General features: G+C 43.2%; 4 protein-coding genes and 1 long non-coding RNA gene across 6 annotated transcripts in view; 3 read left to right on the top strand and 2 right to left on the bottom strand.

Annotated features, from left to right (window-relative positions):
- The first annotated feature begins 642 nt into the window (after positions 1-642).
- On the top strand, positions 643-1,592 carry OR1F1 (olfactory receptor family 1 subfamily F member 1). The gene is given in 3 exon segments (XM_059038889.2): positions 643-1,133; positions 1,135-1,341; positions 1,343-1,592. Coding segments are annotated over 3 exon segments (948 nt in total).
- Positions 1,593-13,449: 11,857 nt separating this feature from the next.
- ZNF200 (zinc finger protein 200) lies at positions 13,450-27,201 on the bottom strand. 2 transcript variants are annotated; one of them, XM_067014030.1, is made up of 6 exons: positions 26,804-27,007; positions 25,763-26,089; positions 25,043-25,134; positions 24,622-24,745; positions 24,408-24,475; positions 13,516-15,789 (listed from the first exon to the last, which is right to left on the bottom strand). In XM_067014030.1, exons 2-6 carry the CDS (start codon positions 26,007-26,009, stop codon positions 15,742-15,744), a joined length of 579 nt encoding a protein of 192 aa, XP_066870131.1. In that variant the 5' UTR covers positions 26,010-26,089; positions 26,804-27,007; the 3' UTR covers positions 13,516-15,741. The 2 variants fall into 2 exon arrangements, with proteins under 2 accessions (XP_058894865.1, XP_066870131.1); XM_059038882.2 differs by lacking the exon at positions 24,408-24,475 and having other exon boundaries at positions 13,450-15,789; positions 26,804-27,201.
- LOC136792612 (uncharacterized) lies at positions 27,034-54,509 on the top strand. The gene is made up of 6 exons (XR_010836638.1): positions 27,034-27,242; positions 43,655-46,971; positions 50,248-52,696; positions 52,834-52,887; positions 53,027-53,188; positions 53,402-54,509. It is a non-coding gene; the product is annotated as an uncharacterized lncRNA (long non-coding RNA).
- On the bottom strand, positions 36,089-50,105 carry MEFV (MEFV innate immunity regulator, pyrin). Its single transcript, XM_067013984.1, has 9 exons — positions 49,773-50,105; positions 46,588-47,406; positions 44,231-44,610; positions 43,700-43,795; positions 40,237-40,467; positions 39,799-39,821; positions 37,794-37,909; positions 37,585-37,617; positions 36,089-37,050 (listed from the first exon to the last, which is right to left on the bottom strand). The coding sequence occupies exons 1-9, from the start codon at positions 50,047-50,049 to the stop codon at positions 36,992-36,994; spliced, it is 2,034 nt and encodes a 677-aa protein (XP_066870085.1). The 5' UTR covers positions 50,050-50,105; the 3' UTR covers positions 36,089-36,991.
- Positions 54,510-70,149: 15,640 nt separating the features above from the next.
- Positions 70,150-70,798, top strand: part of ZNF263 (zinc finger protein 263) — a 7,673-nt gene continuing 7,024 nt past the window's right edge. Inside the window, exon 1 of the mRNA XM_059038855.2 lies at positions 70,150-70,798. This exon is cut by the window's right edge and continues 870 nt beyond it. The gene's annotated coding sequence lies outside the window, so the exon portion shown is untranslated.

A 70,798-nucleotide genomic window follows, 5' to 3' on the forward strand; every position in this document is an offset into this window, starting at 1 on the left:
CTCCTTTGGGCTTCCCTGGTGGCACAGTGGTTGAGAATCCGCCTGCCGATGCAGGGGACACGGGTTCGTGCCCGGGTCTGGGAAGATCCCACATGCCGCGGAGCGGCTGGGCCCGTGAGCCATGGCTGCTGAGCCTGCGCGTCCGGAGCCTGTGCTCCTCAACTGGAGAGGCCGCAACAGTGAGAGAGGCCCACGTACCACACACACAAAAAGAACCTCCTTTGTTAAATCTTCCAGATCCAGGGAGTAGTGGTAAACGTCCTGAATCCCTCATCTGTTGCTTGTGATAAACCCAGTACCAGTGAGCTGTTTCTCTTCTCTCTACGATCTACCAAGTGGGCAAAAGCCTGGGAATGTAAATAGAGATGCACATAATGTCAGGGAAGGGCTGTGTATGTGCCTGTGTGTTGTTTTTATGTTATATTTCATATAATTTAAAAAACTAGTCCAGTGGGACCAGTATCATCTAGGACTGGAGGTCGGAAGTTGAGGGTGTAGGGAGTAGGGGCAGATTCTGACTGAGCAACTCTAATATAGGTTTTATTAACATGACCATGGCTGGAGCTTGGGTTATTGCACCCAAACCCTTTGCTTCTAGGTTTCTGACCTCTGCTTCTCTTCTCTGCATCTGAGTCCAGCCCCATGGGAGAGACAAACCAGTCAAGTCACTCTGAGTTCCTCCTCCTGGGGCTCTCCAGGCAGCCCTAGCAGCAGCAGCTCCTCTTTGTGCTCTTCCTGAGCATGTACCTGGCCACAGTCTTGGGAAACCTGCTCATCCTCTTGGCCATCGGCACAGACTCCCGCTTGCACATCCCCATGTCCTTCTTCCTCTGCAACCTGTCCTTTGTGGATATCTGCTTCTCCTCCACCACTGTCCCCAAGATGCTGGCCAACCACATACTCAGGAAGCAGACCATCCCCTTCCCTAGGTGTCTCACACAGATGTATTTTGTTTTCACGTTCAGGTACATGGACAATTTCCTCTTGGCTGTGATGGCCTATGACTGCTTTGTTGCTGTATGCCACCCCTTACACTACTAAGCAAAGATGACCCACCAGCTCTGTGCCCTGCTGGTCACTGGATCGTGGGTCATTGCCAACCTGGATATGCTGTTGCATACCCTGCTGATGGCTTGACTCATTCTGTGCACACAGTGCCGTCCTCCCCTTCTTCTGTGATGTGACCACCCTCCTGAAACTCTCCTGCTCTGATACACGCCTCGGTGAGGTGATGATTCCAATTGAAGCACGGCCAATAATGAGCACCCCATTTGTTTGCATCCTGGTATCATATATCCTTATCACCTGTGCTGTCCTCAGAATCCAATCCACAAGGAAGATGGAAAGCCTTCTCCACCTGTGGCTCCCACCTGGCTATGGTTTTCCTCTTCTATGGCACCATCATATTTCTGTATTTCAACCCTTTATCCTCCCACTCAGCTGAGATAGACATAGCAGCAGCTGTGATGTTCTCTGTGGTGACTCCCATGCTGAACCCCTTCATCTACAGCCTGAGAAACCAGGACATAAAAGAGGCTCTTAGAAGGGTGGTTGCTATTATTTTTTTTCTATTCAGTAATGAAATAGGCTAAGAAAATCATGGAGGGAACTAATTTATAAGAAAATCATGTTTTTGTTTTTTTGATTATGCAAAAGTTAACATTTGTCTTTTGTAAGAGAATCATCTACTATCTGTCTTGGGAGGACAAAACTTGGTACAGTCTCTTCAGATTAAAGATGGAAAGAGAGATTCTTGTACCCAATAACTTGACTATTCCAACCGTCAGTGCCCTCCAGCCAAAACCCATTAGGAGCACACCTCTTGTTGAATAAGTTGCGTTTATTACTCATTGTAACAAGGGAGTTACACATACCATGGGGGGAATAGTGAGGTATCTTAGTAGGAAGGTGCTCAAAAGGACTTATTAAAAGACTTGGGCTTGTATGAGGTGATTTTGGTAAGGATTGGGTCTTTGCTCTGGATTCAAAGATGTCACAAAGTGGGGATAATTTTGGTTCGCTATCTTAATATATTTTATCTAGAAGGAGGGAAAACTAGACTGAGGCCAAAGCTGTGATTGGCAAAGAAGTAGCAGTCACTCATATCCACCAACGCAGGGGGAGTTTGGTCATTTTTGTGGCTTGGACAGTGTTCATGTTTTAGTGTTCACATGCTTACAGAGTGGTCTTGTTTTGTCTTACTTTGTAACAGTCACAGAATGGCCTTGTGTGACACTGATATTCTGTGCAACTCTCTGTGTTCATCAAGAAAGCACCAAGCAAAGTAGCAGGATACAAAATTAATGCACAGAAATCTCTTGCATTCCTATACACCAATGATGAAAAATCTGAGAGAGAAATTAAGGAAATACTCCCATTTACTATTGCAACAAAAAGAATAAAATACCTAGGAATATATCTACCTAAGGAGACAAAAGACTTCTATGCAGAAAACTATAAGACACTGATGAAAGAAAGTAAAGATGATACAAACAGATGGAGAGATATACCATGTTCTTGGATTGGAAGAATTGACATTGTGAAAATGACTATACTACCCAAAGCAATCTACAGATTCAATGCCATTCCTATCAAACTACCAATGGCATTTTTCACAGAACTAGAACAAAAAATTTCACAATTTGTATGGAAACACTAAAGACCCCAAATAGCCAAAGCAATATTGAGAAAGAAAAACGGAGCTGGAAGAATCAGGCTCCCTGACTTCAGACTATACTACAAAGCTACAGTAATCAAGACAGTATGGTACTGGCACAAAAACAGAAATATAGATCAATGGAACAGGATAGAAAGCCCAGAGATAAAGCCATGCACCTATGGTCACCTTATTTTTGATAAAGGAGGCAAGAATATACAGTGGAGAAAAGAAAGCCTCTTCAATAAGTGTTGCTGGGAACACTGGATGGCTACCTGTAAAAGAATGAAATTAGAACACTCCCTAACACCATACACAAAAATAAACTCAAAATGGATTAAAGACCTAAATGTAAGACCAGACACTATAAAACTCTTAGAGGAAAACATAAGCAGAATATTCTATGACATAAATCACAGCAAGATCCTTTTTGACCCACCTCCTAGAGAAATGGAAATAAAAACAAAAATAAACAAATGGGACCTAATGAAACTTAAAAGCTTTTGCATAGCAAAGGAAAACATAAACAAGATGAAAAGACAACCCTCAGAATGGGAGAAAATATTTGCAAACGAAGCACCTGACAAAGGATTAATCTCCAAAATTTATAAGCGGCTCATGCAGCTCAATATCAAAAAAAACCCAAACAACCCAATCCAAAAATGGGCAGAAGACCTAAATAGACATTTCTCCAAAGAAGATATACAGATTGCCAACAAACACATGAAAGGATGCTCAACATCACTAATCACTAGAGAAATGCAAATCAAAACTACAATGAGTTATCACCTCACTTCAGTCAGAATGGCCCTCATCAAAAAATCTACAAACAATAAATGCTGGAGAGGGTGTGGAGAAAAGAGAACCCTCTTGCACTGTTGGTGGGAAAGTAAATTGATATAGCCACTATGGAGAACAGTATGGAGGTTCCTTAAAAAACTAAAAAAAATTAAAAATTAAAAATTAAAAACAAAAATAAAAATAGAACTGCCATATGACCCAGCAATCCCACTACTGGGCATATACTCAGAGAAAACCATAATTCAAAAAGAGTCATGTACCACAATGTTCATTGCAGCTCTATTTACAATAGCCAGGACATGGAAGCAACCTAAGTGTCCATCAACAGATGAATGGATACAGAAGATTTGGCACATATATACAATGGAATATTACTCAGCCATACAAACTGAGTTATTTGTAGTGAGGTGGATGGCCCTAGAGTCTGTCATACAGAGTGAAGTAAGTCAGAAAGAGAAAAACAAATACCATATGCTAACACATATATATGAAATCTAAAGAAAAAAAAGGTTCTGAAGAACGTAGGGGCAGGACAGGAATAAAGACTCAGACGTGGGGAATGGACTTGAGGATACGGGGAGGGGGAAGGGTAAGCTGGGACGAAGTGAAAGAGTGGCATGGACATATATACACTACCAAATGTAAAATAGATAGTGGGAAGCAGCTGCATAGCACAGGGAGATCAGCTTGGTGCTTTGTGACCACCTAGAGGGGTGGGATAGGGAGGATGGGAGGGAGACACAAGGGGGAAGGGATATGGGGATATATGTATACATATAGCTGATTCACTGTTATACAGCAGAAACTAAAACAACATTGTAAATTAATTATACTCCAATAAAGATGTTAAAAGAAAAAGAAATCACCAAGGGACTTCCCTGGCGGTCCAGTGGTTAAGACTCTGTGCTTCCAGTGCAGGGGGCATGGGTTCAACCCCTGGTCAGGGAACTAAGATCCCACGTGCTGCATGGCACAGCAAAAAACAAAACAAAACAAAACAAACAAACAAACAAACAAACAAAACCCACAAAAAACCAAGACCTAGCTGTGAGTGCTAGGCTGGTTCCTGGATATCAGGGCTGATTTCTCTTTCTCACAACAGAGACACAGAGATACAGGCACTTGTGATGGGAGGGTTGGACTGGTGTTGGGGCAGGAAGGAGAGCGTTCATTTAAGGGCTCCAGGAAGCCCTAATTCTGCCACGCATTCAAGCTAGTTGTTTTTTTGAATTTTATTTAATTTATTTTTGTTATACAGCAGGTTCTTATTAGTTATCTGTTTTATACATATTAATGTATATATGTCAGTCCCAATCTCCCAATTCATCCTACCACCACTGTCACCACCCCTGTCAAGCTAGTTATTTTTTATCTTTGTATCTGAGCTTTATCTATCATGCAACATTATGACAGGAACATGGGTAAGTTAAACAAGGAAAAAATATCCTCCAAAATTCTCAATGCCCAGTCGTGTTAATCAACTGCATTTTTTCCACCTTCTGTTCCATTTATGTCAACGCACTGTGATATTTTACACAGATACTTATTTATATCCTGATTTTCCACTTACATTTTGTAATAAAGCCTTTCTAAATTGCTGGATAGTCTCCACAATTTTATTTTCCAGCCCCTAGTATTTCCTTCAAGTTGTTCTAGCAAAATGTACTCACTAGTAATCCTGTTCTTGAATTAAAACATAAAGGAAATTTATTACTGTTTGAAAGTATGACTTTAAATTTATTTTGAAAATGATTGCAGAGAATAAAATATTAACAAATAGATGAAACTGGTTAAAACATCACTGAGCAGAATGCTCTGGATTTTGAGGAGCAAAGAGGAAAACAGGGCAGTTCCCCTTAATTTTAGATAGATAGGTAAGATGATATCTTGTATGAAAATGGACAAAATTCAGAATCAGAGGCCATTTCTGAGTTTCATATGATTTTCTTTTTTATGTTTGCCATAATTGTGTATTGATATTTTTGTCTAAAGGAATAAATGGTAGCATCAAGAATTCTTTATAATAAGATGGACAGTACCTGTTCCTTGAAAGTTTGAAAGACATCTCCAGCCTTTGTTTTATGTATTAGATACATAAATAGATAAATACATATATAGATACATGTGTGTTTATAAATTTTATATAATCTTGTTTTATCCTTTTATCATTATAAGATATCCATCTTTATCTGTAGTAACATTTTTTGTTTTAAAGTCTATTTTGTCTGATATTAGTATAGCTACTCCAGCTCTCCTGTGGTTTCTGTTTGCATGACACATCTCTTTCCATCCTTTTACTTTCAATCAAATGTGTCTTTGAATCTAAAGTGTGTACCCTGTAGATAACATATACTTTGATCATGTTTTTTAATCCAGTGTGATGATCTTTGACTTTTGGTTGGATTGTTTAACCCATTCACTTTTTTAAAATTTTTATTTATTTTTTATTTTATTTTTGGCTGCGTTGGGTCTTCATTGCTGTGCGTGGGCTTTCTCTAGTTGCACGGAGTGGGGACTACTCTTCATTGCGGTGCGCGGGCTTCTCATGGTGGTGGCTTCTCTTGTTTCAGAGCACAGGCTCTAGGCACGCAGGCTCAGTAGTTGTGGCACATGGGCTTAGTTGCTCCACGGCATGTGGGATCTTCCTGGACCAGGGCTTGAACCCATGTCACCTGCATTGGCAGGTGGATTCTTAACCACTGCGCCACCAGGGAAGCCCTAACCCATTCACTTTTAATATTAATGTCTGCCATTTAGCTTTCTGTTTTCTATGTGTCTTGTGTCTTTAATGTTCTCTTTTGCATTTATTGTATATTTTCTAATGTAGCATTTTAACCCCAGTAATTATTTTTTTCACTATATTTTTTGGAATTTTTTTAGTGGTTGCTCTAGGTTTTACCATATACATTTTAACTTATCAACATCAGCTTCAGATTTATACTAACTTAATTCCCATGATATAAAGAAATGCTTCTTGGGACTTCCCTGGTGGTCCAGCGGTTAAGACTCCATGCTCCCAGTGCAGGGGGCCTGGGTTCGATCACTGGTCAGGGAACTAGATCCCTCATGCTGCCACTAAAATATCCCGCATGCTGCAGCAAAGATCCCATGTGCTGCAACTAAGACCCGGCACAGCCAAATAAAAAAAATAATAATAAGTAAATATTTAAAAAATAAAGAAAAGCTTCTCCTATATAGCTCTATTCCCTTTCTCCATTTTAAGCATTATTTGTGTATTATCAGTTCACATATTATGTCAATGTTATAAACTCAACAATACATTCTTAAATTATTACCTTACCATCTGTGGTCATTTCCTTAGCCTATTACAGCTCTAGTCACACCCAACTCCTTTGTGCTGTTATTGGCAAATATATTACACATATGTTACATTTCTTTGTGCTATAGACCCAACAATACACTACCTACATATTATTTTATCCAGTTGCTTTCAAAATCACTTACGAGAGTAAAGGAGAAAAAACGCACTTATCTTTTATAATTACCTACTTTTATCAGCACTTTTTGTGTGGAGTTTAATTGCCATCTGGGGTCACTTGCTTTCAGCCTGAAGGAATTCCTTTAGTATTTTTTGTAGAGCAGCTCTGCTTTGTTTTTTAAAGCTTTGCTGGATATAGTATCTTTGATTTACATTTTCCTTCCTGGGCATTTTTCACTTAATTATTATTATTTTTTGACTGCGTTGGGTCTTTGTTGCTGTGCGCGGGCTTTCTCTAGTTGCAGTGAGTGGGGGCTACTCTTCCTTGTGAGTCACAGACTTCTCACTGCAGTGGCTTCTCATTGCGGAGCATGGGCTCTAGGCGCGCGGGCTTCAGTAGTTGTGGGGCACGGGTTCAGTAGTTGTGGCTCTAGAGCGCAGGCTCAGTAGTTGTGGTGCACGCGCTTAGTTGCTCCATGGCATGTGGGATCATCCCGGACCAGGGCTTGAACCCGTGTCCCCTGCATTGGCAGGGGGATTCTTAACCACTGAGCCAGGGAAGCCTTAAATTGTTTTTTATTATTTGTGAGAGTTCTTTAAATGTTGACCTCATAGCAAATTGTTGAACCATATTTTTTGAGCATGTCAGACACAAATACTTTCACAAATACTACAACTAGCTTTCCCTAGTTTATACTTTTCAGTTTTGCTAATTTTTGGACATATTATATATTTTAATTTCATATAATTATAACCAGAAAGCGTTGCATTTTCTTCCAGTTCTCTTAGGCTTTTCTTCCCCATTCTTTCATTACTTAAATCTTTAGCTAGGGCTTCCCTGGTGGCGCAGTGGTTGAGAGTCCTCCTGCCGATGCAGGGGACATGGGTTCGTGCCCCTGTCCGGGAAGATCCCATGTGCCGCAGAGCGGCTGGGCCCGTGAGCCATGGCCGCTGAGTCTGCGTGTCCAGAGCCTGTGCTCCGCAACGGGAGAGGTCACAACAGTGAGAGGCCCGCGTACCACCAAAAAAAAAAAAAAAATCTTTAGCTATATTTTCTTCTAGTTTTTGGTTTTTGCAGTTTAAATCGATAAATTGTATTTATGGCTTTAATTTCATTTCTTCATATATTTACGAAATTGCTCCAGTTACTTTTTTTTTTTTTTTTGCAGTACGCGGGCCTCTCACCGCTGCGGCCTCTCCCGTTGCGGAGCACAGGCTCCGGACGTGCAGGCTCAGCGACCATGACTCACGGGCCCAGCCGCTTCGCGGCATGCAGGACCCTCCTGGACCAGGGCACGAACCCGTATCCTCTGCATCGGCAGGCGGACTCGCAACCACTGCGCCACCAGGGAAGCCCTCCAGTTACTTTTTAATAACCTTTCCATACTTCACTGTTTGTAACACCACTTTTATTACTTGTAAATTGCTGATCATTGTATCTAATATGCACTGGGAACTTATTATGTGCTAGATAGTTGGCCAAGACTTTTCTCTTCATATCTATTTTAATATTTCAGCCATGAGTTAAGTATCATTATCATCCCCACTCAAGGACATCCCTGGGTTTAAGGAGATTTAGTGACTGTCTCAAGGTCCCACAGTTAGGACATGGTGGAACCAGGTTTCTGACATATCCAGCTCCATGACCAAGTCCATCCTCTGAATGCCTCTGTAAATTCATATAGAGTTGAATAGATGTAGATATATAAATATAGGTATAGAGAGATATAGATATATTTTTAGATTCTCTGTTCTGATACACTGATATGAGCTTTTATTATTGGGCTAATACCATGCTATTTTAGCTTGAGGCTTTTAAAAAATTGTATAATACCTCACAATATCTGGTAGATTATTCTTGCAAAATTATGCCAAGATGCAGGTATAGAAATGTTTATTATTGTAAAACTAAATAGACATAACACTTGGAAATACCCCAAGTGTCCATCTAAAGGGGAGCAATTCAGTAAATTATGATCCATCCTTATAATGGAATCCAGTACAGCCACTCAAAGAATGTAGTAGATTTGTAAGTTCTGATGTGCAAAGAATTCCCAAGATGTAACTTAAGGAGTGTTTTACAAACTCATCTCTTTTGTGTAGATGAAAATAAAGGATTATATTGGCATAAACATTTTAAGAGAGATACCCCCAAACTCTTCATCAGTTCCACGTTTTCATGTTAATTCATATGGACTTAACCTTGTTTTTAAAGGAAATGTATACCATATATCAAATTTATCAAAATAAGTAATAAAGAACCTCCCTACCAGTCTATTTAGTTGACATATGATTTTATTTAAATAGCTGTGATTGATGAACATTTAGGTGGTCCAGTGTTTTTTAGTTTTGTTTTGTTTTTTTTATTTATTTTTGGCTGCTTTGGGTCTTCGGTGCTGCGCATGGGCTTTCTCTAGTTGCGGTGAGCAGGGGCTACTCTTCGTTGCAGTGCATGGGCTTCTCATTGCAGTGGCTTCCCTTGTTGTGGCGCATGGGCTCTAGGTGCGTGGGCTTCAGTAGTCGTGGCATGCGGGCTCAGTAGTTGTGGCTCGCAGGCTCTAGAGGGCAGGCTCAGTAGTTGTGGCGCACAGGCTTAGTTGCTTTGTGGCATGTGGGATCTTCCAGGACCAGGGCTCGAACCCATGTCCCCTGCATTGGCAGGTGGATTCTTAACCACTGTGCCACCAGAGAAGCCCCGTGTCCAGTGTTTTATCATTACAAATGTGCTAAGACATCCTTGTGCCTGTAACTTTTCTTACATTTGCGAGAATATCCTATCTGACCACACTATCTTCATTTCTGAGTTGTTTATATTTATCCTTTTTACTAGAATGTATTCTCCATGAGGACAAGGATTTTTATTTTTTTATTTTTATTTTTTTAAATCTTTTCAATCACTGTAATAGATTGTTGTTTGGCAAATAATCAGTCCCCACTCACTTCCCCTTGGGGTAGCATATACTTTCCTATTCTGTTGACTTTGAACTTGGCTGTGTGACTTTCCTTAGCAAAATGTGAGTAGTCAAAACATGAGACCTTAAATCTGCTTGTGCAGCTTGGTTTGGCTCTTGCATTGCCATGATTACCGCAAGAAGGACTTCACCAGGTAGCTGCTGCCCCTTTAGTCCAAGTTCCAGAACGTGACACGAGAATCAGACCTCAATCCAACCTGAAGTCTAGGGTGAAGCAGAGCCACCTCAACCAACCTATAGACCCAGGAGTGAGAAAAACAAATGCTTACTATAATCCACTGAGTTTTGGGATATCTTCCCTAAGTACCACTGCAGCAATAACTGACTAATTCAGTACAGAGATTTGGAGAGTATTGTAACAAAAGCCTAAAATATGTGGCATTGGTCTTAGGATCAAAGAAATTGTTTTTGTGTTTTTTTTTGCCACAGCGTGCGGCTTGTGGGCTCTTATTTCTCTAAACAGGGATTGAACCTGGGTCCTCAGCAGTGAAATCACGGAGTCCTAACCACTGGACCTCCAGGGAAGTCTTTATTTCCTTGTCCTATTGCATTAGCTAGAACTTCCAGTAGGTGTTGAATAGGAGTGGTGAGAGGGGATATCCTTGTTCCCGATCTTTGTTTTTTATTCCTGATCTTAGTGGGAAGGCATCTAGTTTCTGACCATTAATTATGACGTTGGCTGTAAGTTTTGTTTTTTTGTTTTTTTTTTTTTAGTACACGGGCCTTTCACTGCTGTGGCCTCTCCTGTTGTGGAGCACAGGCTCCGGACGTGCAGGCTCAGTGGCCATGGCTCACGGGCCCAGCCACTCCATGGCATGTGGGATCTTCCCGGACCAGGGCACGAACCCGTGTCCCCTGCATTGGCAGGCAGACTCTCAACCACTGCGCCACCAGGGAAGCCCCTGGCTGTAAGTTTTTATACATGTTCTTTATCAAGTTGAGGAAGTTTCCCTCTATTTTTAGTTTGCTGAGGGTTTTTATCACAAATGGGGGTTGGATTTTGTCAAATGCTTTTTCTACAGCTGATCTGATTATATGATTTTTCTTCTTTTTTTTTTAACATTCATTGCTTTTGAAATGTTGAACCAGACTTGCATACCTGGAATAAATTTCATTTGATCATCATAGATAATTCTTTTTATACACTATTGGATTCAAGTTGATAATATTTTGTTGAGAATTTTGGTGTGAATATCCGTGAGAGATATTAGCTGTAGTTTTCCTTTCTTTTAATGGCTTTGTCTGTTTTTGGTATTTGGGTAATGCTGGACTCAGAGAATGAATTAGGAAGTGTTCCTTTTGCTTGTATTTTCTGGAAGAGATGGTAGAGAACTGGCATAATTTCTTCCTTAAACATTTTACAGTATTCATAATGAAACCATCTGTGCCCAGTGCTGTGTTGGAAGGTTATTATTCATAGTTTTTTTAATATGGGCCTATTCTGATTATTTTTTCTTGAGTGAGTTTTGGTAGATTGTGTCCTTCAAGGAATTGGTCCATTTCCTCTAGGTTATCAAATTTATAGGTATAGAGTTATTCATAATATTCCTTTGTTATCATTTTCTTGCCCACAGGATTCATAGTGATGGCCCCCTTTTTTCATTTCTGATAATAGTAATTTGTGCCTTTTCTCTTCTTTTGTTAGTTAACCTGGCTAGGGGTTTATCAATTGTATTGATCTTTTCAAAGAACCAGCTTTTGATTTTGTTGATTTTCTCTATTGATTTCCTACTTTTAATTTCTTTGATTTCTAATTTTTATTTTATGTTTTCTTCTGTTTGGATTTCTTTTGTAGATCATAAGGTAGAAACTTAGATGATTGATTTTAGATATTTATTCTTTTCTAATATATGTATCCAATGCTATAAATTTCCCTATAAGCATTGCTTTCACTGCATCCCAAAATTTTCATAAGTTGTATTTCCATTTTCATTTAGTTTAAAATATTTAAAATTTTTTCTTGAGACTTCTTCTTTGACCCGTTTGTTACTTAGATGTGTGTTGTTAAATCTCCAAATATTTTGGGATTTTTCAGCCAACTTTGTTATTAAATTCTAGTTTAGTTTAATCTCATTGTGATCTGAGAACATATATGATTTCTTTTAAATTTGCTGAGGTGTGTTCCATGGCCCAGATGTGGTCTATCTTGGTGATGCTTCATGTGAATTTGAAAAGAATGTGTATTCTGCTGTTGTTGGGTGAAATATTCTATAAATGTTTAGTGAAGTGTTGGAATTGAAGGTGAAGCTGGAGTGGGCTCGAGAGAGTGGAGAGGATGAGACTCACCCTGACGACTAAGGTTAATGAAAAGCATTATGTTTATTAGCTTTATAATATGCCACCCTATTTATCCAACCATTTAGGTCGTTTCTAATTTTTTCAGCATTATGATGTTGTGATACCTCCCCTTGTACATAGAAGATGAATTGCTGGGTCAAGGAGTAATAGTTTTAACATTCTTGTCATGGTAAATGGATGCTGCTGTCATCCCTTTTCTGCCAAGCCAAACATTTACACACACACACACACACACACACCCTGCTCATTTAATGCACCTAAAATGGTATCTTGATCTTTCAATATATAATTCTTAGATTACTATTAAGGCCAAACGTTCTTTCATATATTTCTTTTAGCCACTAATGCTTATCGGAAGATTGTCTGTTCATGTCTTATTACTGGAACATCCCCTCGCTTCTCCCTTCCTCCCCCATCTCATCCTTTTTGTCTCAGTTTAAATATCACCTCCCCAGAAGTCATCCCTAGAAAACCCACCGGTTATCACTCCTAGCAGCCTTTCCTTCCTAGCACTTGTGTGTAGCTGCATACCTGTTTTTGAGATTTACTGAATTTCTGTCCCCACCGGCACCCCATGCCCTGGGAAACTCCATGGGTTTGTTGCTCCCTGTTACAACCCAGGGCCTGGTGCCAAGGCTTTAGAGGATGTGTGCTTTAGATTTATAGCTGCTGTAGGAATAGGATCTTTGGTCCTTCATATTTTCTAACTGGACTTTGCTGCTCTACTGGAAAACCATTTGTTGTTGTGTTTACTTTTTCTCATTAGCTGTTGTCAGGCTCCTTATCAAGCACTTACTTGTTGTCTAACAGCTTCTCAGGGTGCCCTCCCAGGGACCTTGACCTTGCACACTTTACTGGCAGGGCACAGAAGGCACTTGCTGGGTGTAGGGAGGGGGTTTGGGTCACGGGAGCATCACCAACCCAAACATCTTGGGGACCCTGTGGCCCGACTGTTGGGCAGGGAACAGGACCATCTTGCCCCCGGGACCTCACCCTCTCCTGTCACTGCCCGGCAGCCATTTAGCCTTTTAAGTTTTCTGGGTGCACAGGCGGGTCCCTCTGCACAATAACTGGGTGGACACTGGCCAGACTTGCAATAATGCTGGCAGCCAGTTTTGTCCCTTATTTTAAAGGATACAGTAGGCTTGAAAGACAACATTGATAAAGCCTGTTTTAGTGTGGCTTTAAATGTTGGGGTTTCTTTTTCTATCTTTAATTAGGACTCAGGACTGAATTGTATCATAAAATGTCCTTTTAGCATGCTTTGTACCACAACAAAGCTTAGAAACACATATTTTAACAACAAAAAAAGAGCAACAGGCATAAAGGAAGAAACAAAACTACTTTTTGTAAATGGTATAATTTTTAACCACAAATTTTAACAGAACTGAGAAATTACAAAATTACTGAACATTACATTCAGAGAAGTGGCTAGTTTTGCAAATATATAATTAAAAATAACTTTCCTATGTAAGAGCAATAACCAACTAGAAAAATATAATGAAAAAAACTATTTACAGTAACAAAATTATGTAGAACTTTCATGAAGAAAATTAGAAAAACTTAGGAATACCCTAATCAATGGAAAGGTATGTTTCTGGATAGGAAACAAAATTTGTAAAGGTAATTTTCCCCCAATAGTACTGATATATAGGATTTAACCTATTCCAATCAAAATACCAATGTAAAACCTTAGGAACTCTAAGAAGAGCAAGACTGATCAAGAATCCTAAAATGATGCACCACAGGATCGGTCCCATGAAGGCACCGCTGGCCTTGCCTCTGGCAGACAAGTCAGGAAAGTCTGTGTATCAGGAGGCCAAAGAGAACAAATATCCACTACAATGAGGACACTGGAACCCTGTCTCCTGAGGGGTAATGTGAGCTAGCTATTGGAGACATAATTGCTAAAAGTAAAGCACTTTGCTTGTGAGGTAGTGACCATCCATTGCCAAAGGTCTGATGGGAAATACGCATATGGCAAGTTTACTGACTAGCCATGGATCCAAGCCAACGTCCTCCTCCTCTTGGGGTTTCCTTCCTAGCAGGTTTTCTTCTCAACTCAACAGAGGGGCAAGATTCTAAACAGCTTTTCCAGGAGCAGGGCTGGGTGGCCAGGCCTGAGCTACCCAAACTTCTTTTGGCAAGGGAAAGGCATGAGAGAGCTGTGTGAGCAATTAACTGCAGAACAAAATACAGTGAGAACAGTAGACACTTTTAAATTACGCTGTGAAAAGGATTTCTGTAAAAGTCACTTTTCACCACAAACTGCAAATGTTATTGAAATTCATCATTAGTTTAGATCACATACAAATGACAGAGTAAGTCCTTGACATTCACTTGCTGTATTTTCCTAAATTCCAAAGTAAACAATCCCTTTCAACTCTCAGGCTTTAAGGGTATCCTTAGAGGGTTATATGAGTTGCTAATAGAAGCTGTTGACTTAAAAAATCAATAGTTTGGTTCTTTTAGGGGAACACAGTTCCAGATAAGGGCCTTTACATTATTTCTCAAGAGTGAATTCCTATGTGGGGGAAAAGCTGGATATACTTTCAGGACACTCATCACTCTTCACCTTGAAGGTAAACAGCCCCCAGACATATTTCAAAGCATTTTTCAGGGAAGGGATCTGTGACCTGTACATTGTTATACAAGTTCACAAAAGAAAGCTCTAGTCCAAAAAGCCTGGTTGCTAACTGAGGTATAGCCCTTGAGGATGTTTTTGTTTTTTTTCTTCCCCCCTGTGAATTTTCTAAAAACTTGAGGTTTCAGCAAACATGGGTATTTATCCAATTTTGGCTATAATGAGGTTTTCTTATCTGTATCTTTTCAGATAGCCTGGGAATTCAGAATTCCTTAAGGAATATTTCAGGTTGAGGCAGGACCATCAGACCTTTCCTGATCCCACTTCTGTTTTCGGGTCTTACATGCTGAATGGGTTTTTTCATGCCGGGTACAGTTTGACAGCCGACCAAACCTCCTCCCACACTTTGTACAACCATATGGCCTCTCAGCCTCATGACTCTGCAGATGAATCACAAATTCTTTGTTTCCTGGGAAGGTTTTCCCACATTCTGGACACTTAAATATCTTCTCCCTTATATGGATTCCTTCATGGCGACTCCGATGAGAATTCTGACGAAAGTTTTTCCCACACTGAGAACATGAATAAGGTTTCTCTCCTGTATGGATTCGCTCATGTTTATTAAGGTTTGTTTTATGATTGAAGCTTTTCCCACAGTGACTACAGTCATAGGGTTTTTCTCCAGTGTGAGTTCTCTGGTGGGAAATAAGGTAAGAACTTTCATTAAACTGTTTCCCACACAGTGGACAAGTATACCATCTTCTTGTTCTCCGATTTCTGGTAAGTGCGATAACACTGATATCCACATATTTTGAGAGTTCCTCTAGTGGAGTATCATTTTCGATGGTAACTAAAAGATTTCTCATTTTCCTTTCCTTTGGAATGGATGTATTTAGTCTTTCCTCTTTCTGGCAATCTGGAGGTTGCTCAGAGACCACGGAGCAATCAATTTCATCACAATCTGAAGACTTTTCTCTCTGATCTTCATTCTCTACAGGTTCTTTCTGAAGATCTTTACCCTCAGGATTACTGTCACTGACTGGTGAAACAGAGAGAGAATTTAGTAACTTTTGAGGGCTATGATACCAGGCAGGAAAAAACAAGTCAGATTTCTCATGAAACAATAACCTTGAAAGTCAGAAATCTGAGGACTGGCTGATAATTGCCATCAACACTTTTCCACCCTTAATGAGGGTGGGATACATGACTGATAAATCTTTCCATACCCCATAATGCAAGCACACAATCCTCTTTTTACTTTTCTTTAAAATTGGAATGAGTGGGACTACATTAAAAGATTTCATTTGTTTGTTTTCTGAATAAGCACCAACTACTCACTCAACAAGTTCATACTGACCTTATATTCTGTGTAGAGCACTGAGCTAATAAGGACCAGGGAATGAAGGATGTAAATACTAAAGGGTACTACTTGTAATCTTTAGGAGGCTAGTAAGTGAATGGTAAGATGAGTTACTTCCAGGTTTTCACTACATTAAATATTAAAATATTATAGTATTAGGTAATAGTATAATCCAATATAGTGAAAAACTGGAAAAATTCAAATGACCACAACTAAAGGAGGTATAGCATATTCACACAAGGGATTGTTATTTGGACACTAAAGGATTACTACAATTGATAAAATGAAACTATGGTAGAAGTCAATAGTTGTCATTTTTGGGGAGAAAGGAGAGTAGTGACTGAGCAGGGGGCACAGAGGGATTTCTGGGCTGTTAGGAATAGTCAGTTTTGGGTGTGGTTAGACAAATGTGTACATTTTGTGAAAATCTGAGCTGTACACTTAGGATTTGTAGACTTTTCTGCATTTGTATTTCCCCCCAAAAATCTGTGTAAAATAACAAATTATAAAGACTAGGCAACAAAGTGAAAAAAAAAAAAAGTATGCTCTGAACAGGTGTGTGACAAGGGACTTGTCTGACTCCAGGCAACTTACTGAGATTAAAGGATGAAATCAGCCATTTAGATAATGTGACTGAACCTGAAGCTAGAATATGAATCTCTGCTGGATTTAGCAGTTTCACACCAATAGAATTTTTTCTTTCAAATTATTTCTTTTAATGATTCCCTTAGGATAATGAAAATGCTGGGTCAAAGCACATGCCAATTTTTATCACAGCTCTTGGTATGAACTGTTATACTGCTTTCCAAACAAGCTGTACAAATTTCAATACAATCATCAACATGTGGTTATCAATTTTACCTAATCTTGCTGGCAGTAGATATACGTTTCAAATAGTTAATAGGTATACAAGGGTTTCTCATTGTAGCTTTACTTTGCACTTTGATTACTGCAAACTAGTAATTTATCTATTGGGCTGAGACTTTTATAAATTTAAATAAATTTTATATATTACAAATCTTAATCTCTTTATCAATCACTACTGATATATTAATGGAAGTCTCCCTCTATAACTCCACAACTTAAAACCAGAAAAAAAAATTAGTCTTAAAATCTGATAAATTTCTATTGTTTACTGGCCATTCTTTTTTTTTTAAGGTATTTTAAAAATTAATTTATTTATTTGGCTGCACTGGGTCTTCGTTGCTGTGCGCGGGCTTTCTCTTTTTGTGGCGAGCGGGGGCTACTCTTTGTTGCGGTGCACAGGCTTCTCATGGTGGTGGCTTCTCTTTGTTGTGGAGCACGGGCTCTAGGCACACAGGCTTAGTTGCTCTGCAGCATGTGGGATATCTTCCTGGACCAGGGATTGAACCTGTGTCCCCTGCATTGCCAGGTGGATTCTTAACCACTGTGCACCCAGGGAAATCCCCTAGGCATTCTTTTATGACTTGTTTTTACAGTTAACTCTAATACATTTGGAGTTTAGTATCACACTGTTTGTTGTTTGTAACATGCTAATATTGGTAAAACCAGTCAGAACATCCACTTCTACCTTTTCACAAATTTGACTGAGTGTATTTACAGTATAAATTTGGAGGGCACTGCTATCTTTATTTTACATGATTTTAGTTTTCCAGTTTAGACCTGTTTCTCTCCAATATTTAAGAATCTTCTTTTCTATTTACCAATAAAACATTTCTCTAGTTTACTTCTATCTTACAGTCATTCTGAATGAGAGCCCTCATTATTTTGTGTTTATTTAAGAATGCTATTTATTGGGCTTCCCTGGTGGCGCAGTGGTTAAGAATCCACCTGCCAGTGCAGGGGACATGGGTTCAAGCCCTGGTCCGGGAAGATCCCACATGCCACGGAGCAACTAAGCCTATGTGCCACAACTACTGAGGCTGCGCTCTAGAGCCTGCAAGCCACAACTACTGAGCCCACGTGCCACAAGCCTAGAGCCCGTGCTCCGCAACAAGAGAAGCCACTGCAATGAGAAGCCCATGCACCGCAAGGAAGAGTAGCCCCCTCTCGCCACAATTTGAGAAAGCCCATGCACAGCAATGAAGACCCAACGCAGCCAAAAATAAATTTTTAAAAAAAGAATGCTATTTATTGATTGTTAAATATTTATTCCTATCAACCTACTTTAAAACTATTAAATATAATAATGTTTTAGTTGATCCTTTTAGATTTTCTAAGTACAAATCATATTTTGGTTCCCTCTCTTTCCAGTATTCATTCTTCTCAACCCCTTTTTCTTATCTTCTTGCTTTAGAAAATTAGTTAATGATATTAATAGTGATAGCAGGTTTCTTTATTCTCAGTTTTCAGGAATTACCATCAGCGTTTTATGAATGATTATAAACATTAGGTTATATTAAAGAGCTAAATATCTGTTTTCAGAACAATTAGTTGAAACTCATGATTTTTCTTATTTTTCTGAAAGGGTAAATGAAAATACAGTTGACTTTTCAACAACACAAGTTTGAACTGCGAAAGTCCACTTATACTCAGAATGTTTTCAACAATAAGTACTACAGTACTATGCAATCCAAGGTTGGTTGAATCTGCAGATGCGGAACCATGGATATAGAGGAACAGTGGGTATGGGGGGCTGACTATCAATTATGCGTTGATTTTTGACCGCTGGGAGGGTCAGCACCCCTCATCCCTGTGTTGTTCATAGGAAACTGTATTTTACCTTCCTTTACTGTAGTAACTTTAAAAATAAAATAATTTTAGTAGCTAATATATTTATATGGCTCAAAAAATCAAAACATGAAAAAGTATACATAGAGAGCCTTACTCTCATCGCTCTCCCCATCCATTCTATTCATTCCCCAGACAGGTAGCAGTTTTTATTAATTTATTTTTGTTTTCCCATTGTTTCTTTAGGCAATACGTTTTCTTTTTCTCTCCCTTTCTTACAAAAGGTAGTACACTATGTATATTTCTGCTACTTGCCTTACTTTAGTCACTATATTCCAGTGCACAGAGATCATGGTATGATGTGTGGAAACATACCGTATTCAACCAGCACCCTGCAGAAACACTTGGATTGTTTTCAAACTTTGTGTTTTTACAAACAATACCATAACGAATAAACCTTGTTTGTACATTATTTTGAATGTGTGCTATTGCTATTATCTGTAATTCAGATTCCCTGAAGTGGGTCTGCTAGATCAAAAGGTAAATGCATCTGTAATATGGGTAATTACAGATTCTCATAAACAGGAACTGTACCATTCTGCATGCCCACCAGCAATATACCCATCTCCCAACAACCTTACCACCAATGTGTTGTTAAGTTTCTAATTTCTATAAATCTGATAGATTTTTTTTAAGTAACTCAGTAAAGGTTTTATTTGCATTTCTAATTATGAGTAGGGCTGGACATCTTTCATGTATTTTATTTTTAAAATTTCTTTTATTGGGCTTCCCTGGTGGCGCAGTGGTTGAGAATCCACCTGCCGATGCAGGAGACACGGGTTCGTGCCCGGGTCCGGGAAGATCCCATATGCCGCGGAGCGGCTGGGCCCGTGAGCCATGGCCTCTGAGCCTGTGCGTCAGGAGCCTGTGCTCCGCAACGGGAGAGGCCACAACAGTGAGAGGCCCGCGTACCACAAAAAAAAAAAAAAAAAAAGCTATGAGAAAATTTCTTTTATTGATTAATTAATTAATTTATTTTTGGCTGCATTGGGTCTTCATTGCTGCGTGTGGGCTTTCTCTAGTTGTGATGAGCAGGGGCTACTCTTTGTTGCCGTGTGCAGGTTTCTCGTTGCAGTGGCTTCTCTTGTTGCAGAGCACGGGCTCTAGGCGCATGGGCTTCAGTAGTTGTGGCTCGCAGGCTCTAGAGCACAGGCTCAGTAGTTGTGGCGCATGGGCTTAGCTGCTTCACAGCATGTGGGATCTTCCCGGACCAGGGCTCAAACCTGTGTTCCCTGCATTGGCAGGCGGTTTCTTAACCACTGCGCCACCAGGGAAGCCTTCTTTCATGTATTTCAGAGTAATTTGTATTTCTGAGAAAATCTGTTGATCTTTCTCTTCCCAATTTCTAGAAATTCTTAATAAGGAAGATTAGGCTTTTGTCTGATATAAGGTGCAAATATTTACCTCCAATTTACTGCATTTGCTCAGATATTTGTTTTTTATTTTGTCATACAGAAGTTTTAAAATTTTTAAGTATTTACTTTATTGATCTTTTCTTTCAAGACTTCTGGATTTTTTTTTTTTTTTTTTTTTTTTGTGGTTTTTGTGGTATGCGGGCCTCTCACTGTTGCGGCCTCTCCCCTTGCGGGGCACAGGCTCCGGATGCGCAGGCCCAGCGGCCATGGCCCACGGGCCCAGCCGCTCCGCGGCACGCGGGATCCTCCCGGACCGGGGCACGAACCCGCATCCCCTGCATCGTCAGGCGGACTCCCAACCACTGCACCACCAGGGAAGCCCCAAGACTTCTGGATTTTTGAGTCTTAATTAGAAAAGTCTTCCTAGGCCACGGGTATAAAGGAATTCACCCTTTGATTCACTGGGAGTTTTTCTTGTTGTGCAAAGTAAGGTATGATTCACCAAATGGCTACTAAGTTGTCACAACACCTTTTATCCCAAAGTCCCTCTTTACCTTGCTGATTGGACATTCCAACTTTATCACAAACTAAATCCTCGTGTGTATTTGAAGCTATTTCTGCACTTTTTAAAACTTAATTAATTTTGTTGTTAATTAGTTTATTTTTGGCTACATTGGGTCTTAGCTGCTGCGCACGGGGCTTTCTCTAGTTGCGGAGAGCGGGGGGCTACTCTTCGTTGCAGTCCGCGGGCTTCTCATTGCAGTGGCTTCTCTTGTTGCAGAGCACGGGCTCTAGGCGTGCGGGCTTCAGTAGTTGTGGCACACGGGCTTAGTTGCTCTGCAGCATGTGGGATCTTCCCCGACTAGGGATCGAACCCATGTTCCCTGCACTGGCAGGCGGATTCTTAACCACTGCGCCACCAAGGAGGTCCCTGGACTTCTTATTCCATCCTGTTGGTCTATCTAGTCACATGCCAATACTATATACTGTTTTCATGACAGGCAGGCTTTAGAGGCTGCTTTAATACCTGATATGGATAGAACCCTCCTGCGCCACTGCTCTTCTTTTCAATTTTCCCCGTTACTTGTAGTTATTTTTCCATTTGAATTTGAGATCAGACTGCCTAGTTCCAGGGGAAAAAAATCCTATTGGTTTTGTTAAAGGGATGACATTGAATTCATAAATCAATCTGAGGAGAACTGACCTTTTTTTTATGTTAAAATCTTCCCCACCAAGAACATGATACTTCTTTCCATTCATTCAACTCTACTTCTGTGTCCTTTTAAAGTTTTCCTCATAATTTTTGCACACTTAAGTTTATTCCTAGGTGTTTAATCTTTTTTGTTCCTATTGTATATCGCCTAAATGACTGTGTTTGCATGAATGATTTCAGTATAATAATTTTACATCTCATTGCCTTACTAAATACTTATTATTTGGAATAAGCTTTCAGACATTCTCTAGGATTTTCCAGCTGCACAATTATATTATATGTAAATAGGTGTAGTTTTATCTTTCTCTTAAGTTCTTATAATACGGCTAATTTCCTTCTCATTTAACTGCACTGGCTAATACCTGAAACAAAATATTAAATAGTAGTAGTGGTAGTGGGCTTCACTGTTGTATTCCTAATTCTAGTGTGAATGGCCCCAGTGTTTCCCATTAAAGATGATGCTGGCTGAAAGGATATGTAGCCCATTAAGGAAGTATCCATTAGTCACTAGTTTGTTAAGTGTTCTTATGAAGAAGAGGTTTGTATTTTGTCAAATATATTTTCAATAACTATGAAAATAACCATAGGCTATTTCTCCTTCTTATTTTCAGATGGATAGACTTATAACAAATAGACTTTCTATGACTGAATCATTTTTGTATTCCTGGAATAAATCTTATTTGGTCATTGCAATTTTCATCAGGTTGTGATATCTTTGTTACACTAATGTCATAAAAAGAACCTGGAAGTTTTCCTTCTATACTCTGAAAGTTCTCACAGAATTTGAACTGTCAAATTTTTAAAGATTTACAAGAATTTTCTGTGAAACTAAGGCTGGTCCTTTTTCTTGTGTGTGGGACTACTTTTTTGACAATTTCAGTTTCCTCTATGGAAACTGGTTTATCTATTTGTGTGTAAATCTTTCTACTTATTAGTTCCTCTATTTTTTCTGTTTTTAACTTATTGATTTCTAAGTTTGTATTTATTAATATTTTGTTCCTGTTTTCCCTTATCTTGTTTTCCTAACTTTGAGTCAGAGGCTTAATTAATTTCTGTAAACCAGTATACATGTTTTTACATCCCTGCATATTCTTATGAGTACCACTGTAGATTATACCATAGATTCTGATACATAGTGTTTTGCAGAAAAATTATGCGATTTTAATTTGTATTACTCCTTTGACCCAAAGTTACTTAATAGTTTTAAACTTTACTGGTAGAAAGAAATTGTTTTCTCTGATTTCATTATTAATTTCTAGTTGTATTGCATTGTGATAGATCCTAATGTATAATTTCTACTCTTTGGACTCTTGTGTTTTTGTTGCATAGTATGTAGTCAATTTGTATCAATATTGGAAAGGTATATTCTCTTACCACAGTAGAGGGCAGATACAACCATAAGAACTATCTTACTGAGAATTTAAGTGCTCTACCTTTTTGGTTGTTTTCATGTGGTATACTTGGACTGAAACACAAATTCTGTCTTCCTCTGTCAAGGGCCTTCCTTTTGATTCCTGTCCCCACGAGGTTCATTCCCGTACACTTTTCCCTTTGCAACCCGACCAAATGTTACTATTTCAACTATCAGCTATATGTTGATGACTCCCAAATCTCTACATCCTTACACCTGACCTCCAATCCCCAATGTCCAAGTGCCCAGAGGAAAACCTCATTTTATTTCCTGCCATGGACTGAATCTCATCTAAAATCCAATCTGTGTTCTTCCAAACTCTGCTCCTGGGTCCAAATCCTGCCTTGACTTATCATAGCTCTTTACAGCTGTAACTTAGAAGCTCTTAGAGGGTAGAAATGGAGCATTATATATATTTTTAACCTCCTGAATATCAACTCCAAAACCCAACTGTGCCTGAGGGGAAAACAGCATTTATTAAATGTGGTGAATGACTCTAAGCTTAAATCATCAGCTTCAGAGTATGGACAAGGGAGAGGAAAGGCAAGGGTGAGGACTGGGTTTCAGGGCCTCAACATGCAGGGCCAAAGTGTTCCTGGAGTTGGCAACATGCCCAACAGTCAGTCACCCAAAATAAATCCTAGCTTTGCCTAAGACTCAGGAAAAACTCAGTGTAATAAATCTGATCTGTTTATACGGTTTCCTAAAATAAAGAAAATATTACATATAATAATATATGGGAAATTAACCAGGCCTATTATGTACCACCACCCCAACCATACAGGATAAGACAACTACAGAGTTGAGTAATCATTATGTATTTCTGTCACCCTAGGCAACTCACAAAACCTCAGCCTCAGAACCAGTCTTGAAGGCAAGGTAAAAAGTATTAGGCACTCAGCAAAACAATTTTTGAGGGACCCTGGCTCTAGGGTAGCAGTATATTTCTAGGGAAAAACCGAAGCATCTCTAAGCATTTTACAGAGAAGCTGCTGCCAGATGAGTTCCTATGTAGCACTTGTTAGCCACTACTGGGAAATGAGTACAAATGAAGAAGGCTTCATTCACCAACCATACAGGAAATTCACTGATGAAACTATGAGAAATGCAGCAAGGAGGCAGTACTGTACTGGGCCAAGACTGTAAGCTCTGGTGTTAGATTCCCTGAATCCAAATCCCTGCTCTACTACCTACTGCTGTGTGACCTTTAGCAAATTTCTTAACTTTTCTCTGCTTCAATTCCATCATCTATGAAATAGAAATGATTCCTATACCCAACAGTACTATCATAAGAATTACATGAGATAATGAATGCATGCAAAGTAGTTAGAAGTGTCTAGCACATATTGGCACACAAGTGCTTAATAAGTGCCAGATGTTATTTCCATCAAAAGTGGGATTTTCTCTTACACTAGTAGGCTTCACAGCTATTGAACCATCAAGAAAAAAAAAAGACTTAAAAGAATTAATCATGTGTCCAATAACTACATTGATGTAAAATATATCTGGGGAGAATACCACTGGGTGCAGAGATTCAGAAACAGTATACTTGCATTTTCTATCTGTTTAAATATTTGATGTGAGTATATCAACAAGTCTTGCTTACCAAGAGAAGGCCCCTCCTTACTGCCCCCAAGATACAGGGAAAATGGCCACTCACAGCTGGAGAAGGCTCTGCCACATGGAATAAATCAAAAATTAAATGTGCATGAACATGTACTTAGCTGGTGTGAACAATGTCTCAAAAAAGTCTGAGATGAAATAGAACATGCTTTTCCCATAGCCTTCAATCTGAACACACAAGGGACTTGATTTCTTACCCAGTAACATCATCTCCCCAATACTGTTGTCTTGAATCTCTGAGGTGGGCTGCTGAACAGGATCCAAGCTTACACATTCTTCTTGGGAGTGAAATACATTCAAATCCTCAAAGACCACCAGCTCCTGAAAGAGCAACAGGCCCCCTTCCTCTTAGTAACAGAGGTTCCTTAACAGCCCTGCTGTTAAGAAAGACCAAGATCAGGGAAGGGATGGCAAAAGGGATCTAGAAGTCCCACGCAGACAGGAAAGCCAGGCTCAGAGAGGAGTCAGAGGAAAAAAAAAGATGACTGTCCAAGGAGGCAGTGAAGAAAAGAGCCCCATCTCCCTGCTGACTCCCAAGAGTGGGTTTATATATACGGGAGGGCTGCCAGAGTAGAGAATGTGATGCACTCAAACAGTGAACAGGAAAACTGAACCCACCTCAGACTCAGCTTTCAAACACAGAGACACTGTCTCCTGTTTCTGCTGGATTCCTTCTCTGGGTAGAAGCTTCACTAAGGGATGAGGTTGCACTGGGGAAAGAGGAAGCTGTAGTTAATAGAAAAGTCAGTGACTCTAATATGGAGACTCTACCCACACCTTGAAGCCAGGCTGTCCTCATTCCTTTGGTAGGTAACTCAAGGCTTTTTCTGTTCCTATGAGCCCAGTCAGAGATCAATCCACAAACCACAGGGTCTTGAACCTATATGGGGTCTCTTCACTATGAAAAGTATATTCCCCTAAGCACCTTTTAAAATTCCCATTACTACTAAGGGGAAGGATGGGGAAAGGTAAAGTCTGAAGATGCCCACAGCAAGCACAAAAGTTAACAAAATTCCACATAAGGTGAAGTCAATTCAATAATTCATCCACATTCCTTTATCCTAAAAAGATACCCCTCTCCCCCAATGTCTGGGTAAAACTGACACTACAGAAAAGATACACACTGTTTATTCTGTGGCTTTACACACACTTAGCAAACCATTCAAGCTCCAGCTTGAGAAAAAAATACTCCCTCTCCCTGGCACGTTGACTTATTGGAATCAACTCTTTTTTTCCAACACCCACCAACATAACTTGAATTCACTACTAACAGGGAAGTCTAGCTCAGCCCCCAGTACCATCCCCTTCTCTTCTAGTAAAACAGTATGTGCTTCTTACCGCTGTTCTGAAGGTTTGAGCTCACGTCCTTCACAATAACCAAGGTCTCCTTGACTTTCTGACTGGGCTGGACCAGGCTTGGCTTGGGCAAGAAGGTGAGGAAGTGCTCCAGAACCAGCTGGTGAATGGTCTTGGGCCCACTAGTAGCATCTCGAAGTAGATCTTGGCCCAGCTTGGAGTTAGGAGGAACTCTCAGTATAAAGGACCTCTTTGGCTTTGGGGGTATAGGAACCACTTTTGCAGCCATCCTGCCTTGAAATCACACACACAATTGTTTCTGCAGAGCTTCAAGAGTCACCTCGTACTGGAGGAAACCTGTCAGTCACGCTGCAGATAAGAGAAACCATGAGTCAGGCTGGAGATGCCTGCACTCCAATATGTGTCTTGCAAAGTGAGGCCACATGAGATCTAAATCAAAAAGGAAAGATAAACTACGGTAGGGAACTCACAACCGTAAGGAAGATCCCTTACCCGATACTCTTAGTAAGGCCTGGAAGGAATATCCTGAGAATTAAAGCAGATGTTCAAACCTCAAGGGCCATCATCATGAGAAAATGAAGTGCAAACTCCACTGGGAAGAAAGGTTTAACTCATGCTGGTAGAAGAAGCAATGGGCCAGAAGACAGGAAATCCGGGGTCCAATACCGAGGGCATCTGTTTACAAGTCAACTTGGCCACTGAATCTGGCCTCACTGCGTTCCCTGGACCGCAGGTCCCTCGGATGCCCTTCCGGGGGTTGCTGATGGTTCAAGGAGCAAACGCAAGGCCGCATGAGCTGTCTACGTGTGGCCTGCTGACTCCTTTCCGCCCTCAAAGCCCTGTAAGAGCGACAGGGAACATCCCAGTAGGGCCCACCAGGCCAGGCCCGCTCTGCAGCCTCTGCCACTGGCCAAGGGGCACCTTCATCGCAAAGCCCAGCTGGTGGCATTGCCTGGGGTGCGCTCCCGACTACCTATCCGGCCAGGTTCCCCTAGCAATAGACTCTGTTCCGCACCCCAGAGGCCGCCTCAGCCTAGTTCCCGCCCTCCCGGAGTCCCTCACCTCTTGGGGTTCTGCCGCCCCTGGGCGCTCACTGGGGACACCCCAGAGACCCAGACTCGGGGAAAGACCGGGAAACTAGGATCGAGAGGCCAAGCCCACCCCTCGCCCTTCGGAATGTCCTCACAGGCAGCCTGCGATTATTGGTGTGCGCCGCCGTCAATTGGGGAGGACGGCAGGGACGCGGTGCCTTCTGGGAGGCCGGGCGCCTAGGCAGCAGTGACGTCACGCCCGGTGCCCCGTTTCCGGTGCGGAAGCCTGGTCTCCTCGCTTGGAGCGAGCGGTCTGCACTTGGGAAGGCGAGGCTCGAGGCCGGCCGGCGGAGCTCTCAGGGACGCAGGGAGGCCAGGTTGGCAGCAGCCATTCTCTCTGCGGCTGTACCTGGGAGATGGAAAGCAGAAAGTTGGCTCAAACCCTCCAAGACAGGTTGGCACCACTCCAGGTACGGACGATCTAGCAACATGGGCTGCTGGGAAATGTGGTTCAGTGCCAAACAGCCAATGGGAGATCGCCAGGCGCCGCGGTTGGGGCGGAGCAGGGCCGGGGCTCGACCGGATGCGGGCCGTCTGACGGACCGGAAGGTCTGTGAGAGGCGGACGGGGTTTCCGCCGCATCTCCTGAGGGTATCAAAATACTGCGGTGGCGGCGAGGTGGTGGTAGGTCTTGGTTTTTGTCGGCTCTAGGGTCCTGTTACAGCCGACAGCTGTCCCTTTCGGCAGGGGCGGCCCTTCGGTCAGAGCCGGGCGAAGCTCCCCTCCCCTGTTGGCCAACTTCTACAGAGCGGTCTGGACCGGCCATCTTATTTTCTCAGGAATTTTAGCTGTCCATTTCCGTTACCATTCTCAGTTCGTCTTTTCTTTCTGCATTGTTCCCATACTCGGTTCATTCTCCAGTGAGGCAGTCATCAGGAATTGGGGCCACACAAGAGCAGGGATTGCCTTATTCTTATATATAAACGCCAGCCTCAGGCAAGATGACTAAAGTGAAACTATGAGTTCTGTTTCTTAACGGTAACTATAGGTGACTCGCTCATCTGTGACCTAAAACATGTTATAAAGAGAGTAGTGTCAAAACCGTGTGGCAGGGGCTTCCCTGGTGGCGCAGTGGTTAAGAATCCACCTGCTAATGCAGGGGACACGGATTTGAGCCCTGGTCCGGGAAGATCCCACATGCGGCGGAGCACCTAAGCCCGCGTGCCACAGCTACTGAGGCTGCGCTCTAGAGCCCCTGAGCCACAACTACTGAAGTCCTCGTGCCTAGAGCCCGTGCTCCTCAACAAGAGAAGACAGCGCAATGAGAAGCCCACACACTGCAGTGAAGCGTAGCCCTTGCTCAGCACAGCTAGAGAAAGCTCTCGCGCAGCAACGAAGACCCAACACAGCAATAAATAAGTAAATAAATAAATAAGAAAAAATCTGTGTGTCAACAAGACTTAAAAAAACAAAACAAAACGAATACCTGTTTTCCAGACATCAAAATTACGGAAAAAAACCTTCTTTAATCAAAGGAGTGTAGTTTGAACTACGCGTGAATAAATAGAACAGTATAGCCAACATTGATCTGAATATATGTCAACCTCTATGCAAGGATAGCATTTAACTTGGTGCTAGCAGAAATTGTCTATTCTTCTGGGAAAAAAGGTTCTTGTCTTTACATACAAAAAGATGGAATTTAATAGCCAATGAAAGAACACTTAAGAGAAGGTTAAGTTTAATATTGAGGCAGAATAGGAAACTGAGGTGCCTTGAAGTAAAATATAAGCTTGTGTGACTGTATTTAAAAAAAAACTTTAGAAAAACAATATTAATAAAATCAAGCAGTAGACTGGGACATATTGTAGAAGATAAACCAGATAAAGACTAAGGCGTTCCCAGCATACAAAGAGCTCCTGCTAACTGACCAAAGACTAAGGCAAAAGCTATGAAGTCATTCTGAAGAGGAGGAAAACTAAATGATCATCAACGTTTGAAAAGATGCTTAGTGGGAATTCCCTGTTGTTTCAGTCGTTAGGAGTCTGTGCTTCCACTGCAGTGGTCATGGGTTCCATCCCTGCTTGGGGAACTAAGATCCTGCATGCCCCTCCATGCAATGCGGCAGAAAGAAAGAAAGAAAGAGAGAGGAAGGAAGGGAGAAAAGGAAGGGAAGGAACGAACGAAAAGAAAGAATGAAAAGATGCTTAGCCACTTTGGAAACAGTTTGGCAGTCTTTCAAAATGTTAACATAGAATTACTATAGGATCCAGCAATTCCATTCCTAGGTATAAACCCAAGAGAAGTGAAAACTTGTACCTGAAAAGCAGCATTATTCATAATGGCTCAAAAGTAGAAACAACCTGTCTATTGAACAGATTAACAAGATATAGTATATCCATATAATGGGTTATTAGTTAGCAGTAAAAAAGGAACAAAGCAGTGATACATGCTGCAACATGGATGAACTTTGAAACATTGTGCTAAGCCAAAGAACCTGATGACACAAGACATTGTGTGATTCTTATGTGAAATGTCCAGAATAGGCAAATCCATAGAGATAAAAAGGTTAGTGGTAGCCAGGGGCCAGGGGCAGAGGGGAATAGCAAGTGAATGCTAAGCGGTGCAGGGTTTGTTTTGGGGGTGATAAAAATGTTCTGGAATTAGTGGTGATGTTTGTACACATTGTGGATATACTAAAAACCACTTAGTTGTGTATTTAAAAGGGTGAATTTTATGCTATGAGAATTATATCTCAATTAAAAAAGACCGCCAGACGGAAAATTACATCCTACAAATACAAATGTTTAGTATGTAAAATATTTATGAAGAAGTACTACAGACAACTAAGTTAAAAATCTAAAGTCCACATGGCAAGTAGTTAAAGGACCTATACCATTTTTATAGACTTGATGGAAGCAATTTTCACATGTTGAAGTATAGGGAAGTCATTCTGGCTTATACGTGATTTGGCTTGATCTTTATACTAACTAGAACAGGCCTGTCTTATGGCCTGTCAAACATACATTATACATCTGCTTTAACCATTTGAAAAAAGAAAAAGGAATACAGTTACCAGATTGTTTAGAATGTCCACTTTGAAGATAGGGATAAATGCCCCCCCTTCCCTGCCCCACGATGCCAGTGCTGGTACTCCTTTGAAGATAAAGTTCTCTTCCCAGACACCAAGGTCATGCTAACTAGCTGTGTGCATGCTAATCTGTCCCCTTTGAAACCTTGAAGGAATGTACCTCTGTCATGTTTGATGTTTCTTCTTTGTTCTGACAAGACATAAAACTGTGGTTCAGGTATCCAAAATAGAGCCAGGTGGGACTTGTCTGGTGGTCCAGTGGGTAAGACTCCACCCTCCCAATGCAAGGGGCCTGGGTTTGATCCCTGCTTGGGGAACTAAATACTGCATGCATGCTGCAACTAAGAAGCCTGCATGCTACAAGTAAAGATCCAGCGCAGCCAAAATAAATTTTAAAATAAATATTAAAAGAAAAATAGAGCCGGGTGGCGATTGAGATGTAGTTACAGACATGTGCCTGCATCGAGACCCTGAATTTTCTGAACTGTATCAAACTCAAGGATACCACAGGCCATTTTCAAAACAGTATCTTCTAGTAGGTGCCAGCTGCAACCTAATGGTCCAACGTTTCCTCTTGTAACTTTGCAACTGTTTTGGACCCCAACCAGTCCATACTTAAAAAGCACTCTTACTTCTTGCCAGCTTCAATTGTAGTTTTATTTTTTAAATTTTTAAAAATTTTTGGCTGCATTGGGTCTTTGTTGCTGCACGCGGGCTTTCTCTAGTTGTGGCAAGCGGGGCTACTCTTCGTTGCAGTGCGCGGGCTTCTCATTGCGGTGGCTTCTTTTGTTGTAGAGCATGGGCTCTAGGCACACGGGCTTCAGTAGTTATGGTACACGGGCTGTAGGGCGCAGGCTCAGTAGTTGTGGCACACGGGCTTAGTTGCTCCACAGCATGTGGGATCTTCCCGGACCAGGGCTCAAATCTGTGTCCCCTGCATTGGCAGGCAGATTATTAACCACTGTGCCACCAGGGAAGTCTTCAGTTGTAGTTCTTGACAAACAACATATGTAGCTTTGCGGTTTTTGCCTATACGAGCCTCCCCCATTTTGTAGTCTGATGGAACACAATTCAGTGCTTCTTAAATCTGTATCTTCTAGGCTGTAGTCCTCAGTTTGGCTTGAATAAAACTCTTTTCTATTACTATTATAATTGTTTATCAAATATGTGTGTTGACAGAATGAAGCAAAAAGGTAGAAATACACATGGAAAAATTCATAGCTTTGTTAGAAGGTAATGAAATAAATTAAAACACAGGTAAAACCTCATTACATCTCTATTATATCAGCAAAAATTTTAAATGACAAACATTGCTTTGAGCGTGAAACATTCTTGCCAAAATATTATATGGCCAAGTACTGCAAGTGCTATCAAATAGCTCACATTCTGGAACAATTTTAGTAATAACAGGAGAAAAAATATGTGTATGGGGAGGAGGTGGCAAAAAATGTACACCAAAAAAAATATATATATATATACACCAAGCTGTTTATGGAATCATAGCAAGGGAGAATTGGCAACAACAAATGGCCAACCGTAGGGAACGGCTAAACACATGGGGAATGTGAGCTGTGCCAGCATGTGGATTATGCATGTAGAACAAAGCTCCATGAAGAGAGCGAAGCATGTGTTTTGTGCTCTGGTCACAACCATGGAGAACCTAAGTCCAATCTAGGTTGTAGTGTGAAGATGGGAAGAGAAGCTGGGGTAGGAGGAGTTTGGGGTTCAATCTTCATTTGATCCTCCTTTTTTCTTTCATTTTTTTTTTTTTTTTTTTTTGGCCGTGCCATGTGGCATGCTGGATCTTAGTTCCCCAACCAGGGATCAAACTCATGCCCCCTGCAGTGGAAGCATGGAGCCCTAACCACTGGACTGCCAGGGAATTCCCAATCCTACTTTTCTCTTACATCCCTCTCTATGTCTCTTTATTCTTTGTGTGTGTGTGTGTGTGTGTGTGTGTGTGTGTGGTAATTTTTCTAAAATTGAAGTATAGTTGATTTACACTGTTGTGCTAATTTCTGCTGTACAGCAATGTGACTCAGTTATATATATTCTTTTTTTAAATATTCTTTTCCATTATGGTTTATCCCAGGAGATTGGATATAGTTCCCTGTGCTATACAGTAGGACCTTGTTTTTTATCCATTCTAAATGTAATAGTTTTCATCTACTAACCCCAAACTCCTAGTCCATCCCTCTCCCTCCCCCCTCTTTTTATGTCTCTTTATATGGAGGATGATAGAGGGACATCTGTGAACTAGAACACCTAATATTCCACAGGCCCACAGATTTGCAGATACAGCTCAGTACAGAATAATGTGACACTTGGGATGTGTGTCAAATGTTTTTCCATGACAGCAGCCCCATCTCTTTCTTGGTCTCCTGTAGGGAAGTGGGATCTTACAGTAATCACCTGAGTGACAACAAATGCAGTTACAACTACATTTTCTAATGGACTTATTTATGGGGCCCAGCCAATAATTCTAAGGACCACAGTTCATTAATACAGGTACAAAAGTGATTTATAATAATCCAGTCTGCTTGTTTTTTCCTAAGGCTTCCTAAGTCCTCAAGACAGGGAGGATATCCCATAAGTCAACTTGATTTAAACTTCCTCTCTGTCTCCCTTTGCTTCATCTCTCATTCTTTCTCTAATCTTCCTCTCCCCACTGTCTTATCTACTTCTGACTATTCATAGGACAGATATTTAGTCTGGCCATAAAGTTATGTGTTAAGGATATTTTTCCAAGTGATTTGTCTTAGCCATTTAGTATAATATTCCTGAAGTTCTAACAAGGCAGCTCCTCAAAGACTAGCTCACTAGCTAGGTAGTAGCTCTGTCAATAGAAACTTGATAGGTGAATTGTATAAAATCCTCAAAACCCTAAAGTGTCTTGTTTCTGTTCCTTTGGGAGGTGAAGATAATCAGAGCAGTTTTTGGAGATGCAGGCAGGTTGACTCTGATTATAGCCTGCCAACAGGAAAATGTTGAAAGACCGGAATTGGGTTAACCCAGTGCACTAACCCCCAGTTCCAGAAAAACAGGAGAAACCTGGAGAAAAACTAGGAGCATATAGGGACTTCCCTGGTGGCGCAGTGGTTAAGAATCCGCCTACCAATGCAGGGGACACGGGTTCCAGCCCTGGTCCGGGAAGATTCCACATGCCATGAAGCAGCTAAGCCCGTGCGCCACAACTACTGAGCATGTACTCTAGAGTCCACGAGCCACAACTACTGAGCCTGCATGCCACAACTACTGAAGCCCGTGCACCTAGAGCCCATGCTCCGCAACAAGAGAAGCCACTGCAATGAGAAGCCCATGCACCACAACGAACAGTAGCCCCCACTTGCTGCAACTAGAGAAAGCCTGTGTGCAGCAATGAAGACCCAATGCAGCCATAAATAAATAAATGTATTTTTAAAAAGTTAAAAAACAACAAAACTAGGAGCATATAGTGGTGTCATCCTTCTTCCCTCTAAGCAAACAGAATATTACTGGGCAGTATCCACAATGCGAGTGCACAGAAGGTCACTTTTTTTTTTTTTTTTTTGCTTACGCGGGCCTCTCACTGTTGTGGCCTCTCCCGTTGCGGAGCACGGGCTCCGGACGCGCAGGCTCGGCACGTGGGATCTTCCCGGACCGGGGCACGAACCCGCGTCCCCTGCATCGGCAGGCGGACTCTCAATCGCTGCGCCACCAGGGAAGCCCAGAAGGTCACTTTTAAATGCACACACCTGACAGTGTAACATCAAACAGATGAACATTCTACGAAAATTCACAATTCTTCCATCAATTTAATATTCCAGCAAGACAGAATGGATAACTTTTATTGCCGGGGCATTTAACAGTAATGCAATATATGATCAAAACAAATTCTAGTGCTTTAGAGTTCCAGCCTTTGCTGAAATGATTAGTCCTTTAGATCTATGGAAAAGATATACTACAGAGAATACCATCTTATATAGCAGACTCTTTGTAACAAAAGGCTTTGTTAGTCCCCGCAGGCTTAATCATTGACTTTGTTAATGATTTCTTTTTTAAAGTTTTTTTTTTAAATTATTTATTTATTTATTTTTGACTGTGTCGGGTTTTCGTTGCTGCGTGCAGGCTTTTCTCTAGGTGTGGTGAGCAGGTCTACTCTTCTTTGCGGTGCACGGACTTCTCATTGCGGTGGCTTCTCTTGTTGCGGAGCAAGGGCTCTAGGCGCATGGGCTTCAGTAGTTGTGGCTTACGGGCTCTAGAGCGCAGGCTCAGTAGTGGAGCACAGGCTTAGTTGCTCCGCGGCATGTGGGATCTTCCCGGATCAGGGCTTTAACCCGTGTCCCCTGCATTGGCAGGTGGGTTTTCAACCACTGCGCCACCAGGGAAGCCCTAAAAATTATTTCTGCTTCTAAGTGATTTTTCATCTTGAGACTTCAAAAGACATTTTTAACAATAAATGAAATAGAAATGCTCAACTAAAGGAAGTCATATTTGTAGCATTTAACTAATGGTCTCATACTGCTTCCTCTTTTCTGAGTATAATTGTTAATTTTCTTACTTAGCCAAACTCAGCTGTCTTATAGCTTTCTGATTTCCACTGCAACCTTGGAGAATACAACCAAAACTATGGATCTTATTAATAGTAGTTTAGACACACACTAGAGAAAACAATACAAGCAAAGTTGTCTTAATCTCACCCTATAAAAGCCTCCTACCCCTGGCAGAGTCTCAAAATGGTTCATCCCGTCTCCTCGGTGGATACGAAAATCTTCCACTGTTGCCCTGTAGGCCGACATTCTCTTCCTGCATCCCTGTACCCTAAACTCTGATGCTCTGTGGTGGCTCCAGCATGATATGGACTGACATTGGCATGGTTTTGGTCTATGTAATGACTTACTGAAGGCATTCATGTGATTTTCTTCAAGGTCTTTTTCTGTCCATAAATGATTTTTTTCCCCTTACCACCTACTTTAATCTAGCTGAGAAGTCTTGATAGTTTAATGGGTTTTGTTACAAATTCACAAAATAATCTCTCAGTTTCCTGAAGTGATAAAGGTATAGCTGTTTTTACTCTTCCAGTTCTCAGGCAAATAGAAACTGCAGACATACACAGGGTTTGGTCAAAGATCAAAGCGTAGTGGCTCAGAAGTATTCTTTCCTGGGCTTCCCTGGTGGCGCAGTGGTTGAGAGTCCGCCTGCCAATGCAGGGGATACGGGTTTGTGCCCTGGTCCGTGAAGATCCCACATGCCGCGGAGCGGCTGGGCCCGTGAGCCATGGCCGCTGAGCCTGCGCGTCCGGAGCCTGTGCTCCACAACGGGAGAGGCCACAACAGTGAGAGGCCCATGTACAGAAAACAAACAAACAAACAAACAAAAGAAGTATTCTTTCCTACTTATAATCAGCAAGTCATTCTAGGCAGAATTCTTCTCTATTCTATAGCTTTATGGTGATGATTAACTAAAATAAAAACCTGGAACTAAACACATATTAAATGTATAATAAATATTATTATCATATATTATACTCTTATTATAGTCTACTTGTTAATAAGAACAATAACATTGGATTTCAATCATGACTTTAACTCTACTTCCTGTGAATGTTAAGCCACTTAACCTCTATTTGGCCACCCTGAAACACTGTACTAGCTCTCCCTGACAGCACAATGAAGTCCAAATTCCTATGCATAGTGCATAAGGCTCTTGACAATATGTCTTGAGTTTCCATTCTCATACCACACTGACATACCATCAAAAACCCATCAAGCATTAAACTGTAAATTTACCATTAAACTGTAAATCTCATGCTGCTTCATATTGTAACACTTCATATGCCATTCTTCACTTAAAATGCCTTTTCACCACTCCTTTTCAAAATAATTCTTAGTCATTAAGACTCACTTAAAATACTCTGAAATTCTCTCAGAATTCTCTATTCAGTTACTACTTGTAATATGCTCACATATTGTTCCAATATATATTTATATTTTAGTACCTATGTTGCTCTGGGCTTATACATTTACCGTTCAGATCCTTACTACAGTTAAGGTTTTCACTAAAAGGCAGAAATTTTATCTTGCTCTCTCTGTAACCTCAGCAACTGGTGCTGCTTTTAGCCCAAAATCAGTCCCCAAACACTGGTAGAAAAATAAGTAAATGAACAAAATGCATTAATTCCAGGCCTCAAAACTCTCATTTGTAAAATTAAAAAGTTATGGTTAATGATCATTTATGTCAGCTCTATGATGCTATTATTCATAAATAATTTTATTTATTTAAAAAAAAGATAGAATGAGGGAACACATCCTTGCCATGGAGTCCTGAGGGAAAACAAGGGTGGGCTCTCTGTCTCAGGAGCATCTTAGGGTGCTAATTCATACAAGGATTTATTAAGCAACAGCTGTGTGCTTCCTTCTCTGAAATCCATGGTATGTCATCAATACATGTGTTCTCTTTACCCTTGGTTTACCAATATTTGTCGACCCAGCTTACTTCTGCTTCTGTTCCATAAGCTCCTTGAACACAGGGCCTATTCTCTTATTGATTATATTCCCCACAGCAGCTGGAACCCAGTAGGTGTTCAGTAATGACTGTTGAATGTATGGATTCAAGATACAGGGCAGGAGCCTGAAGAAAGATGCAAAGTGTTGGATATTCAGTGAGGCCCCTGGCCACCCACTGGATGGATATTCAGAGGATCCATGTTCTCTCCATCATGTGTCCTGGGGCTGAAGATAGGTTGAAGGGCCCCAGAGGAAAAGAAGCCAGTGGATGTTGAGATGTGGGATTTGGCTGTCACAGTGTAAATGGAAATGTCCTCAGTCTTGTAGTTCAGGAAGATGCCCACATGCCTGGGGGGCTCCCTCATCTGGGTGGAGGGAAAGCTGGACGCCTGGCACTCATTTTACTTCATCATCATTTCTACCCAATAACCATTCTCTGGTGAGAGAGCCATATTCTCCTTGCTGCTCGTGGCTGCCTTGCAGACACCCAGGACCCACCCTGTCTTATCTCCCACCTTCCCTTCTCAGTAATGGCAGCTAGAGAGCAAACTCAGAGAGCCCAGAGCAATGATTCAGCTATAGAATCTTTCTGGACTAGCAGGTAGACGGTCGTACTTTTTTTCCAAGTTTTACACTCTTCAAGTCATCAGAGAAGATGAAAGATGAGGTTGGGGTGGGCAGCTTCTGCTTCCAGAATCACATTAACTGCAGAGAGAATTAGAATTCCTAGCTTAAGGTCCATGGGCAACATCCCCACAGGGTTCTCCCCACATCCAAGAAATGTGGACAGGTCGTTCTTCTGGAATGCACCGGGGGACAGCACAGGGACCCAGCAGGCCAAGTCTACTTGCCTCAGGGTGCCTGACCACCAGTCAGTTCTGGAACTACAGAGAAAAGGAGATGGGAAAAATCCTGAGCATTCCCATTCAGAGGGCTAAATCTACCCTGGTCCCCACAACAAGGAAAGACAGTGACTCCCTCTCCCTGCTTAGGACTCGGCTTCCTCTGCTTGGATATAACCCCATTCCTCTCTGGTACCCAGGCCTGCCTTGGATACTCTGTACTCTGGTGAGTTGACAGCCAGTGACCCTGGCACAGAGCCTGTGAGGACTTGGCATGACTTTTCTCCCACCTTTGTTACAGGTGTTTTCTCTTTTCTAAATAATTCCCAGAAATCAACAGCACAAGGGAAAATTGCAGTAATCCCTGGCCAACACATACTACCACCACCGGACTCACCGTTGAACGTTTCCATTTCTGAACGCAGGGTTTCTAAAAGGAGAAGGAGTTTGAGTTAGGTTCCCAGATAGGGACAGATCTGGGAGGGGCTGAAGGCAGAGTCAGAAAGGCCGTGGGAGATGGAGAAGGGACACCAGGGGGCTCCAGGCTACGTGGCTCTCAGGGAGGAGATGAGCAGGCACCTCCCATCTTCCCACAAGCCCACCTACCCAAGAAGTGCCTCATGCGCTTCTCCACAAACTCTGATTTCTGGTACAGCAGGTGGATCTTTTCTTTCACTTCTGGAGGGGTGGCCCACAGCTCAGGGACAGTCACCTTCTTGGCCCTAGAGACAAAAGATTGTTGGCCAAAGAAGACTGGAACATGGGGGTAGCCCAAGGTCTCATGAGCTGGAAGGGAGGTGCAGCCTCCACAGGGCACACCCAGTCCAGTCTTGGCTTCACAAAGAAAGTTCTCCCTGGGCTTCAAGTTCTAAACACTGGTCCTCAACTCTGGCCATGGATTGGCATGACCTGGGGGAGTTTTAAAAACCACTCATATCGGGCTTCCCTGGTGGCGCAGTGGTTGAGAAGTCCGCCTGCTGATGCAGGGGACGTGAGTTCGTGCTCCGGTCCGGGAGGATCCCACATGCCGCGTAGTGGCTGGGCCCGTGAGCCGTGGCCGCTGAGCCTACGCGTCCGGAGCCTGTGCTCTGCAACAGGAGAGGCCACAACAGTGAGAGGCCTGCGTACCGCAAAAAAAAAAAAAAAAAAAAAAAAAACCACCACTGATATCAAAATCACAGTGAGTTTTGATAATGGCCATAAAGTGGTACTGATGTTGAAATGCTCAACCCAGAATTACCTATGTCAAATTAATTACACTTCCCTGAGTCTTCTTTCTATTGAAATAAAAATGATATTAAGTGAACAAAATCAACACAATGAGATACCACTTCACAGGTAGATGTGTGTGCCCAGGGATGGCTACTATTTAAAAAAAATAAAAAATAACAAGTGTTAGCAAGGATATGGAGAAATTGGGACCCTTGAGCATTGCTTGTGGGAATGTAAAATGGTGCAGACACCATGGGAGATAGTACTGTAGTTCCTCAAAAACCTAAACATAGAATTACTGTATGATACAGCAATTCCACTTCTGGGGATATACCCAAAAGAAGTGAAAGCAGGACTCAAACAAATATAGGTATGCTGATATTCATAGCAGCATCATTCACAGTAGCCAAAAGGTAGAAGCAACCTAGTATCCACTGATGGATGAATAGATAAACGAAATGTATATACACATGATGGAATACTATTCATCCTTAAAAAGGAATGGAATTCTGGCACATTCTACAACATGAATGAACCTTGAAGACATTATGCTAAGTGAGGTAGGTCAGACACAAAAATACAAATATTGTATGGTTCCATTTATATAATGTAGTTAGAATAGTCAGATTCATATAGACAGAGAGTAGAATGGTGGTTGCCAAGGGTTGGGGGAGGGGAGATTAGGGAGTTGTTTAGTGGTATGGAGTTTCCATTTGGGAAGATGAGAAAATTCTGGGGATGGATCATGGTGATGGTTGCACAACAATGCGAATGTACTTAAAGCCACTGAACTGTACATTTTTAAATGGTTAAAATGGTAAATTTTGTTATGTATATTTTACCACCAAAAATATACTTTAAAAAATTGATGCCTGGGTTGTACTCCTGAAGATTCACGTTTAATTTCTCTGCCAGGACCTGGATGTCAGGATTTTGTAAAGCTCCCCCAGGCGATTGGAAGGTCCAGCCTCTTCCCCTCCCCTCCCCTCCCCTCCACTTCCCTCCCCTCCTCTTCCCTCCCTTCCCCTGCCTGCTGGGCTTAGCAGATCCACTACTGGAAAGTGCTTCCCTTGCTGTGGCCACAAGCACTCCTGCAGGAACAGTTTTCATAAGACGAATTGCATGGGACACAGTCTGTTAGGGGTTTCTTATGAAGCCACCACCACACAACAGACCATGTTCATTTGGTCCAGTCTTTGACCCCATGCTCCCCCTCCTGATTGTGCTCCCATTCTTGCTACACAGGTCCAGAAAGGCCTTCACCTTCTGAAGCTGCAGGAGATGGGAGGACCCAGGGAGGAGCCACAGGCCCCGGGTTGGGATCATCTCCCTCCTAGGTCTGCCTCCCCAAATGCTTCCTGCAGGACACCCAAGGGATCATCAGGGGACCTCTTGGTACCTGTGCAGGGTGACTCCGATGTCCTAGGAGAAAAAAGAGGGAAGTTCTCTATTACCAGTCTCATAGGGGCTGTGCTGACTCCTGGCCTCTCCTCCTGGGCTCCCAGTCCCACAGTGTCAGTAAAAATGGGGCATCTCTCCCCAGTTCTAATTCTAATCTGCTGAGGTGGCACCCCGGCTGGGGCCTGCACATAACTGTACCTAAACTCTGCTGATCTCTTCTGGGAGATGTCACGGGATCCCCTAGATCCTGGGCCATCCTGGGCTCCTGAGAATTCATTGAAGGGGCCTGGGCATTGTGGGTCACCAAGACCAAGTCCCACCCCCGGCCCTAAGGGCCTCCTCCACTGGCTTGGGCAGAGCTGATGGCAGTGCTGGGAGCCCATGTCACCCTACTGCGCACAGTGGATGGGGGAAGGCCAGGCCCAGCCACACTTACCTTCATAAGCTCCCATTCCGGCTGGCACTGCTTAGCCTCCAGCTCCCCAATCAGCTTGTCGAGAAGGGCGATGTCCCTTGTCACCCGGGTGCCATATGTCTCCCTGACTTGGCCAATGGTCTGGCCCAGCTCCTCCAGACAGGTCACAAAGAGCTGCTCTTGCTGCTCTAAAAACTGGCATAAATGCTCCAACTGGTACTGGATTCTCTGCTTCTGGGTTTCAGCTTGTTTCTGGGGAACAGAAGTCAGGGAGGTGTAGGGGCCTGTGCAGTGAGGTAGACGTGTGTGCCCAGGGAACCCGCAGAAGCCCACCTCCTGGAGGTGGGTAAGAGCAGGCTTCCTCAGCCTCTTGGAGGCCTGAATTCCAGAGTAGGAGGCAAAATGGGCTGGAACCTTCCAGAACAGGTTGGCTTTTGGAAAATGCCCTAAAACCTGGTAAAGTGGATTGAATTGTATCCCCTCCAAAATGTATGTGTTATAAGTCCTAACCCCAGTACCTGAGAATATGATCTTATTTGGAAATAGGGTCATTGAGGTTGCAATTAGTTAAGATGAGGTTGTGCTGGAGTGGGGTGGGCCACTGGAGTGGGGAAATTTGGACACAGATACACACACATGGAGAATGCCATGTAAAGAGACACAGGGGGAAGGAGACACCTAAAAGCTAAGGAGAGAGGCCTTGGAGCAGCCTTCCCTCACGGCCCTCAGAGGAAGTAGCTCTGCCAACACCTTGCCTCCAGAACTGTGGGAGGCATACATTTCTGTGGTTTAAGCCACCCAGTTTATGGTACTTTGTTAGGGCAGCCCCAGAACACTAAGATAACTGGTGTCACCGTCTTCCTTCCTTGAAAGGCAGCGTGAGGATTGCATATGTCTGGAGTCATAAACAGACAAAGTCAGGACCACAAAGTCTCCAGGAGGGAGAGTTCTCTCCACTCCCCGACAGTCTCAGACTGCCCTGAAAGGGGTCAGTCAGTCCATCTATTTGAACGCAAGTGAACTTGACTTCCAATACTCTCGCACACTGGCCAACCATGACCTCTTCTGCCGTCCTCTTTCTCATCATCACTGAAAAGCTTCTGTGGACATGTGAAGTGGCTCTAGGGCATCTTTCCTTCCTCCAAGGAGGGACAGGGCCCTTCTGGACAGAAGAAATCTCATTTTTGGCTCAAAAGGACAGGATTAAGTCTTTAGTTCTTTTGAACCAAAAAAGTTTCTTCACCTTTTGTCGTTGTTGTTTTTAATATGGCACATTAATTTATTAGGTAAACTGATACACACAATTAACAAAAAATACTAGTGGACAGAACTCTGGTGTAAATTCCAGAGGGCCCAGGGCCTCACGGGACGCTTTGTGGATGTTTGCCCGGCTCCTGTTCCCCCGCCCACTGTAGTCCCTTAGTCGACATATGAGAGTGGTTCTGATGTTGCTTGGTATTTTCTTGTAATTAAGGAGTGAGACCATAAACTCGATGTGTGTGGAACCTTACTCCTTCCTCTGTGACATCAGCAACCCTGCTAAATCACGTCCTGGGTTTCGGATGCAGAAGAGTGTTCTCTCAGTCTTTAGAATGCAGCACCGCAGGCATGCACCTGTGCATCTGGTCTGCACAAGTCACACTTTGTAAGTCTAGACCATCAACAAAACAATCAACCAAGGCTGGGCTGTGGCATATGCCATTTCTGTGGTGTTGATATTCCTACCGTGGCCAGTTTCAAGTTTCCAATGTGATGTTCCTAAACATGGAGTCTGGAACACTTCTTGTTGTTGTTGATGGCAGTAACGTGGACTTTTTTTTTAAGAGGACAGGTCAGTTGTCTCATTCAATGGCCTATATTCTAAAATTCTATAATTTTGCTCATGATTAAATTCAGGAGAAACATTTGGGGCAAGAACACCATAGACCTAATGTCATGCTCTTTCTAGCATACCCCACTGGGAGGCAAAGACTATCCAGTTTGCCATCACCATTATAGTCATACTAGGATTGATGCTTGGTTAAGGAAGCGTCTGCTAGATATCACTACTGTAAATATATATTATTTCCTTTATAATTCCTAAGTAATTTGGGGAGTGGTACTTTGAGAGTGTGTAAATATCCTGTTCTCTAACGATTTTCTCTAAAAATTTTAGTATCTGTTGCTGATCCCTGTCGGTGTCAATTGTATAGTGGAAATTTTCTAATTCAGTTATTCTTCTATACTTGTTTTATCTGGGTTTCTGCTGTAAAGAAGAGCTTTCTGGGCTTCCCTGGTGGCGCAGTGGTTGGGAGGCCGCCTGCCGATGCAGGGGACGCGGGTTCGTGCCCCGGTCCGGGAGGATCCCGCGTGCCGCCGAGTGGCTGGGCCCGTGAGCCGTGGCCGCTGAGCCTGCGCGTCCGGAGCCTGTGCTCCGCGACGGGAGAGGCCACAGCAGTGAGAGGCCCGCGTACCGCAAAAAAAAAAAAAAAAAAAAATTTCTTTTAATTATTAAAAAAAGGAGGAGGAGAAGGCAAAGGCCTGAAAATAGCATCTCCTTTCCACAGAGCCCGTGTCACTGTATCTTAAGGGAAGGCTGAACCCTCTTGTCTCCCTGGGTTTCCCTGAGCAGCCCAGGCTCCTGCCTCACCCTCCTTGCGGGGGCACCCCTGACCTCTGCTCCATCCACAAGTTCCAAGCCACCTTGCATTATAGGAAAGGGTTTTCATTTTACTACAACTCAGGAGTTTCCCAAAAGTCAGACACTCGGACCAATGCCACCCTCCTCCCATTCTGCCCTTTGTTATCTTTGCCTGTTTCCCACTGCAGTGTGATGGGTCCCTGAAGAAGTTTGGAACTCAGAGTGGGAGACAGGATCCAACCAACAGAAATGCACCAGACAAATCAAGGCTCTGGGGGTAGGCTCCTTTGCATGCAGGGAAAACAGGAGCAACTTAACGCATCCGCGTCTGGACAACAGCTTAACAGGAAGGTCACTAAGTTGTACTTATTGAAATCTGTGGCGTTGCAAAACCACAGTTTTTGAATAAAATGTCTACTTTAAGCATTTGAATTTTAAAAATCAACATGGTTTTTGTAAAAAAGAAAAAAAAGTACAATAGACCATAGCAACAATTATAAAAACAATACAGAGGAGTATTTAAAGTTGAAAACTCTCTCCTCCCCTTTCCTCAGTCCCACTCCTCAGCTACAGCCATTGGCATTTGTTTCTCTAAACCATTTTGCGGTGAGTCTAAGAAAGCATGACAGGGTCCTGGGAGATGCCACTTCTTGCTGGAGGTGGTTTCTCCCCAGGGACAAGCTCATCCTTTGACACCTGTTATTCCCTGGCCCCCAAGAGCAGGTGATTCTAACTATGTGATTGGCTCTGCTTCCCTGTGAACCAGTATAGGACCTCAGGGACCCCTGCTCACTCTCGGTTCCCTCCCTCCTTCTGCAGGGGTGAATCCAGGCAAAGACTGGCCACAGACCACTCTAGCCTTACCAGGGAGTTTGCTGTCTTCTTATCCCCCTGAGATCTCTGCTCCTCTTCAGATTTTCTCAACTCCTTCAGATGCTCCAGCTGCTTCTGAATTTGTTCCTGGAAAAAAAAGAGCACTTGTCAAAGCTTGAACTTGGCTCCTGCCTTCGTGGTGCCAACTCTAGATGGGAAAACTTGCTTCAGGGAATGAAGCTGAGGGTGAGGCAGCCAAGAGCACAGGGAGAAGTACCCAGGAAAGAGGAAGAATGAATCCATCACACCAAAGGAAGCAGAGCCAAGAGGCAGTGAGAAAGATTTCTAATGACCTCTTGTGAGCACATGGATTCAGCCATACCTGAAGCTAGAGTACCATAGACCTCTGAGCTACATGAACCAGTAAATCCCTCTTTGCTGGCTTGCTTTGTATTGTGTTTGCCATTTAGAGCCCAAAGATGCTGGCCAATGCACCAACTCCCAGGGTTTTGGGGGAAATGAAGCAAGCCCTGATGTGTTCAAGTGCCCAGCAGAGAAGGACCCCAATGCAGGAAGCCCTACCTTGTATTCCAGGGCGGCCTCCTCGATGGGGCGAACCCGGTGGCCTTGGTGCTCCTGACTCAGCCCACAGATGAGGCAGATGGGTTCCCCATGGTCCTCGCAGAAGAGCAGCTGGACCTGCTTCATGTGACGCTCACACTGTGGCAGGGACTTGGGGCTCCGGCTGGCCATCTTCAGGCCCTCCTGCCACTCAAGGCTTCCATGGCTCTTCCCCAGGAGCAAGTCCTGGCACTGAAGCCAGCTGGATGAGTGGCCGCATGAGGCCTCAGGATCCCTAGAAGCAACGGAGCAGCTGCAGGAAACATGCACGCAGCTGCCACCAACCGGGTCTCCTTCCTGGGCACGGCAAAGGGGACACACAGCCTTGTCCTGCAGCCTCCCTGGGGACATAGCAGTGGAAAAATCTCATGAGTGACAAACCCAAGATGTTACCAAGGAATGCTGCAAGTCACAGCTTAGCGAGAGTCCGTGCCTGGGATACGTACATTCTCGGCTAGACTGAGGCCTCTCCCTAGCTTGTCCTTCCCTGACTTCCCTTCAGCGAGGTAGCAAAGGAGCCACTGGGACTGAGGGCTAAGGGCTAGATCTCATACCAGTCCTGAGGATTGGAATTCTTGGGCAATTATCCTAAAGAAAGGCCTTTTGCTACAAATTCTATGCCTTCCTCCTGCACTTACACTGATACAGGTGATATAAAGACAGTAAGACATTCTGACTGGTGTTTGCCACTTAACCACCACCTAGACTGCTCATAATTTGAGTAGAGCTCCCAAGGGATGGTGACTCGCTCATGGCCAGACCCTCAGCCCCTAGCAGAATACCTGGCATGTGGTGAGCATTTGGGAAGTGCATGTTGAATGAAGGAATTAATGGGCCACTGCTCACATCCAGATTTAGGACGCATGAAGTGAAAGTAAAGAAGGGGACTTTACAAGGCTGAAGGGTATAGCCCACCGTGATGACCTACAGCTATGACCAGCTCTGCCCCAAGACCATAGCACAGCTTCATAAAGCAGAAATGATAGGAGATACAGGAGGAATAGAAACGCACTCAATCCACGAGTCCCCTCCTGCCTCCTCCTCTCACAGGGTCCCAGAAATTCATATCACATCTGCAAGTGAGACTGCGAACTCCCCAGTGACCGTTTTCCCCTCCTTCCCTTGTGATAGCATTGATTGCTGTCCATATGGCTTCTCCCCGCCACCCCCCCAAAAAAACCTACATTTCTTAGCCTCCCTTGCAGTTAGATGTGCAGTTAGACTCCAGACACACCTCACTTCATTGCACTTCAATTTATTGCCCTTCACTTTATTGCCCTTCACAGACTCTTCATTTTTAACAAAATGAAGGTTTGTGGCAACCGTGTTGTCAGATGATGGTGAACATTTTTTAGCAATAAAGTTTTTTTTTGCAATAAAGTATATTTAAATTAAGGTAGGTACATTTTTTTTAGACATAATGCTATTGCACACTTAATATAGATGATAGTATAGTATAAAACATATGCACCGGGAAACCAGAAAATTCATGTGACTTGCTTTACTGCAATATTCGCTTTATTGCAGTGGTCTGGAACCAAACCCACGACATGCCTGTACATTCTGGTCAAGAGAAAGTAAATGAAGGCATCATGAGCGGCATCTAGAAACTTCCGAAAACCTTCCCTAAGTAATACTATTCTCCTTTGTCTCTCCATCCTGCTGCCTGGAATGAGGATGCCACCATCTGAGACCACGACCTTGAGAGCAAACTCCATAGAGCAGAAAAGCAGCAGGAGCTTGGGTTCCTGACCATGGGGTACCACATTTGTCCTGGACCACCTGTGTGTCATTTATGTGAAAGAGGAACAAACGTCTGTCTTGTTTCAATTATGTTATTTTGGTGTTTCTGTCATTCACAACCCATCACCATCCTAATTTCTGCCTCTTTAGTAAAAGAGACCTAGGACTTGAGCCAACAGCTCCCTCCCTGCCCAGAGAGAGGCGAATAGCAGAATTGCAGCCCTGCAGCCCCATGACATACTGCCATGAGGTATTGTGAGAAGGTGATATTTGTACCCAGTCTTTCTCAGATGTTCAACCTGGGGTCCATGAAGCCCTTGGGAATTCTAAAGGACTTCAGAGTGTCTAAGAACGAACTAACTAAAATGTATGCAACATTTTATGAAAATGTGCAGATATGCATTTTTCAGGATTCAGAGCCTACATCAGATTCTCAAAGGGTGGAGAACCTCAAGGGGGACCCAGGGATCCAGTGAAATGAATACAGTGGGGATAAAAGCAGGTTTGGGGGAAACCTGCAAAGGTCATCATTCCTAAGGATGCCAGGTCTTCTGGATTCTGAGGTCCTTTCTTACCTGAAGATGGAGGGACTTCTGGATTTGAAGGATCATGGAGCACACCACCTACCACCTCCTCCAAGGTCTTAGAGGTCTTTGGAGCCTCAGTTCCACTCTTCTCTGCAGGTACTGTGGACTCTGGATGCTCCCAGATCTTCTTTCCAGCCAACGATACACTGGAAAGTGTATTCCTGAGTGCTCCCCCCTCCAGAGTCATGGCGTGTTCTGGATTCCTGGAGCCTTTCTCTGCAGCCACAGTAGCCCCTGTGTTCAGAGTGGCTGCTGAGCCTGGATTCTCACTTCTCATTTTCTCTTGAAGCAGAAGTGTTTCTGGGTTGAGAGGTCCTGTCTCTCCTGGAGAAATGGTAAATTCAAGACTTTTGGGTCGCTTCTTTCCTGAAGGTAAATGTGCTTCAGATATCTTAAATTCTCTCCTTCCCAGGGACCCAGCAAATGACCCACTGGAGAGTCCTTGGAGCCTTCCTGCAGAGCTGGCGTTCCTGCGCAGCCTGACTCCCACATTGCTCCCCTTCTCCTCCTGTGGCTTGCTGGGAAAGGGGCTTCTCTTGGAAGACAGAGTTGTGTTCCTGGCCCCTGGCTTGCCCTGCACATCCAGGCCCTCAGAGGCTTTCTGATCTCTCCGTTTGCCCAGAGGCTTCTTCTGGGCCCCCCTTCCAGCCTCGGGCTGGATGGATGGTGGGCAGCCAGCCCCATCACCACTTTGTCGCTGCTTGTCACCTTCCAGGACATCTGGTATCTTCAGACTCTTGGGCTTAATCTCCCCAGAGGAACCAGACATTGCTGAACTGTCTGTGTCACTTTCTTTTACCTGACACCCTGAAAAGACAGTGAGATGAAAAGGCATGAAAATGTCCAGTGCTCAGGTTCAGGGTTTGGGGGAAGGGAGAGAAGACAGAATCCCTTTAGAAGTTCAGGACATTCTAGACAACAGCAGTCAATTACCATTAAATAAGAACATACTAATTATCTGCTATCTTATTTCTGAAATAGTGCTTTTCAAACTTTTTAGGCAGAAGAACTTGTTTCCAATATAAGGTCTTACATAGAATTCTTAATATATAAGTGAAAACCCTAGTTTATGGGTATACATTTATGTGCGATTTACAGATCTACAAAACTCACTTATCAGTCAATAATGATCAGCACAAAAAATTGAAATCGGGGTCATGAAGGACAGTTAAAACTTCAGAAACTATGGGCTTCCCTGGTGGTGCAGTGGTTGAGAATCTGCCTGCTAATTCAGGAGACATGGGTTTGATCCCTGGTCTGGGAGGATCCCACGTGCCGTGGAGCAGCTAGGCCCGTGAGCCACAACTACTGAGCCTGCACATCTGGAGTCTGTGCTCCACAACAAGAGAGGCCACGATAGTGAGAGGCCCGTGCACCACGATAAAGAGTGGCCCCCACTTGCCACAACTAGAGAAAGCCCTCGCACAGAAACGAAGACCCAACACAGCAAAAATAAATAAATTAGTAAACTCCTACCCCGAACATTAAAAGGAAAAAAACTTCAGAAACTAATTTATTTTGGTTTTTTTTCCCCCTTTGGTTTCATGAAGTGAAGAAAATCCTAACTCACACAGATAAGTGTAAATGGTAATTTTTTTTTTAAAGACAGCTTGCCTGGAAATTTCAGAACAATGTTTAAGCAGAAATGACAGGAAAGGCTGAATTCCAAGGTCTCCATAAAAAGGAGTTCAAGCATGAACTGTCACATTGATGGCCTCCAATATTTTAAAATTTTAATGACTCATTTTAATATGAATTTGTTAGTTTTGTAAGTTAAACAATTAATAAAATTTGAATCAAGTATTTGCTACCATTCTAAAGAATCCCTGAAATGTCTTCCTGGGATACAATTTGAAAACCACTACTTTAATAAAGAAATGAAAATAACCTATAATTAGCACCTTAATTTTTGGTTTGAAAAGCCCTTATTAAAATTAAAGTTGCTTAAAACACTTTGCTATTGGTTTTCTAGGAAAAATATGAGAACTGGCTCAAGAACTGGTAAGAAACCATGAAGAGATGAATAACCAGATTTTAAAATACAAAAAATTAATTTTAAAATTCTACTCATCAGATTACACCAGACTCAGATTACAGTTTAGCTTTATCACTCTTTCAAAGAGCAGAGAATTTTTATGTTATGTAAACTCTTCTACCTCATAGAAGCACATGGAAAGCATTCCTAATGTATTCTTAAAGACTAGAAATGCAAGAAAAATTCAAACATCGAAAAATAGTTTTTTAAACTGATCACAGATTAGCCCCTCCACCCCAAATCTCCAAGAAAAAGTCTTTAAAAGCAGAAATCAGGGCTTCCCTGGTGGCGCAGTGGTTGAGAGTCTGCCTGCCGATGCAGGGGACACGGGTTCGTGCCCCGGTCTGGGAAAATCCCACATGCCGCGGAGCGGCTGGGACCGTGAGCAATGGCTGCTGAGCCTGCGCGTCCGGAGCCTGTGCTCCGCAACGGGAGAGGCCACAACAGTGAGAGGCCCGCGTACCACAAAAAAAAAAAAAAAAGCAGAAATCAAATAGGCCACAGTCTTTGATCACAATGTAATAAAATCAGAAAGTTACGGCAAAAGAGTAGCAGAAGAAAGATAAGGAAGGAAAAAAGGAAAGAAAGATAAGATAAAAGGAAGGGAGAGAGGGAGAGAGAGAAGGAAGGAGAGAAAGACAGGAAAGGAAGGAAAAGAAAAGGAAGGAGAAAGTCCTTTTAGAATTTTAAAATATCTTTGTAACGTGTTAGAGAAGAACTCAAAACTGAAATGAGGTGGATAACAATGAGATTACCCATCAACCCTGTTAACAGGAGTGGTTAGTTTCTTGCTCACCCAAAGATACTCATCTGTAGGTAAGTGTTAATGACAAATGAAGTGAGGAATTCTCCACCAACAGGCATCCTGATCCTGCCCCATAGTCAGAACCTCATGCTTCTGGGTTGTTTTTTTTTTTTTTTTAAAGCCATTGATAGCCTTAGCTTTACTCCAGCTTCCAAGACCAGAGAGGGGGAAAGGACTTGCTTGGCTGAAGTCACCGGGGTTGTTGCAGACCTCGGACTCCTAACCCCCAAGTCAGGACGCACTGGTCCGAACTGGTCCCTCTTGCACCTTCCACCCCACTCTGCAAACAGCCAGCAGTCGCAGTGGGAGAGAAGGGCGTGTGGGGCCGCTTACCTGGGCCAATTGCCCTGTTGAGCTCCTCTGCCAGAAGGTGCTGGTTGATGGCCCTCAGGACCTGCAGGGTCAGCCACACAGCGTCCTCCTCCCCGTAGTGGGTGACCAGCAGAGTGGCCAGCTTCACTGGCTTGGCTGTCTGGAGTTGGCCCCGGGGAATCCGGGAGTGCTCCTTCTCCAGGCTGGTGTTCTGCAGCTTGAACTTGAACTTCTCGAAGTCATAGGGCACCAGCTCTTCCAGGGAGTACAGCAGATGGTCACTACGGGTCTTGGCCATGGCGTTGACCAGGAGAGGCTGGAGGCAACTGTCTGGCTTTTGAGGGGAGAAACAGCTGTCTGTCCTGGAGCTCAGAGGGAGACTAAGAAGCAGCTTGTGAAATAACGGAAAAGGCACAGGAAATGCTCTGTGTTTTGGTGGAAACTGAGACTAAGGCTGTGAGTGTGTCATTGTTGGTTTGTGTTCTCTTTCTTACAGATTCAGAGGCTTTTCCAGCTGGGAGGACTCAATGCCTTGTCAGACATGTGGTCATCAGCACCCCAGCTCTCACTGACTTGGGCTGGACTGCGGAGTGGTGGATAAGTCTTTGAGGAAGGGTCTGGGATTGGATTCCAGATTCTGGATCTTTGGGCAGGCAGTCAGATGCTTCCCTCTCCCCCGCCAGGATACGGGGGTGGGAGTGGGGGGAACAGAGCCCGTGGTCCCATGCTGGAGAGAACCATGATGAGGGTCAGCCCCTCTGGCCAACTGCTCTCCTCCAGAGTCTTGGGGTTTTACTGACCCTCTGGAGCCAATGACAGGGGGATGGGGAGCAGCAAATACAGCCCTGCAAGCTCTGTCCCTCCCTGCCCAAGGAGGGCATCTCCAGGAGACAAGCCCTGGGGTCGCCCCTGTTGACGTACTTCCAGTTGTCTGGTTCTTCCAGCAACACGAAGGCCTCGAAACGCGACACCTGGGACCACCATCCTGATTTATTTGTCCCAGCGCTAACTCTGCTGTGGCTTCCTGGGAGCAGACTCCGGAGGGAGGGTGTCATGCATGCACGTGTACTGAACACATGTTCCAGACCAGTATGCTGGAGAAACAAGGGTGAAAAAGGCATAGGCGTTCTTAGGGCTTGCAGCCCAGTATGGGGCCCCAGCCGTGGCTCCAAAGCTAATGGAGTTTGTATGGCGGGAGCTGACTGCTTCCTCCGTTAACGGCTGTGTCTTTCTGCTACATTGATTTTTATCCTCAGCTTTTTGGTTCAAAAAAATTTCAAATCCACAGAAAATTTGAGAACATAGTACAATGAACACTTATATACCCTTTACCTAGGTTCAGCAGCCATTTACATTTCATGTTTGGTGATTCTCTCTCACACATGCACACACTTTTTTGTTTTTTTTGAAGCATTTCATAATAAATTGAAAACAGATATCACTTCAAATACCCTAGCTATCCTAAATAGTAAGAATGAGGATACAAGGATATTATTTTATTATTTATTTATTTAAAATTTATTTATTTATTTATTTATTTTTGGCTGCCCCCACGCAGCTTGTCAGATCTTAATTTCCCAACCAGGAACTGAACCTGGGCCCTCTGCAGTTAAAGCGCCGAGTCCTAACCACTGGACCGCCAGGGAATTCCCAAGGATATTATTTTAAATAATCACAGTAGTATTATCACACTCAGGAAATTTAATGTTGTTACAATACTACAAGCTTTCCATAATCAAATCCCCCAATTGTCCTGATAATGTCTTTGATAGCTTTTTTTTGGTCCCAATCCAGGATCCAATCAGAGATCCGGCATTGCCTTTAGTTGCCATATCTCTGTAGTCTCCTTTTATCTAGAACACTTTCACATTCCCCTCACCTTTTAGAATTCTTTCAAGACATTAATGTTTTTGAGGGCTTCCCTGGTGGCGCAGTGGTTAAGAATCCTCCTGCCAATGCAGGGGACACGGGTTCGAGCCCTGGCCCGGGAAAATCCCACATACCGCAGAGCAACTAAGCCCATGCGCTAGAGCCCTTGAGCCACAACTACTGAAGCCCGGGCGCCTAGGCCCCGTACTCCATAGCAAGAGAAGCCTGCGCACCTCGACGAAGAGTAGCCCCCTGCTCTCTGCAACTAGAGAAAGCGCGCGCGCAGCAACGGAAACCCAACGCAGCCAAAAATAAATAAATATAAAAAATAAAGTGGAGACAGTGGGTGAGGTCTCAGACCTGGAGGCTTGCTTCGTCAAGCCCTCTTATTAAAAAAAAAAAAAAAAAAAAGACAATGTTTTTGAAAAGTCCGTTCCAAGCACGGTGTCCTTCAGTGTAGATTTGTGTGATTGTTCCATTATTAGACTGAGGGCCCATCCACGCCACCTTGAGATCTCTCCATTGTAAAAGGCCATTTTTTTCTTTGTAATTAATATGGAACCTCAGTGTGTGGAAAGGTCTTGCTCCCTCACAATCTTTCACCCCATGATGTTAGCCTTCATTGATGATCCTTTCCTAAATCAGTTGCTAGAGTGGTGGTTGCAAAATGGTGGTATTTCTATCACTTAGTTGGCATCATTTGCATATCCTGGTTTAAACTTTGTGTCTTCCTCATGAAATGTTTGGCTTACAGATGTTTTGTTGGTAATACAATTACCCTTCAGCGATGCTTACTCTGTGCTTTTTTTTTAAAACTCTGTGCTTTATATCCATTATTCCCTAAAATCTCTGCAGTATCCCTTCAGTGCAGGATTCATCATCTCCATTTACAGCCGGGATTAGTGGCTTAGAGATTTGCCCAGAGCCAGGGTTCAAACTCACTCTATTAACCACTTTGCAGTATTGTCTCCCTGCATGATGGTACTTTGTTATTTTACTATTCATCACTAACCGTAGATGTCATCTTTTCAGCGACCAACGAGGCTCAAAATAGGCCATGCTGACCATTCCCACAGGTCAGTGACAGCATTCTGATGCCTGGCTGAACAAACAGCCCCTCTGTATGACCAACCTGGGATCAAGGCTTCCGTGAGTTCTGGTTGGTTGAATTTATTTTATTGTCTGATTGGCCCATGGGCTTTATATCTTACAGAGTATTCAGTGTTTGGCGTTTAACAGATTACAGCATCCAGTTTTCTGGATCCTGGTGAGAAAATAATACCGAAACCCAACAACTTCCCTTAAAAATGAATGAACCCAAATGCACCTTTATGGTGCAAATGTCAGATGTGTGAAATTCTCAGGTTGGGTCAGAAGGGTTTTAACTGGGGTTTCTCTGGGACCAGGACCTGTACAAGATTCCGGAAGGCAGTCTCCCACTGCTGAGACAGAAATGATGAAATCGTGCAATGCCGCAAAGCATCCTTCGTGTTCTTGGGATCTCTGACGCCGTCTTGTCTGGCCAGGAAACTCCTAAGCTAAGACTTAGGCAGCTATGACAGAATCTGGTAAGAAGTGGGGCTTTCCAGTCTACAGCAGGATATTTTGCAATTTCAGTGACACTTTTTGCAACAGGGGCAATTCTGAAGCAGGGACTTCTTGAAAGGCAGTGTTTTGTTGCCACTGAGGCCTTTCTAGGTCGAGAGGTTCACAAAGCTTCCTTTTTTTTTTTTTTTTTGCGGTACGCGGGCCTCTCACTGTTGTGGCCTCTCCCGTTGCAGAGCACAGGCTCCGGACGCGCAGGCTCAGCGGCCATGGCCCACGGGCCCAGCCGCTCCGCGGCACGTGGGATCCTCCCGGACCGGGGCACGAACCCGCGTCCCCTGCATCGGCAGGCGGACTCCCAAACACTGCGCCACCAGGGAAGCCCACAAAGCTTCCATTTTTTGAGGTTCCAGTGATTTAAAATGAAGAAATGTGAAAATAGGATTATAGTCCTTGGGATGCATTTTAAATGTTTGATTTAACAAGTAAAATGGATTGTTGATGAACTCTTCTTTCGTGTACCTCTGTGACTATACCTCTGTAACCTTCAAAGCAGATTTCAGTCCTGCACCTCTGTGCCTTTATTTGGGGACATGACAAATCTAAAACCAGTGCAACTGCTGCAAAGGGCCCAACTTTTGCTCTCCTCCTAAGTGATGCACAGCTCAGACACCCGGATCTTTTCTCCATTCCTGGTCATCAGGGGTATCACTTTCTACCACATTCATTTTTGTATCATTTTGGGATTTTAAAATCAATATGTATTACTTTTATAATAAAAAGATAGTTTTTAAAAAGTATTTTATAATTAGCTTAGCTTCAAAGCTGATTTCAGTCCTGTCCCCGCAACCATCATGATAAAGGAGGTTTACTGTATTTGAATATAATACATATCTCTTATTAAGACAATGGAAAGACCTGTTGAGAAGATCGTGGAAGAGTTCCTGTGTTAACCTGGAACTGAAAATAATGGATCCCACTGTGACCCAAACTCTCCCTCACCCACCAGTATATTGAATTTTAAGGGAGAAATCTGAGACTTTGAGAGGCTAACCATTCAAGTTCAAAGTGAATTTCCAGGCAATGAACTTCCCTCTGAGAAACATACTGTAACTGTGGTCTCTGAGGGTGAACCAAATTCCGGGACAACCTCCGACCCCCTGAGCAGAATGGGAAGGCAGTGAGAGGAAGCCAGCTTCTCAAAGTAGGTTGCGGTGGGTGGCTTTGACCTGTCACAGGTGATGCAGTAGTGGTGTCAGAATAGGTCTCCAATCGGCTTACCAAATGAGAGCTTTGTTTGCACTATGGTAACCTTAAGCAAGAGTGTTTATAAGTTATAAAGTGCAGTGCAAGAGTGTTTATAAGTTATAAAGTGCAGTACACATTATTCTGATTGTTAAATCTAGATGGAGAGTAAGTGGGTGTTCATTTTACTCTTTAAATTTTCCTATGTATTTAAACTTTTTTTTCTTTTGTCCTGTCCGCATGGCATGCGGGATCTGGGATCTTAGTTTCCCTGACCAGGGATGGAACCTGTACCCCCTGCAGTGGAAGCGGGGTCTTAACCATGGACCGCCAGGTAAGTCCCAACATTTTACAATTTAAAAACTTGAAAAAAAAAAGGTTTTTTGTTCTACCAGTGTTTATATGGACCCTATTAGGAGGCTCGCCTTGAGCATACAGTCCCTGACAGCCAAAGGCAACTGCTTTCCATTCCCCCGCACCCTTTGAGGTTCGGTTTACATAATCCTGCCCCCGCTCCCAACTCCCACCTCCCACCCCTGGCAGAGCTGACCCCTCTTGCCTGGTGCTCCGGTCATTCCTGTTCACCACCTTGCATTGAAACTGTTTATGAGTTTGGAAGCTGCCCGGAGTGGTGAGGAGATATGGGAATCCAAGATCTAGGACCTGTGTGACCTGGGCAAATTACTCGACCTCTCTGAACTTGTTTTCCTGTCTGTCAAACGGGTCATTTCTGGAATTCAATGAGATAATGATTGCAAGCGCGCCTGGCACCGTGGGAGAAGTGCCAGCTTCATTCTTTGGTGTCCAGCGCCTGGTACGTCGTGGGCGGTGTCTACGGAGGTGGACAGGAGATCCCTGCCCCGCACCGCCATCACCTCCAGGACCCCTTCTGCCCAAACACCGCGCTTGGGGCAGGAGCGGTTTGTCTGCGGGAAGAACGGCCCCAGGATAAACAGGAAGTGTCTGCGCAGGGCAACGACGGGCGGGAAGGCGCTGGGGTGGAAACCCGCCCGGCACACCATCCCTGCCGGGACCCCGCGGGGCCTGCGGAGGGAGGGAAAAGTCCGAGGCGCGCGACTCACCCCGGGGTCTGTACCCACGGCGTCGGCATTTGTGCGATGACTCTCTGAACTACATCTCCCAGGAAGCTCCGGGAGCATGAAGAGCCAATCGGAGGGAGGTTGGGCGGGCCCTCCGGCACCTACGTTTACTAGGGGGTGATGGGCTGAGTCGCCGTTGATAAGATTGGCAACCGCTATGGCCTATAGCTGCTCCCCACCAGAGCGGCCGCACTCCAGGGGCTGAGGAGGAGCGGCCGAAGCTGCTGGTATCCCGGACACAGCGCTGGGAAGTGGAGTCCGCGCGGCACGTGAAGAACCTGGCTCGCGGGATTCAGCGCCACGGGGCTGCACTGGGGCCGTAGATACCCAGTCTTCTACCCCTGATAAGCCTATAGATCACTCATGTTTTACGGCGAATATTTACTGAGTGCCTACTGTGGACCTCTTACTGTGTCAGCAGCGGCGAGGGTGGTCACGGCAGTCAGTATCCCGGCCACAAGGAGCTTATCTCCTGGGGAGGAGAGAGGTGAGTAAACGGTAATTTCCAGTCCTGGTAAGAGCTGTGAAATGGATCATTGAACCCAACACCAGCACTGCCGTCTTCTCGGTTTTCAAACGCTACCCCTAGGAACCCTAGAGTGCAGGTTCTTAAACTACTCTGTGTCGTGATTCTTTTTGAAAAATCTAGTGATATGTTTATGGACCATAAGGGTAGTGTTTTTTGTTTTGGGGGTTTTGTTTGTTTTTTTGGCAGCGCCACGCATCTTGCGGTATCTTAGTTCCCCTACTAGGGACTGAGTCCAACCCGGCAGTGAAAGCCAGAGTCCCAACCACTGGACCGCCAGGGAATTCCCTTTTGTTTGTTTTTCGTGTGTGTGTGTGTGTGTGTGTGTGTGTGTGTGTGTGTGTCCAGAAAAAAGCAAATGCATCTACAGTTCTACAGTTTCGTGTATCATTTCAGGGGGTTCATGGACTTTCTGAAGTCCACCTGGAGAAATCTAGCAGGGGTCTTTCGACAGACATTCCTCCCTGCAACCCCCCGCCCACGTCAGCTAGAGCAGCCCCTGCTTTTTATTTTATTTTTAAATTTATTTATTTATTTATTTTTGGCTGCCTTCAGTCTTCGTTGCTGCACGCGGGCTTTCTCTAGTTGCGTGGAGCGGGGTCTACTCTTCGTTGCGGTGTGCGCACTTCTCACTGCGGTGGCTTCTCTTCGTTGCTGAGCACGGGCTCTAGGCGCACGGGCTTCAGTAGTTGTGGCACGCAGGCTCAGTAGTTGTGGCTGGCAGGCTCTAGAGCGCAGGCTCAGTAGTTGTTGCGCACAATCTTAGTTGCTCCGTGGCATGTGGAATCTTCCCAGACCAGGGGTGGAACACGTGTGCCCTGGCATTGGCAGGCAGGTTCTTAACCACTGTGCCACCAGGGAAGTCCAGCCCCTGCTTTTTAAGAAGGGTATTTCACCTTCAAGAAAGATTTCCTTTGATCCAAATCTACTGCAGGAGAAAAAGATAAAGAAGGAACACCCAAATAGATGGTCTAGCTGTAATTCTACTTCCAACATTCTGTTGGTTTAAGTCCTTCCCATCAAGACTACTTTCTAGTCTCAGGTAAACATAACCAGACTGAATTCACCAGCATGGTGGTGTGAAGGGCACCTTCTCATTCAGATCCTTGTCATTCTTCTGGAACATTCCCCTGCCTGCCACACTTGCCAATTAGTTTGAAACTGTAAACATTTTTTTTTCTGTTTTGGCTGCCTGGCTTGCGGGATCTTAGTTCCCCCACCAGGGATTGAACCTTGGCTGGGCAGTGAAAGCGACGTACCCTAACCTCTGGACTGACAGGGAATTACCAGAAACTGTAAATAATTTAAATGGCTATCACCTGGGGACCGGCTTAGTAAGTTTTGCTGAATCCATCCCGTGTGCTGAGCTGCATCCCTTGAAAACAGTGCAGTGGATTTCCATGTGTTAATCTGCAAAGATGTCAATATATATTATTAAATGAGAAGAGCACGTTTACTGTACACTGTGATAGTATAATCCCATGTTTGTAAATAATGGGAAAAATATTTTTTAAATTTAAATATCTGAAGATAGACTCAAGGAATAATGTGGCAACCTCTAGAGAGTAGAATTGGAGGTGGGGGTTGTGCTTTTTACTCTATGTCCTCTATACATTTGTGTGGTTTTCAATGAGTATTTAAACATTTTATGACACATGAAACATAGTCTGTGAATTTATTTTCAGTGTAAAATAATAAGGCAAAACAAAGTATACCAAGCTCAGTCTTAGAGGAAGACTTTCATGCTTTGCTCATTATTTTTATAATAAAAACTTTACAAAAATCTCATTAACAGGAATATTTTTCACTGGAATGTAGAGGATTAGGAATGGTTTTTAAAAAGAAGACTGTGTCCATAGAGAAACAAATATGTGAAGTTTTCAAGTAATGTGTGAGGTTTGCCAATACTGAAGGAAACACAGAACAGACCTAACTCCAAAGTAAACAGACACACATACAACACTGCAGGCAACAAATTAATGTAGACACAGAGTCTTTAACAAGAGCATAAGGGCTCATGCCTTAACTCCCCTGAAGATATAGAACAGAAGCTTACATTTTAAAAATATGGTTGAAATAAGCTAAAATGACTAAAAGGATATTTGCTCAGCAAAGCCTTGATATCTGGACAAGTTCCTTCATGCACAGATTAGTATCAAAACTCAGGTGGCATTTCACCTGCTGCCCTATAGAGGGTGCCCTCGCACGTGGTCTCTGGGGCTGCAGCTGGAAGCACAGTAGACACCACCCCACTCCCATCCCCACCCACAAGTACAAGCCTCCACCAAAGCCAGCAGCTGGAAACAATTCTTAATGCTGCAGGAAGTAGGAGAAAATGACTATGTGAGTCAAAGCTAAAATTGGACATCAAAGACCACAGAAAAATATTTTCCAAGGCTGATGTGATGGTGGAGGTGGATGGGGGTATTAAAATACCAAAAGTCATGGCTTTGGAACTGCAATGAATGATAACATATATTGAGCACTTTATATATACCAAGTATCATGTGAGTGCTTTATATGCCTTCATAGCACAGGCTCTGGGGTCAGACTGCCTGAGTGAGAATAATGTCCCTACAGTTAAGCAGCTGTGTGACACTGGACGAGTGATGTACCTACTTACTTATTCAGCCTTGACAAAGAAGGAAATTGTGTTACATGCTACATCATGGATAAATCTTGAAAACATTGTGCTAAATGAAATAAGCTAAAAACAAAGAGACAAATATTTCATGATTTCACCTATGTGAGGTGCCTAGAATAGTCAAACTCATAGAGACAGAAAATAGAATAGTGATTACCAGAGGCTGGGAGCAGAGGGTAATGGGGGGTTATACTGGGTAGAGTTTCAGTTTGGGATGATGAAAACGTTCTGGAGATTGATGGTGGTTATGGTTATACAACAATGTGAATGCACGTAATGCCACTGAATTGTACCCTTAACAATAGTTAAAATGGTAAAATTTATGTTATGTATATTTTACCACCCCCCGAAAAAAAACCTTGAAAAATGCACATACCCTTTGCTTCAGTTATTCCATTTTGAGGATTCTATTCTAAAGAAATTATTGAATGTATACAAAGTTGCATTATAAGATGTTCATTGCAGAATTGTTCATTAAAGCAAGAATTGGAAACAACCTGAATGTCCATCAACAGAAAAAAGAGTAATTATGTTACACCCATACTGTGCCATACTGTGCAGCTGTTAAGAGTAAGAAAGGCCTATGCATCTTGATTCAGAGATTTCAGAGGCACACTGTGAAGTTGAAAAAGTCTGGGAAAATATTATATATGTAGCATGATAAATACATATAATGAACACATATACATATGTAAACACATCAGAAGGAGACCAGTAGGATGTACAACCATTACCTATAAAAAAGGGAGCAGAAGTGAAGCGAGGGGGTGATGGAAAAATTTCCTCATTTTCTTTGTATCTATCTCTATTCTTTGATTCTTGTACCATGATCATTCGTGTATTACAGTTGTTCTGGTTATCTTTTGCTGCATAACACCAAAACTTAGTGTAAAAATCTTTTTATTATAATAGCTCATGATTTTGTGGTTGGGATTTTGATCAGGGCACAGCAAGGACAACTTATGTCTGCCCCATGACCAGAGCTTCAGCTAGGGTGACTCAGATGTCTGGGGATCACTGGAATGGCTGTAATTGACTGGGGTTGTGTGTCTGAGGCATCAGTACTGGCTGTCTGCAGGTGATTCTTGGGTTCTTCTCCCTGTTGTGTCTGCTGGGACTGGAATGTCGAAAATGGCTTCTTCACTCCTGTGTCTGGTGCCTGGGCTAGGATGGCTGGAACAGCTGGAGATGACTAGGCATTTCACTCCATGTCTCCATAGCTTGGGCTGCCTCGAAGCATGACAGTCTTAAGGTAACCAGACTTTCTAGATGGTGGCTGGTGTTCCCAGAGCTAGCATTCCAAGAGGCCCCAGATAGCAGCTTCAAGACTTCTTATGAAGTCCCAGAAAGTTACTTCCAGTTCATTCTATTGCCTAAGCAAGTCACTATAGCCAGCCTAGATTCGGGGGGAAGAGGATTTGACACCCCCTGTCAATAGGAGAAGTAATCATGAAGTTGCAGCCATTTTTTAACTTACTACACTTAGACTCTTAACAGGAAATTCAACCTGACCCATGATTTATAGTAACCTTCATTGAAACAGAGCACACCCACCTCTCACATGTCTTTCATCGGTCATTACAAATGTACAGCCTCTTTGGAAATCCTCTGCCAGGCCTATTGCTTCCTTCCAGGTTTCCTATTAATTCTTCAAATTAATGTCGAGATCAGTGGTTCTCAATTTTGGCTGCACATTAAATCATCTGGGGAGCTGTAAAGAATCCTGATGTCCAGATGCCAAATACATCAGAATCTCTAGGGGGTGGTACCCAGGTGCTATAGTCTGAATGTTTATGTCTCTTCAAAATACATATGCTGAAATCCTAATGCTTGATGTGATGGTATTAAGAGGTGGGGCCTTTGGGAGTTGCTGAGGTCATGGGGGTGGAGCCCTCATTAATGGGATTAATCCTCTCATAAAAGAGACCCCACAGAGCTCCCTACCCCTTTCACCATTTGAGGACACAGAGGTTGGCAGTCTGCAACCTGGAAGAGGACACTCCCTTGACCATACTGGCACCCTGATCTTGGACTGCCAGCTTCCAGAATGGTGGGAAATTTCTGTTGTTTCTAAGCTACCAAGGATGTGGAATTTTGTTTTGGAAGCTCTAATAAACTTAAGACACACCAGGCATCAGAGGGTTTTTTTTAAAGCTCCCCAGGTGATTCCAATGTGCACATGGCTGTGAAGCACTGGTGTAGATTATAACTATTCCAGTACCAGTAGTTTCCAGAAGCAGCGCCTTAGCACATCAGCCAGTGATCATTGTTGGCAAAGCAGTGGATCGGCTGTGTGGACCTGGTCATGGAATTGCAGGAAGCCTTGAGAAGCCTTGACTGATGGTAAAAGGCTGGGTCCTCCCTTTCCAGGGATGACTCCTGTTCCCCATGGAGCCCCCCTTTGACTTTATAATTAAGGAGGTGGCATCTTTCACCTCCTTGCTACAGCCAGCTGCAAGGATAAAACAACTTGTGAGCAGGTTCTGCCTGTGCTCATCTGATCTTTACCCTGTAAGTCCTTTGCTCACGGACCTTGTTGAACAAAATGGACAGAAAACAGCACTTTGGGGAATAACATAAATCCTACAAGCTGCCTATTTACTTCCCAGGGGAAGCTCTACCCCATTGGAGTTGCCTGATAGACCCCCAGGGATTTTGGCAAACGCTGAGTTTCTGGGAGAAGAACACAGAGTGGAGCCTTTGGGAAGAAGACTCAGGTTAGTGGCTCATTTTTCTGCCAGCAAGGTCTTGAAAAAAAAAATGCAAAGGTTCAAGGCATACTCCCAGCATCTCAGAGCATGCAGAACCAACAGGAAGACCTGTCAGGGCCAAGGCCCCACGTCCCTTCCTGCCCCTTGTGTTCTCCTGTGCCTTTGCCTTAGCAGAACCTACAACCTTCTTCCTCTCCTTTCTGGAAGAGAGTTTTTCTTGAGGCTGGAGTGCAAGCCCTGCTTCAAACCAACAGCGAGATTGCCTGGGATAACCTTGCTAATCTTGCCATTATGCCTCTTTCCTTGGAGACATATATTTTTAATGAACTAGTTCAAATACACAGAACATAAATACCTATGTAACCACACTCATAATTAATGTTATGGTGTCTATTTGCTTGACTTTGTTATTTCTATTTTATAAGAAACAACGCATCTCTGGACCATCTATTTGTATTGCTGGCAGGGTAGTCAGATGTCTTTCATGTCCTTCTAGAGCGAGTTCTCCTAGCCAACAAGATGGAAGCTGCAAGTCCTTTTACCACCTTGCCTTGGTCATTGTTGGGGGCTCTCTAGCATTTGGAGGGCCCTGAGAGGAACACCTTAGAGGAGGAGTGCCAACCTGTCCAGGGTGAACTGTATATCTGGGGAGTTAGGGCAATGGAAGTATGCCCCACTCTAGACCAAGGTGAGGGCCGCTAGTTCTTTGCTGCTGCTCTTCACTCTCCCTCCCCCTTAGGAGAAGCCCCAGTTAATATAAAATGCAAAATAGGAATGGATAGGCCTCTCCTGGGGCCATTTGGTATGGTCTCACCTTTATGAAAGGCCTCAAGTTTTAATTTGTTTTTTCTTGGCCTCGCAGCATGTGGGATTTTAGTTCCCCTACCAGGGATCAAACCTGTGCCCTTTGCATTGGAAACGTGGATTCTTAACCACTGGACCTCCAGGGAAGTCCCAGGGCCTTAAGTTTTAGATTTTTTGAAGTTATCTCCAGTAGAACACCCAAGTCGTATTCTTGTGTTGAGTGTTAAAGATGCTAAATGCAAATACGTAAAATATATCACAATTTTAATAATATTTTAATTTTTTAGGAGCCTTAAAAATGTGGAGATAGGCTTTGCTAGACCTCTGGGAGGTCTTGACAACTGGAAAAGACAGGACGGAGGCTAACCTATATCATTCTGGGGAGAATTTCCCTCATTCCAGTTGTTAAAATGCCCAGATTTAGGGGCTGAATAAACTGATTATAAGTGCTAAGGAGAAGCCAATAGCTGAGCTTCCCTTCCCACCCCGTTCTACATCTTTACAGGGGACTTGAGAGGAAGCTGGGAGCCAAGCCTGGAGGCTTGTCTGAGCTTTGGGTGTTTCTGAGATTATTCTGCCCAAATCACTAGGCTAGAAATGTGAGAGGATTTCACAGTGGGCTCATTTCAGAATTAAAGATCATGGGGGACTTCCCTGATGGTCCTGTGGCTAAGGCTCTGTGCTCCCAGTGCAGGGGGCCCGGGTTCGACCCCTGGTCAGGGAACTAGATCCTGCATGCTGCAACTAAGACCCAGCACAGCCAAATAAGTAAATAAATATTTTTTAAAAAGAATTAAAGATCATGACGTTTCCTGGAGGGCCCTCAGGATGTTTGTTTGGGAATGTGAAAATGACTAGGTAAGCAGGACAAAGTGTACTGTATCTCACTCCCTACCATACTGTGAGCCCCTTGGAGGTGGATTCACCAGTCTATTCCTTGACTTCCTTGATTTTAGCTGATACAACATCCTCAATACACTGTGAAAGTATTACTGCAGATTCTGGAAAGTCACAAAAATCTTAAAGTGGCCCCTGCAGGATTTCTCTGCTTTCAAGAGACAAAAAACATGGCATCTTAAGGAGGACTGTCTCAGCTAGAGAAAAGGATGAGCCTCTCCTAGGTCCTTTAGTATCCTATTTTTACTGCCAGCTTTAATAGTTAGGCAGTGATTAACAATTGCTATATAAAATCCATACAGGGAGTTCCCTAGTGGTCCAGTGGTTAGGACTCTGTGCTTTCACTGCTGAGGGCCTGGGTTTGATCCCAGGTCAGGGAGCTAAGATCCCATAAGCCACATGGCCTATCCAAAAAAAAAAAGATCCATACAGTAGTTTTTTGTTTGTTTTTAAAGCCCCTTAGCAAGGGAAGAGGAAGCTAAAAAACAAAACAAAACAAAAAAACAGAAGGCAGAATTGGGAAGCAACTTAAACTCCTCCATCTCACTTCCACTTCACACAGCACCAAAGATGCTTCCAAAGGTATAAAAATACTTGAGAGGTCCAAGACGATTCTAGATTTTGTCCTATAGATAGAACCCTTGTTTTCTAGGGCTTTGGGGGATAATTATTTTACTAATTATTTTAATAATTATTAATTACTTTATTAACTATAAGTCCACAGGAAAACCAAAATAAACTTTTCAAAGAAGAAATAGAATGAATCTCATTTTCTAATCAATGCGGTAAAAAAAAATTTTTTTTAGAGGAAAAGTTTCTTGACCCCCAGCTTGACCAGCTGACCAACTCTTGGCTTAAAGAGGAAATAATAAAAACTGCAATGATGGGAATTCCTTGGCAGTCCAGTGGTTGGGGAACTAAGATCCCACAAGCTGCATGGGGAAAGAAAGAAAGGAAGAAGGAAGGGAGGGAGGGAAGGAAGGAAGGAAGGAAGGAAGAAAGGAAATATGAAAACTGTAATGACAAACTATTTTGAAATCATCAATAAGGAGAATATTTTATATAAAAATTATGGGATGTACCTAAAACTCATAGCCTTAAACACTTTTGCCATTAAACAACAAAGACTAGAAATAAAATACATTGATATTTATTGAAAGTTTATTTTGTATAGAGCCTGCATTTAAATATATTTCATTAACCTTTATAGTACTTATGAGGTGGGCACTGTTTTTTGCCCTTATCTTTTCAAAATGCTCAAAAGTTATAAGGCATATCTATGCAATGTTCCATGTTCTTAGTTTCCAAGAGCTATTTTACATCTCTTAATTCAAAGCTACAAACATTTATTAATGTTTAGTATGTACAGGGTACTTTAAGGGATAAAGAAATGAATTACCGCTGTTCTCGATCTTGTAAAACTCTAGTCATGTGTGTGATGTTGATGTATGTATATTGGAAGGGCAGGGGAGGACACAGGTCATAGTATGATTGCAATTAATCCTCCCAGCTAAGAAGAACTGTGTTAAGTGCTAAAAATGATCTCTAAACAAAGCACTGAGGGAGCCCAAAAGAAAGTAATTCTGACTTGGGGAGGGGGCAGGAATCAACTGCAGTACTTGTTGCCACAATTCAGGGCCTGCACCATGAAAGTTTTTGCAGCCTTGTTGAAGAATCTGTGCTTTATTATCAGGGCAGTGAGGCACCATTGGAGGTTCTGTCTGCGTGGGTGGATCTTTGTGTAAAGACATTTATTTATTTATATTTTTGGCTGCGTTGGGTCTTCGTTGCTGCGCGTGGGCTTTCTCTAGTTGCGGCGAGCGGGGGCTACTCTTCGTTGTGTTGCGCAGGCTTCTCATTGCGGTGGCTTCTCTTGTTGCAGAGCACAGGATCTAGGCACTCGGGCTTCAGTAGTTGTGGCTCGCAGGCTCTAGAGCACAGGCTCGGTAGTTGTGGCGCACGGGCTTAGTTGCTCTGCGGCATGTGGGATCTTCCCAGACCAGGGATCGAACCTGTGTCCCCTGCATTGGCAGGCAGATTCATATCCACTGCGCCACAAGGGAGGCCCGTGGACTTTATTTTTATTGTTGCAATTCTGTTTTATTATGTTTTTTCCCTTCAGAATTGTTTCTCAGATGTGGAACTGATTGATAAAAGAGGAGAAATATTTTAAGATTCTTAAAACACACTTTCAAATTGCTTTTCATAAAGTATGGTGCATTCAAAAGGTCTCTCTCCTTTGTGGAGACGTCGGTATCTATAAAGGTCTGAATGAAGAAAGCTTCTCTCACAGCCAGGGCATTTGTGGGGCTCCTCTCCTGAATGAGTCCTCTGGTGCTCAGTAGGTCTAATGTCAAGAGGTTCTTCCACGTTGGAGCTCTTAGGGTTCTCTCTCTATAGAGCGGTTATGATGATCTATAAGCTCTGCTAAGTCTGGGGATTTAGCACTGACTTTCCTTTGGATTAACGTTAACCAAACTAACTTGCTAATATTTCTTGGTAATGTTAATATTTAAACATTTCCTGTGACTTTCTAAATGTTTTTAGTCTTTTTTTTTTTTTTTTTTTTTGGTAAAATAGAACCATGGGAAACATCCCCCTCTAAAGTAACAATGAAGGGATGCAGAGTTCAAGGGTTTTTTTCTGCTTTGAAGAAGCTTCTTCATTTTCTCTCCTGATCTCAAAATCTGAGAGAAGAAACAGAAGTTGAACATGTCACACTATTCCACGGAGAAAGAGAGTGGGGGAAAGAGTTGTGCTAAACCAGTCATGGGATGATAGAAACTCTTAAGTAGATCCCAAAGCTTTTTGCTCCAATTAAGACTGAAATTTTCTTTCCTTGAAAACCTAACTATCTTGAAGTCAAATCATTGTTTCATTTCTTTGGAAGGATTTCTTTGCAGTCCTGCAATTCCTTCACCCATGACTCTTCTCTGTGCTCCACAGGGAAGCTCAGGCCAGCTTTGGTACTGGATATCTTGGCCATGACAGGAGGCATGTTAGTTTGGGTCACCACTGGTTTTTCTGAATTCAGACTGATTTCTGGGGCAGACAGCCTCTCTATATCTAGTTCTGTTTTCAGTTAGGATTATTTCATCTGGAACTTCTGTCAGGCAGTTTTTCAACATTAGGACAAAACTAAAATGAGGAGAAGGCTCCTTTTGTGGTTAATTAAGGCCATCGTCCCCAGTCTATGGAAGAGCAGTGAATTCTGTGTTAAAGTCAATAAACTAAATTATCTTTATATTATCTTTTGAATATTTTGATAATAGAATTATCTAAGTTAGGACTAAAATGTAAAGTAATTTTACTAAAATTCTGACTCTTTTAAGGCTGAGAAACATTCTCTTATTGAGTCCCAAGAAAAGAGAGAGAGGTAGAAGTGGGAGTTTTGGAACTATGTCCTGGATTATTTTCAGTTAAGAGATTTTCAAATAAAAATTGGTATCTGAACTGGGTTGGCTGGTGACTAGCAAAAAATGTCTTTGTATGTTTCAGCTGAAGTCTAGAAGTGGATTATCTTGAAATTAACCAAAACAACTATCTAACAATGTTTCTGGCAATCTAAGGACAACTAGTAAAATTTTCTCCAGCTCAATTTTCTGCCATGTCCTACCACTCCTTTTCTCACTGAGAACAGTTATGGTTTGTACCCTTTTTCTGTGTCCTTTCCTCTCCTTCCTCACATCTAACAAACTTTACTGTTCTGCAGTAAAATGTGAGTTGATAAATAGTGATTTAAGATCCAAATAGAGGAAAATGTTTAAATATTAATGTTACCGAACAACATTAGCAAGTTAGTTTAATGTTAATCTGAAGGATAATTTAAATTCCAGAACATTTTATCAAAATGCCTTATATTTTCATGGAGAAGGGGCAATATATTGCAGATCAATTTTTTAAAAATGTCTTTTGGGACTTCCCTGGTAGTCCAGTGGGTAAGACTCTGCGCTCCCAGTGCAGGGGGCCAGGGTTCGATCCCTGATCGGGGAACTAGATCCTGCATGCATGCCACAGCTAAAGATCCCACATGCCATAACTAAGACCCAGCGCAGCCAAGATAAATAAATAAATAATAAATTTTAAAAAAACAGTTAATTCCTTTAAAACAATTGTTTAAAAAAGAAAATGTGTTTCAAATGAAATGCCACTTAAAGTCACTGTTTTGTTTATGTTTGGATTTCAAAGCTAACTGTGGGATCAAAGAGTAATGTGTTACAGGTAAAAGCAAACCTGAAGCCATAGATCACAGGAAAACTGTAGTCAAGTAAAGTGGGAAGAAACCAAAACTGGGGAGAGTGGCAAGTAGCAAAGTCTTAGGGTGGCAGAAACCTGGAGGCCAGGATATCCTAAAATGAGAGTCAGGAAAAGCATTTCAGAATGACAGGAGCTCCTTATTTGCTCCTACGCCAAAGAGCACAGATGTGAAATTCTTAACGCTGCAGATTTCATCAAATGTCATTTTGAAAACCAGGCACAGACAGCTACACCCCGCCCCTTGAGTGCAAGGGACTCTATAAGACTCAGGTAAGGACTGAAAGTAGCTCTAGAGACAGAATTTAGTACCCATGAGAAAGAACTAAGACCAGGAGTAGTAGGGTTTTTTAAATCTGAAATTCAAAATTGTTTTTTCTTCTACATAATAGGGAGCCACCGATAGCTAAGGACAAGAAAATACAGTTGACTTGTACAACATGGGTTTGAACTGCGTGAGTCCACTTACACATGGAAATTTTTCAATAAATACATATTACAGTACTACACAACCCACTGGTGGTTGAATCCGTGGATCCAGAACCACAGATATGGAAGGCCAACTGTAAAGTTACAGATGAATTTTCCAATGTGTAGAGGGTTAGCGCCCCAAACCCCCACTGCATTGTTCAAGGGTAAACTGTATAAGAATGTGAAATCAACAGTGGCTACTAGAGGGCATACTTACTTCCGTTAACTTACATTTCACCCAGTCTTAAAGTAGTGGGTTTAATCTTTTTCATCATTTAGAGAACTTAATGAAAGCCATGGATCCACTTCCTAGAAAATACATGTACACATGCAGTTTTGTGTACAATATCAAAAGGTTTACAAAATCTCCAGATCCACCCATGTGACCCTCTAGAACTGTGTTGATGGTAGCCACTACCTAGTGGGTCTTAGCAACACTAGCTGCATTTTAAGTGCTCAGTAGCCACCATCACAGTAAGTTCTATTGTACTTAGAACTGCTGCTCTAGAATTTCTAGACCCTAGGTTAAGAACTCCTGCCCCAAATGAACCCCTATAGTTCTGCTGGCCTGTAACACCACTCCCAGTCATATTGGTATTTGACTATTAAAATACCATCTGTAAAAGTTATTTTCTCTCCCTGAATATAGATAGGCCTCAAAGAAATGGAGGAATACTATCAGTAATTCTGAATAACTCTGAAAGTCTGTCTAGCTTTAAGTACCTGTTAATAACATAAAATCAAAAGGAACTTAGATAGCAAATTGGTTTATCCTTCATTCTTACCATCTCAAGGTATGTGTAGTTTTGCAGACATTCCCATGCTCCACATCCTGCAATAATAATCCAAGTGGCTTTTCTGTGAGATAGGGTAAGCCTTCAGGAATTTGCTGTGCATTAGTAACAGCTAATATTGAGTTCATGCTAAATGCCAGGTATGATTCTAAGCATCCTACATATGTTAGACCGGTTAATCCTCACCCAGTGTTATAAGGTGGGTATAGTATTATCCCCTTAAAACAGGTGAAGGAACTGAGGTTTGAGGCTTACTGAGATTGAATAACTGATCTGAGATGACATAGTAAATGCCAGAGAGGTGGTTATTAGGTTAGAATCTATTTTCTCCTGAAATATGAAGATCTAAAACATGAAAAAAATGGTCTTACAGGACTCTGAGGTCACATGTCTCAACAAGGCTTTCTGAAATGGAACTGCAGCAGCCTGTGTGCTGTGAGGCCTCTGGGTCTGAATTTGCCACAACAGCTGGTGGACCTTTTCTCTGGAGGGTGTCAACTACAAATTGGCATTTTCCATTGGCACTTGCCATCTACCTCTACAAAGATTAAATCGTGCTGCTGCAGCTGCTGACTTTCAACACCCCTTGAAAGGAGTTCAGGGTGGAGAGCTGAAATGAGGTACTCTGTGCTCGGGGGGAAAAACTGGCAGAACAGGTCTTCAGATAGTTAGATATTTTCAGGAGCCAATTTTATGAGCCCAATTCTTGTATCTCCTCATATCTAGAAAAGCACTAAAATCCTTCATGGTGACTAGCAGTAACCTACACGAGACTAGCAGAAACCTTCTGTAAAAACTATGTGCTTGATTGCATGTACTCCCCCTTCACCAAAATCATTTATATACTGACCTTCCCCCCTGACTCTTTGGAGCAGTTTCTCAGAGCTATTTGGTACGCTGTCTTCTGGGCTTCAGTCCTCATTTTGACCCAAATAAAACTTAACTCACAACTCTCACGTTGTGCATTTCTTTTTTTGAGTAGACAAGTGAAACAAAAAAACAAAACACAGTACTCAGGACTCTTTCCGCCGCGTCATTGAAAGTTGACCCTCTCCGTCCCCACATCACCCTTTACCATCATGACTTTAGCGACAGACTAAAGTGTGATCCTGGGCAAGTGACTTAACTGACACTCTGTAACAGGGGGATGGTAATAATAGCGTCTCGTTCCTACAATTTTGTGTGCTGTGACGATCCAGTTGCATGTAAGCAGGCGCTCAATAAACGATTACTGTTTGTCATGATTCAACCCCACGACGCTTTTATCTCCTGAGACCATGGGCTTGACCGTCGCTGGCGGGAATGGAGGAGGTGGGCCGACCTGGGCCGTGTCTCACAGCTGGGCAGCCCTCCCCTCACCAGCACAAAGCTTCGACTGCGCCGGCCAGGGAATCGACCCTCCGGGTTTCCTTCCACTTGCCCCTCACGATGAAATTTCATGGCAGACCAAGGAGGGAGATGAACAAGGATCTCGCCCCCTCATCAGGGCTGGACAATAAAAGGCACGCCCCCGGCAAGTTTAAAATCGGAAGCCGGTAGTGCGGGCTGGGTCCGCAGCGGCCCTGGGGGACGTCCAGCCGCCTGCAGCCGGACCCTGGGCGGACATGAGAGCACCACGGGCCACAAGCCCACTCTCCCCACTGACGGTCTCCGCACTCGGCCCCGCAGCGCCAGCACCTCAAGGGCGCAGGCGCGAGCCGCGCTGCCTACGGCATCTCTCCGCAGGCCCTGCGGTGGCGCTGACCCAGCCGGGGCCCACTCTTCTCCGCCTCTCCCAGGCGCCTAGCAGGCGGCCGAGTGGACCCTGGCTCAAATGCCTCGGAGGCTGCCCAGGCGGGTGGACCCTCTCCTGCAGCTCTGCCCAACTGCAGCCGGGTGGGGACCACCTTGAAATCCGTTTTGACCTGGACAGCGATTCTCAAATTTGTCTGTGGGGGAAGAATTTTTCCACTTGTCTGTGGAGGAGCTTGTTAACAATTCAGATTTTCGGGCCTCACCCTGACAGAGGCACAGGATCTCGCGTGACTCGGAGATCTGCACTTCAGTAAGCTTTCCGAGGGATTCTGACACTGGTAGTCCTGCGGTCACACCCGATTTGCGCTTAATTTCCACTAACACACCTACAGATTCCGGCTCGCAGGGGTTTCTGAGATCCCGGAGCTCGCCCGATGGCCCCGCCTCTCGGCC

Source organism: Kogia breviceps, chromosome 14 (genome assembly GCF_026419965.1).
Source record: "Kogia breviceps isolate mKogBre1 chromosome 14, mKogBre1 haplotype 1, whole genome shotgun sequence".
Taxonomy (NCBI): Eukaryota; Metazoa; Chordata; class Mammalia; order Artiodactyla; family Physeteridae; genus Kogia; species Kogia breviceps.

What these genes read in the sequence shown, in the direction of transcription:
- MEFV (XM_067013984.1), bottom strand. Translation starts at nt 50,049, where the DNA reads ATGGCCAAGACCCGTAGTGACCATCTGCTGTACTCCCTGGAAGAGCTG. An exon ending in CAACAGGGCAATTGGCCCAG is followed by an intron (nt 47,407 to 49,772) that starts GTAAGCGGCCCC and finishes CTGTCTTTTCAG; the next exon opens with GGTGTCAGGTAAAAGAAAGT. An exon ending in AGGCCGCCCTGGAATACAAG is followed by an intron (nt 43,796 to 44,230) that starts GTAGGGCTTCCT and finishes TTTTTTTTCCAG; the next exon opens with GAACAAATTCAGAAGCAGCT.
- ZNF200 (XM_059038882.2), bottom strand. Translation starts at nt 26,009, where the DNA reads ATGGCTGCAAAAGTGGTTCCTATACCCCCAAAGCCAAAGAGGTCCTTT. An exon ending in CTCAAACCTTCAGAACAGCG is followed by an intron (nt 25,135 to 25,762) that starts GTAAGAAGCACA and finishes CTCTTTCCCCAG; the next exon opens with TGCAACCTCATCCCTTAGTG. An exon ending in TGGGGAGATGATGTTACTGG is followed by an intron (nt 15,790 to 24,621) that starts GTAAGAAATCAA and finishes CTGTTTCACCAG; the next exon opens with TCAGTGACAGTAATCCTGAG.